Raw genomic sequence first — 72,089 nt, 5'->3', positions numbered from 1 at the left:
GTGAACTGCACCTTCCAGAAAATCTCTATGCAGATTTGCAGCAAAGCCTTCAGCAGGACAAGTTCCAGTTGGTAAGTTCAGAGGCAGCAGTCGCCAGATGAGACATACGCCTCATGAAAACCTACCTCAGAGAGATCACCTTCCTCTCTCTACCTATCCACTTAGGCAGATGAAACCCATTGACTATTATAACGTCCAGGCTACACTGAAAAAAATATTGATAGAGTACAAATGTCCTAGGAATTCAGTTGATTTTTTTTTGGAACATGTTATATAACCACAAGCAAATCCGTCACTGTCTTGGAGATCGCCATAGAAACAGGCTGACAACTCTCAGTGCAGGAGGAAGAAGCCCTGCTCTCAGCTTAGAAAAGATGCTGATGTGACTGGTCAAACACATGGATTTCCCTCCCTCATTTCCAGCACCAGGAACTCTTGGTGCTCACTTGCTCTCAGCCTTTTGGCTGCAGAGTTGGATGGAGGATTTCCTACTCTTCAGAGCTTTACATAATACTCCAGATCCTTTCCTACCAATGAGAACAGACATTAAGGCTCTATTCCAAAATAAAAATCACAAAACAAAAATAGCTAAGTGCAAGGACTGCTTTAAGTATTTCAACTGCAAAGGAGTGGGGTTCCTGTGCACTCGAAGTTGTTTGCTGCCATTACCCCTTCTTTGGCGCTACCTCTACAAGCCCCACAAATCGTAAGAAATCTCAAAACCTATGTGGCCTGATGCTAGAATTGCTCTGCTGGAGAGGGAACAAAGGGTTAAAAGAAAGGCCTGGTGTTATTCAAAAGGACATGTACTTACTAGGGACTTCTTAAGTTCCCTCCATTTCTTTATTTTTGGTGTTGGACTAGAAAGGTTTCCATGGGCTTTGGTCTTTCCTAAAGTATCTTCCTGGCCAAGTGTCTCCCTAGACATAACATGAAGTAGGAAATGGGTGTTTCCACATAATTCTTCACATTAATACACAATAAATTGATTGAATTAATAATTCATAAATACTAATTGTGCTTGAATAGAGAAGAATCCAAGCATTCCCCTGTTCTCTGACCTGAAAATATATTCTTCAGTTAAATGTATTTCTCTAAATTTTGATTTGATGACAAGAAATCTTTTAATCGCTCTCTCATAAATTTACGACTTCAACTTAAAACCATTCCAATCCTTCAAAACCAAGCTGACATTTAGTCAAACAAAATGATGAATTTCTTTGCACTACAGTAAGCACTCATGCTCATTCTATCTCAAACTTAAAGATTTCTAGCCAAAACGTGTCCCAAAGTGAATTCAGTCTACTTACGTATTTACAGAGTAATTATGTCTCAGTACAATTTAAACCCTAGTGCAATACATGAAAATATTATTGGGCCATGCTAAATCCTACAGCACAGTAAATTTCCAAATCCCAAGCTCAGTTTAATTATATTTCACACCGCTATCCTTGAAAAGTTTCTTTCTGTACATTTACTTCCGTAGTCCCAAATTTCAGTATGTTTTAGAACAGTTACTAACCCATGATGTTATCTACAGGAGAGGCCCACAGAATTCTTTAGCTTTTTTCCAACATCATCCTATTATACCCTATGATTATACTAACTGTGCCTTTTAATGGTATATTTTAAAAGCAGTGGCATATTTTACTTAAAATATTTTGCTACATTTGATTTCTTTTAGTGAATTAAAGTCATTCAGGGAGAATGTAGAAGCCCAGGGTTTAAAAACCTAATTGCTGCAGAAATGTTTAGTTAAGCTACGGCTTTAGCTGAAGAAACCTTTTGGGGAAATGACAACTTAAGTAGATGAATTTCAGTATTCATATAATAATTAATGACCACAAAATAAGAACTCATATATTTTCTCAATTCAGTTGTACTGTGTCCGGTTTCCACAGACCCAAATGTTCCTATTTCCCTTTGACACAAAGGTCAGTGCCTGAAGCACTAGACTCACCCCATTCAGTAAGCTCCTAGCTGCTCATTTTACCTTTACGCCTGGGAATGGGTTACTCTGTGAGCACCTGGAATTTAAAGAAGAGGGACTGGGTGGCTAGGTAGGAGAATGTGGAGCTGCATTGATTATATCTGTGGAGATTTAGGGTTAGCACATGCTGGTTTGATGGGGGCAAGTTAATCCCACCAAGCTTCATATAGCTGGATATCAGAACATATTTTGGAGTTTATTGACTGATTGAAAGCGCAACCATGTCTACTGTTCACCTAGATCAGACATTCCAGTTTCATCCCAGTATTAGGGCTTACCATTGATATGTAATACAGAGTCAACATGAAGCTTGCTAATGAATTCACTGTTTGTTATTCCTAATTGCTCTGGAAATATGAAGCAAGTAGAGAAAAATCATCTCCCCATATGAACCACTCCTACATAAGGAGCTGAATGACAGCTGGTACTGTTGGTTCTTCATTTCATACTGCAAGTATTACTTAGAAGTTAACAACATACTAAAAGCAGGTGCAGACCCCTGGATCTCTGAGCAAGCCTCTATAGGGCTCCATCCTGCATGTGGAAGACCAAAGAAGTACAAGGTCCAGAGCTGCCGGTCTACAAACACAGTGTGGTGGGAAGGTACCATTTCTCAAAGCTAGTTGATTTTTACCCATTTCAAATCTCAGCAAGCCCCAAGCTCAGCAGTTTAGAACCCTCAAGTTTAATAAGTGCATACACAATGCTGAAAAATATATTCCCTCAGAAGGCACAAAAGTTAATGCTCCAGTGATATTTATGGAGCAGCAATGGTAAAAGCCAACAGGCAGAGAAATCTTACTAGAGCAAAAGCCCAACCTCCATAACACTTTCAGGAAGATGATTTTGCTTATCTGTCTTCAGGTATTTTTAATGTGACACAGTATACAATGCCCACATGAACATGAACCTGTCCTTGCCATTGCTCTCTCAAATCTCAGAAAAATGTGGTAGTATATCTTGGAGTTATGATGAAAACACATGGGTTACCTTGGCTAGATCTGACAAAGCACACAGGTCATCTGGCCTTCAACTTACTCCTTGCTGACCTTTTTATAATGGGTGGCCCAGGCATAACTGCAGAACAGGCAATAAACTTGTCAGGAACTTTTGGATCCTTCCTCAAGCGTTCTGTACCTCTTCCCTTCTGTGTGACCAAGAAGCACGTCTGCTAATAAAATTCAAATTCCCCCTTATCACATAAGGAAGCGCACCTATGCACCGTCCGTGTCCCACAGCAAGACAGATGCAGTGGGATTGATCATCTGTGTTACCTAATGAAGGGCAACCCTTCTGTCAGAGGAACTGACTTGTCCTTCACTGCATGCTTTCCACCTGGCAAGGAGCAAGTACATTTGTGATAGGACACAACACTTGCAATTGTGTGACGCAGGAAAACTTGCAGCTTCTTTGAGAAACAGTCTCCTTTGTGGAGGGTAGAGATGAGGAAAAAATGGTGACAATAGGGAAAATGGAGCAACAGTAAAGACAGCTTGTGTTATATTTCCTATGCAGGGAGATGGAGAAAAGTATTTGATGGTATTTGTGTCAAGCAACTTACAATCTATTACATAAAATTTGATTCTCAATATGTCTTAATAAACATGACAATGAATTTTATTACTGGCCAGAAAAATGAAACTAGTCTTATCCTAAGAACAGCAGTAATATTCAGCTACCATGTTCAGCCTCACCCTGTCTGGCTGGGAACTTCACAAGTTGACTGTATGTACTTTCAAGAAATACTTCTTCAATTTATCTTACTTTACTTGCCATCAATTGCACTGAATTATGACTGATTCCTCTAATACAGGGTTTTTTTTTCATTTCATTCAGCTGAAGATGAGACTTGGGAGGAGTGCTCACAGGACATTCAAACACAACATTAGCCTTGCTGTCCTCAGGATCATTGCTGTATGTGTTTAACGTGAAGTCACATTCCAACCAAAGGCTTGTGACTGTCACCAACAAGAAAATCCTAACTTTCCCTGCACTGCTTTCTATTTCCCTAATGAATCAAAGACGTAATTTTTGCTTTTTCCTACTGCTGATGTATTCTAGAGAGATTTTGTACTTTGCTAATTTACCAGCAACAATAAGAATTTCTTTTTCTCAGCGGAACAGTGAAGTTTAAAGCTCAGTAGCATGAGAGGTTTGGATTAGTTTTGCCAGCGCACATTACCTTTAAATTTATGCAAGCTGAATCTCCTATGCCAAGTTTTTAAAATTAATCTAGAGTCTCTCACAATCCCCTATGGTTTTCACAAACTGAAAGTTTATGGGCCAAACTGTTGAAAAATGCCTCTGGATTGGTTTTCTGCTTTGGCACTTGCAAAAAGCATCTGCAGATACCAACCATTTTGTTTCACAATCAGCATGCCTGCCTTCCTTTGTGTGCAATAACCGGGAGAAGCCATGGAGCTTTAACTGAGCCAAGGAGCTTAAGCACTGGTACGCTATAACCCACCCTCAAACATGTCATCATTCTCTGAAACAGAAACATCTCCTCTGAAAGAATTCTTTTTGGAAAGCTTTGGGTTTCTCAGTATTGGTGGATACATCCATAGTGCTCAAAGAGAGGGTTATGAAGGAAGAGCAACAGCATGGCCCTTGACTATGCGACTGATGGATTTGTCACCGCTCCGATTCTGCACTGCTCCAACCACCTCTCCACAATGCCTGGGCAACATCAAGTGGTAGTTTATTTACAAATCACTGCCAAAAGATGTTATGTGTAGGAATACGTGAACTGAAACACAGGAAATAATAATAATTATTACCTCAGAACCACAAAGGGAGAGCCAGTTCTGTTCAGCACGGGTGCAGACAGTTTGCTGTAGAGGTTTCTTCCCCTACACAGCATAGATGCAAATCAGTTCATGCCACTTTGAATCCCAGTTGATCCCCAAGAGCCCTGGTCCAGTCGTCAGCCCCTCCTCTGTTCAAATTTACTACAGTTAGCATCTGCACAGGAACGTTAAGTTAAAAATACCATGCCTACTATTTGATAAAACCATCTTTTAAAAAATGTTTCCCTATGATGAAGAAATAATCCAAATAATTCCTTCAGAAATCCTTTTAAGACTGAAACTAGAGTTTGACAGTGACTCAAGAGAATGTATTTTGACATTTATGAAAATGTTGAGCATTTATCTCTCAATACATTTCAGGAATATAAGCACTCACCTAAACAAAAGTAATAGTCTATTATTTATATACATTTACACCTTTTTGTATGGGAAAGTTGCAGCTCTCTTGAAATTTGAGTCTTACAATTTCTAGATTAGAAGATTAAAAAATATTTCTGTGATTCAAAACATCATACAAGTCAAGCGTTGCCAGTCCTGGATGAAGAATCAGGGTGAATATTATTTTCTCCAATCATTCACCAAAGCATGCAATTTACACTGCTCACTCTCCATCATTAAGTCCAGTAATTGTATTAGCCTCCTTGACAGCACCTTGAGAAAATCCTCCTAGTACAGTCCTGCTTCTCAAACAATTAAGGACTACAAAATACAAGGAAGGATGAAGGGCAACAGTGAAAGGGTTTTCTTTTGCCAGGTTATTCATGCAAAGATGGCAATTTTCTGTCAAGAGAAGCCTTGCAATCACTTGTTTATAGTCAGACATAAAACCTGAATACAAGACAGTGATAGGTATGGTTTTGTCACATATGTTATGGATTTCTAACTCTTTTTTTTTTCCCTAGTTTCTTGCTATGCTGTTTACAGCTCACATCAGAAAACTGTGGTGGTGTTCAGTGCTGAATGGCATTTTACTTTAAGTGTGCCCATTTTTCTGTCCAATTTGGATTCCAAAATTGAGCTTAGAGAGAATGTTACTGGGTGAGTCAGGAAGTTGTGTTGCTTGACATTCACTGCAGGTCCCTGAGACCTCCCTGTTACAAGTCTCAGCCACTCATGACACATCTCTACAAGACCTTTATTCACCTGTGCATTTGCCGTCATCTCTATGGCTTCTGATGATCCAGATAAATTTCTTAAACAAATCTAACACTGAATTTGTAATATGCATAATGTAAGAGTAACACTCTGCAGGGTAGGATTTGCATAGCATTTTTATGCAAATAATTCTTTGTTTTAGCCTTCAGAACACATATTTTAGGTTATCATCTTTTCAATCTCTGCTGAGCTATGTAGAGATCCCCTACAAGCATCTCTGTTTACAAAGTCAGTTAACTAATACAGTTATTACAGCAGGACATCGGTGTAATCTTTTTTATCTGCTCCAAACACATACAAGAGTCTGCTGGTGTCAATCGGTGTGACAGTTGAATACCAAGGCAAGTTTACTGACAAAGACACTAAGGTTCACAAACCTCTCAGATGAACTTCCAGCAAATTTTCAATTTACTTCGGCTGATATAGTATTTCCCTTTAAGTGATGTGAAAACAACCACTTTCTATCCCTTCAAACTACTACCGCATGAATAAACAATTTCTGAAGTTCACCTGTAGTTAAGGATATCCCAGGTTAACACCAAAAAAAACCCACTAGAAAGGGCAGATTAGTCAATACTACTCCCTCCTACCCCAAGGCCTACTTTATTTCAATTCCATGCATTTTAGTAACAATAGAAATTTGGATAGAAAAGTCTCATTGAACACAGAAAATTCAATGTTCTCTACAGGACTAAGGACATCCAAGTCATGAACAAACCCTTGCTTTAAATGTCCTCTTAAGGGTGGTGACAAAGGATTTAAACACTGGTCTTCTGCTTCCCAGACAAGTGCTTTAACTCCCTGGCTGCACTGGAGAAGGACTTCTCAATTTGTATTGTCAAAGTTGCTCCAAGTTTAAGTTATGACAAACAGGTGTAGTAATGACTGCACTGTATGACAGTCAGCACACCCAATAAGGAGAGCGATCTCTTAATTACAGCCCCTGTTCCACTGACTAATCCTTTACAGATACTTTGAGTAACTGGAAAACAAACAAAGAAATAAAATAATGGTACAAAGGGAATTCACACTGAGTATTTATAGCTCAGTCTGATACCTCTCACAAAATTAGAGAAAACAGTACTAAGCATTGATTCATTCAGGGCTTTACTCCATATACAGAACACAAAACCAAAGCCAGACACTGTGAACTCGTTAAGGGTGATTTTCTTAGAGCTCTTTGCCACTTGCTGCAGTGTAGCTTATTTGTAGTGTGAGGGCAACACATGCCTGATATGCACTTCGTTAATGGGTGTAAGCTGGAAATGCCTCTCTGTGCTTCTTCCTCTCCTACCTCTCTGAACACAGGTACCTGTTAAGACTAGAGAGTAACCTTCAAGAATACGATGATGCAGCGCATAAAAATGCCCTGCTCCAAGGAAAAGGACTGTGCGAGCACCCTTCCATCCCAGCAATGGTACTTGACAGGCCAGGAACACCGCTTAAAATTTCAATCTAAACAATCTCATTAGCTTCTCTGACAGAAACTATCAGAGGTAACGTTTCTCTTGGCTTCACAATATAATTAAGGTGGGAGGAGACCTCCAAAACAGTCCAAGAAACATTCTCTTTAAAGAGGCACAGGCAAAGCCCCCATGGGAGTAATGCTGGCTCTAAAAGATCCCTCAATATGCAAAGAAGGGGAAATATTTGCATCATGCTGCAGGCCATGCCAGTGTCCACAGTTAAGGGAAATTCACTTTGAAGAAAATGAATTGTAGGCAGCCATGCAAAGCCACAATACAGAAACAACTGATAGAGGTCTGGGCTGCAAGAACCAATATTCTTTTAAACTAAGAAAGCTCAATGTGGTTTTAGTGGTATATAGAGAAAAAACTAGGCAAATTAGGTGATGATACTGAAAGCTCAATAAATAGCCTCATTTGTTTATTTATAAAACAAAATGATACCTAAAAGACAACTCCATTATTATTTGCTGAGGATGTGGAAAGCATTTCATTAGCGTTTTGTCCAACCTGAATAAAGCTTTACCTGCTTCTGTCCTCCTCTGTTATAAAGGGCTTTCATCTGCAGCGAGGGCAATGCGAGGAACGGCTCACTTACAGTTGGTGGTATTCGCTATCACTAAAACGTCTCCTGAGAGTCCTTTATAAAACTGGAAAGTGAGCCAAGGGAGTTCCTAATAAATGCAGAACAGCAAAGCCCTTTCATAAATGAATGAATAAGTGAATGACTTGTTATGGTAAATACAAAATATCTGAATACTGTCTGCTTACTCTGAAAGCAATTCCAACAGAAGCATTTTATTTTACTGCTAGAGATCATACTTATCTCAAAAAATCAAAAGGACGTTAGCATTGTCAGAAGCAGGAACCAATTTTCACAGATCCTCACGGATGTCAGAATATATTGCCTTATGATATAACTGTAAAACCAAGATTATGTGTCTTTTTTTTTCTTTCTGTGACTGACACTTTTCAAGTTGTGAGCAGGCATATCTTAATTAATCCCATAATGATTTCTGAGATAGTGACGCACAAGCCATTATCTTACTCATCTAATGTCTCTGATTTCAGTGCCTTAAAATGCCAAATGTCTGACCTAATGACTTTTAATCACACAGAGAACCACCACCAGGCATTCCTCCACAGTATCCGATTTATTGAATCTATGTAGAAAGAAACAGTATAGCTTCAGACTATTGTTGTTTGACTACCACTTCAAAAAAAAAAAAAAGGTAAATTAAGCAAAATAATTGTCTCTGAACAAAAAGCCATGTAAACCAAATAGTGTCCGTGTTTCCCGTTCTGCAGCCCTTTACTCAGCGCTCATCACCTTTGTGATGCGCAGCACGCACAGACCCACAGGGCTCACAATGGCGGAGCACAATCAGATATACCCACACAGTTAATATATGTCCCACAGAAGTAGCTTAAACCCTGACTTCTCTGAAAAGGAGAACATTTGTATCCTTTGCCTAATCACCACTGCTGGAATGTTTGAGATGAAATAAAGGTGTTTGAATTACTCTAAAACCTGCGGGCAGGACACCTGAATGGCTACTGAGGGCCCTTGGGAGGGTGAGAAGCCTTGCAGGCTAACAGCACCAAAGGATCATTTTATTGTCATTAGACTCTGAGAGCAGTTTGCTTTCCAGGGAAATAATACGAGTTTTCTTGCATTTAATATTTAAAATGTGATTTAAATGTTAATAATTAATGTCAGACTACTTTTAATTTCTATCAGGGAAAGCTGCAGTCTATTCCATTTCCAGTGGGAAGAAAACTGTAGGCAGCAGAGTCTTTTGTTATTAAAGCATTACAGTAGCAGTGTGAGTCTGTACAAATGTTAATTTGTCATCATTTTCTCCCAGAATAATATTTACAGTATTTCAGACCGTGTGATGCAATCAGCATTTTGTACCCATTTGGCAACTGTATCTGAACATCTGCTTCACGGTTTATGTGCACAACGGTCTGGTTCTTTCAGGGCTGATGTGGGATAAAGAACTGTGTCACAGATCTGTTGCATTTACTGCTCACAGCCACCCTAGCATCTTCTGCAACATGTGTTCTTTACGAAAGATATACCACTGCAATTCAGAGTATAAGAAAGCCATAGGGCAACCCAACAGCACCACGATTTTTAGTTAGCCATGGTCACCAATTTTTTTTAAAATACATTTTGGGATGTATCAAAGCAGTACATGTGGGTAAGGAAGATGAAGGAAGAGAAACCTTTAGAAAAAAGTCACAAACAAATGGGGTTTACTACATCGTGCACTGGCCTTTCTCTGCTCTGTCCCTTTTCTGAAATCCAGTGGAACTGGAAAAAGTATGAACATCCACTAGAACAACAGAAAAGTTGACAGAAGAAAAAAAAAAAACAAAGTAAAAAAAAAAAGTAAATCCTTCACAGATAAAGCTACCATAGAGAAATGATTAAAAACCCCCACAGCTTTCAGAAACACTTAGCAATTTTAATACAGCATAAAAGAAACTGGCAAAATACATTTCAAAGAGCATAAAAGAGAAAAAAAGAACAACTCATCTAGCACTATCATAAAAAGTGAAACAGAAATGCTCACTCTAGGAGCCAAATTTGTATTTTTACAAAAGAGAGATGAAAGGACGCAATCACGTGGATTCTAGAATAAGCTATTTCAGTGTATATGTATATATATATAAGGTATTTCAAAATGAGCATCTCTCCACAACGGGTGGCACATTGGAGATGCCTTAAAAGCCACTTGGTCTATCCCCTTGCCTTGAGACTTGATTGACCACAATCTAAACAGCTCCTGGGGAATGTTTGTCTAATCTTTGTAGTCTTGGTGAAGACTTTTTTCTCAGTGAGGAAGTAATGAAGATCTCACCAACTCCTTTGCACACCTACTCCAGTGTTACACTACTCCCTCTAATGTCAAACTTGTATCACATTTGCTGCATTTTGAGCCCTTGATTATCATCCTGACAATCTGTGGACACCAAAATCTGGCAATTTCATTTAGAACAAGCTTTTTTTTTTTCTCTACTTGGTGGCTTATAATGGCTTTTGTCAGCCCTCTCTGGCTAAAGAAAGCACTCTTCCAAACTTGTTGCTGTTCTCGTTACCTTCCCATTTCTCCAAATGCCTCACATGCCCTGGTGTGTAGTGCCCAAAACAGAGTGCCATATTCCAGCTGAGATCGTACAAACACTGTGAGCAGCAAGAAAAGATCACTTAGCTTATCAGAGTATATTGTCCTGCCTGAGCTTTCCATCATGATGTAAAACTCCAATGTTGCTGAGGTCATGATTCATTATGCCCTCCAAGTTCTTTCCTGTGTATTTGTAGCTTACTGTTTTTCCCCTTGCCTGACGTTGAGCAGATGATTACTTCAGCCCAAGCGCAATAGCTTACACTTCTCACTGAATCTTATTCTCACTTAAGGCCAGACAGTTTTTCAAACTTGTCAAGTTTCTCCTGAATTTTAATCTTGAAGCCCCTTTAAACCCGTCCGATCTGCGACTGCACGAACGCGCTACTTATTCCAGCACACACATCATCCAGGAAAATGATCCAAGACTAGAATTTGGAGGAATTCTGATTATAGGTGGCCTTACCTTTTCAGAAAGGAACCACAGACATCTGCTCCAACTATGGACATCTCATATTAATTTATCTGTGTTCTTCTATTGTCCTTATAGGAATGGCATTTCCAACACTGTCAAAAGTTCCACCTCTACTGGAATCTAAGCGCAGAACTACATTTGTCTTTCCTTTAGGAAGGCCTTCTGCATTATCATTGAATGAAATCAAATTGTGATTCAATTTGCTTTTGACAAAATGATGCTGCCTCTTATTGATCACCTATCAGAGGTTAATTGTCTCAGAAGTGCTCACAAATTATTTATTTATGCTGCCAGTATTTTTTCAGGAACTGAAGTTTGGCAGACCAGCCTGAATGCTGTCCTGCTTTCATTTCCTCCTTTTCTGATGGTCACTAGACCACCAATACATATGTTTACTGGATCTCACTCATTACGGTTTCAAATAAACTTAGTAATGGATCTGAGATTGCTTTATACACTTCAAGAAATCCAATCTGATTAAAGCCATCAGGCCCAATTAATTTGAGATCTTTCCATTGAGGTACTTGTTTTTCTCCTCAGTAGCTCAGTCAGCAATTGGACCTTTTTGCCATGGAGTCCAGAGGTACTTTCTCTTTGAAGCCAAGATCTATGTGCACGAGAGAAAAGACAACACTGCTTTTCTTTTTTCCCCTGCTCTGAACAGTTGTGCTGGTTTTGGCTGGGATAGGCTTAGCTCTCTTCACAGTAGTTTGTATAGGGCTATGGTTCAGATCTAATATGTTATGCCATAGCAGGTGTACCTCTGAAGGGACTGTGGCCTGACACAGGTAAATCCACACTGGAGAAGGTACGCCTTGAAGCATCTGTGCCTGAAGTGGTGGTCATGAGTAAGTCAGAGTGGCATCCGGACTTTACAGACCCCCAAAAAACCAATCTAGTGGAAGGCAAGAAAATTAGCAACATCCTAAAAAATAAAAAAAACCTTTTACCTGAATCAGAGGGCTACACATGCTCCAGCCAATACGTAATGGAAGATTTTTTTCAATTTGGAACCAAATTAATATCTGAATTTGTTTTCAAAACTGTTGAGTTTACGCAATCACATTACACTGAGACATTGGAAACGTGTGTAAGAAAGCCTGCCCATCAGATGCTTTGAGAAAAGCAAATAATCAAAGAACTGATTATTTACAGAAAACTTTTATTATGTTTGCGAAACCTTAATAAAGAAAATAACCTTTACCAATGGCCAGGAAACACTGGAATATTTTGGGGGAAAAGAAGCAAAAAATCTGGTAAATGAAAAAATGAAGGGTCCAGCCCTAGGTCCTTCAAACCTGTATCGCAGACATGTCAGCATGAGACATGAACCTGGTTCTGGCTAACTAAGAATCTTTTTGCTGGAAGTGACGTACAGGCTGATAGGTAGGTGGTTTATCTCCTGTCATTTGTATGCCTCTAAACAAATCACCTTCCTCACACGTTCGGGGAGGCAGAGGGAATGTCAAAATAAGGTGTGGGAAAGCAGTTTCATAGCATTATTACACAGAGCATGTAATTCTTCAAGACCACTTTGTATACAACCACATCACACACCATAAAACAAATCAGTAATTCCCATCTCTAAGAAGAAATGCATCTCTAATTCAACATTTACCTCAGGAAAGGATAACAATGCAACTATACAACTGTGAAGTCATCATGCCATAAGTCACTAGGAGGGCTTTCCCTTTTCAAAGGGAAACAATACTTTTTTTCTGTGAATTAACTTAAGAGAAATATACAGATTTACGGGATGAATCATCCTCATCTGCTTATTTAAAATAATTTCAAGTATGTCAGGGATCCCTGACTGTCTACACTAAGGTACCACTTGACATCACATGCTGTACAGAGTCATTTAATATTGACAGAAGGCTTGAAATGCTTATGCTTCAGTAAAAGGTGAGAAGGTTGGTTGAATTATCTGAAGTTAGATACATTGTTAGGGGCTTTGAAGTTCTCTGCGTGCTGAGGAACATACTTTCCTCTGGAGCCTCTTGCTCAGTTGAAATAACTGGAAGAAACTAAGACTAATTACCACAGGTACGCTTGGATCTCTGCTCCAGGACTAACATTGTGTCACTTCCACCACTGCTTGCTGGTTGTGCTTCACTTCTCCTGACAACAATGAGAGGTGTGCTGGACTCACTGTCTTTGGATGATAGACTGAAAAAGTCATAGGGAAATTTGCACTTTTGTAGCACTCTGGGTTGGAATAAAAAGCTTTCCCAAATAGCAGCAGCAGCAGCTTTCTATTCAATGCAATTTAACAGCAAAATCCACAGAGGGTTTTCATGCAGACTCCAGCATGTGAAAATTCAGTATATAAATGACTCTAAAATACTCCTTGCTTCCTGCATGGCAGACTAATACAGACATATAGGTTGGAAAGAAAAAATCATAGCCAGGTTTGTCTGTGGTGTCCTGAAACCTATCATGGCACTTGAGGAAACAGTCCGGCTCAGCACAGCACCCAGCCCACCTAAGCTGAGACATGTACACAGGAAGATACAGGATGGAAATACCAGGGCAAACCATCCAATCTCTGTTTTGGAAAGAAAGCCACCATCACATCAAACATGGGTACTGAGGGTAATCTTCCCTCTACAGTAACTTACAGAGCATGACACCAAGAGGAATAACAAAGAAACATTTTGGCATTATATAGCTCCAATTCAGTGCAATTTGGAGCAGGATGATGGACTTTATTCTTGTGGAAATTATAAAGCATTAAACCTGTATATCAGAGTCAGGCCAGCTTCAGCACTGAAACACTGCCTTGGGCAGCTTGCTTATGTGAGGAGAAGAAAGAGCTCATCTACCACTGGCTTTTATAGCTAGAGAAATGAAACAATAATATGGGCAGGAGAAAAAGAATGAATTTTCACACTCTTCAGATATACTGTAGGTCAAAACAGGTGTGCAGAACTGATCTGTGCCCTCACATGAGTCGTCTCTAAAGACTCAGGTAAGAATTAGCTGCAAATGAAGGGGAAAACACATTAATGAATATGCCACCCTGGATATTTTAGATTTATACTGGACCTTCACTATGACAAAGCGAAACAACAGACATGTCAAAAGACCTTAGAAAAGTCAACTCTGCAGAGGACCCAAAGACTGAACACAAAGATTGCCCCCAAGTCCTCACAATAGGAAAGAAGTGCTGAATAAACCCAAAATACCTAGTGTTTTGGGGATGAATTCTTGGGTACAATTCCAAGTAGGTGACTCAGCCTACTCTTTGCAAAGGAAAAGGTATATAAGAGACACAAACCAGAACAATTCTCTTGACTCATCAAGTTCAGCACCTTGGCACAGGCACCTTGCACTGTCTCAGAGCTCCAAGAGCAAAGACCAGGGGAGAGTTATTACTAGGAGATTTTTCTGTGTACGAATGTTTAGTGTTTGCATAGCAAATATCTCCTTCCTCCCTCTGACATAACCTCGTAACAATGATCTACAGCTTAAGTTTTTGTCATTTTAGTATCATTTTCACATTTCTTCTGTGACACACAGTCACTTCTAGTGTAGTCATAGTAATATCAATAGAACAAGACAGCCCTAATGGCATCCACAAAATCAACACATGGACATTTAAAAGAATTTAACATCTACAACGATGCATGGATCTATTCAGTGATTTATGATAACCACATATTGTAAGTGACAATGTTTTACACAATTCGGTTGTCTCGTTACTTCAGAACATAACAAACATACTTGTTCCTGTATTTTCTTGCTAGGGTATCCATCACAAGCACTGATTTCACCAGGCATTTCTCAGGTTACCTGACGTGAAAGACAATATTTCTCTATGCTGCCATGACGATAACACCCAAGAACCTCAGAAAAAATTAATGAAGAGTCTCTGAAGTATGGTCTTTATCTTACAGATATAGATCTCAGTTACAGAGAGCTTAAAGGGGGATTTAGTTTCACTGAACACTACCCTCTAACAGCTAGGCATCTACTCCAAGCCATTAATTGAAGCTCCCCCAAAAGCTAATGAAGGGAATGCACTTCCAAAGGTCACATAAGTACATTCTAAAACACCTAACAGAGGTAGGATGAACTATTTGATCAAAGTCAATCACTCTTTCTTATGATTACTCAGGAGGCCTAAACGCAAGTTTATCATTCATGCCTTATTTTTGCAAATTAAGATTGCAATCCCCCACCTCTTTAAGGATGTCTGAGCAGACATTTCCACATCTGAAGCACACAGTTGTTCTTCCTTCCTCCAGGAAAGTCTTCAGTCATATGCAGGACACCTCAGAGGGAGGGAGCCTCTACTGATCACATTCTGGCCAATGAAACTTTCTGTTAAAACACGATGAAAATTTGTAGACAAGGAAGAAAATTATAAGGTGCAGCATCACTTGCAATTTTAAAGAATTCCACTTTTTCCATTGGATAAATGGACAAGCTGGGCAGTTAGGAAGTGTCAGATGTCAGTCTGTCTGCTACACAGATATTTCGTGGCATGTCAGCAGCTGGCAGGATGCCAGGATGCTTAATGTTGACATTATCTATGTGTGACAGCTTCAACAATGAGATGTTAGCTGGGGAGGGAGACACTATGTACATCTGTTCATCCATCCTGCTGAACAACAGGAAGCCTCGGAAATCATGATGGAACTGATGAATAACCTAAGAGCACAACACTAACTTGTTCTGAATTTCCAAACTTCAGTCAGGTCCATCAGATCTGACACCAGGTCCAGTACAAATGAAGGCAAAGCACAGAAAAGCTTATGCACAGGTATTCATCAACAGCTGGAGCTTTTCTGACAACTTCCACTTCAGAAGTGCAGCATCACCCTCGACTGGAGTAAATGAGTAAAATATACTATTAAAAAGTTCACTAGCTATTTTCTTCCTATTAAATCAGGAAGCATTAATTTTTTCCCCTATCACTTTTTCACAGTGAGGGTGACAGAGCACTGGAATAGGCTGCCCAGGGAGGTGGTGGAGTCTCCTTCACTGGAAGATATTCAAGACCCGTCTGGACGCCTGAGTGATATGTCCTAGGGAGCCTGCTTTGGCAGGGGGGTTGGACCCAATGATCTCTTGAGGCCCCTTCCAACCCCTACAATTCTATGATTCTATGATTTTCTGCCTCCCTCAGTTACTTTTGTTCATGATACTTCTTTCAGTTTTCTAACACTCAAAGTTTGAAAAGAAATTTTATCTCACTCCTACTCTTTTTCTAGAAACTTTCCTACCCTTATTAATATGACATAGTCAAACAATGACATGCTTCAAACTTGTGAATTTGAAGTGAATTTGAAGCATTCTTTAGAATGCTCTAGAGAAAATTTAGCTCCTTGTACACCTAAAGCTTATAACCTAGAGGTAGAAAGGCAGGCACATTTGCTAACTAACTGTGACGTACTGTGTCCCTCAACGAATGCCTGTACTAGTGGACTTATGTCTCAACATTGCTGAAATATTGCATTAAGATGCTTGTAAAGGGTTAAGGAAGACTTGCTAACAAGATGGTTTGAAGTGCTGTTGTGGTTTTACCTCGGCTAAGAGCTGAGATCCACGCAGCTGCCTGCTCTTTAAAGGAAAAGAGGAGGGGGAGAAGGGCAGGGGGGAGGAGGAGGGAAGGGAAAAAGAAGGGGCAAATAACAACCCAAAACCAAGAAACCAAAAGCCCGTGGATTGGGATAAGGGTAGTTTACTAAAATAGCAGAAAGATAAAATATAACAATGCTAACAGGACTTTAGAGCAAAAAATATATGAAACTGTTGATACACAATGCAGTTTCTCACCGAACCCACAACTCAGGCCGTGCCACCCAGAGCCGTCCCGGAACCTGACCGTCCCCCGAAAACCGCACGTCCTGGAGCCACCCACTTCTCCTCCCATCAGCCCCCCTTTATACTGAGCTTGACATAACTGGCATGGAATACTCTCCTTGGCCAGTTTGGGTCACCTGTCCTGGCTTCGTCCCCTCCTTTCTCATTAATAGAGAAATATGAAGAGCTGAAAAAGTCCTTGACTGCTTGACCATAACTAAAAACATCAGGGTGTTATCAGCACTGCTTTCATTTTAACTCTCAAACACAGCATTCCATTCGCTGCTACAAAAGAAGTTAACTCCATCCTGACTGAAACCAGTACAAGTGCCATAGCGGTGACCTCCCATAAACAATGCCTCGCTTGAACGACTGCCTCACTGATAAAGAAGAAACATCAATTGGGACAGAAGTTTGAGTCTAACACCATGTTTTAAGTAAATTACACACTCAAGGACTATGTGCTCTGTGCAAATAAAATGACTTCTTTGACAAGTTCCAGTACCCCCCTCCTCCGTATCTGTTCGATTAATTCCTTGCTTGTCTCTAATTGGTCATGAATTCAGGCAAAGCATTTCATTGTAATTAGTTCAAGCTCCACCTTGTCCTTGCAGGTATACAAAACCTGCTGAAACCAAACTTGTAGTTCAGATCAGAGTCAAGGGGTAACTGAGTCTGCGCAAAACAGAAGGTTACTTGCGGTGACGAAGAGGAGCCATCCGACTTCATCCCCACGACCCTCAACGACCACCACCAAACAGCAGTGTGCGGGCACAGTTGGGAGGAGTTTATGGAAATTACTTCTTGAAATTCATTTTAATACGAAGCAGGGCAAGTTATGAATATGTACAGGTGTATGAGGTAACCTAATGAATAAGTATCATTGAACTGTATATAACCAAGAAGAACTGCCACATTAGTGTGCATGTCCACAGTGGAGCAACCCCACTGTTCATTTGTCCACTTTATACCTGCATCTGAAACTTGTGGGAGATTGGCAGCATCGGTTAGCATTCTGAAGGAGAAAATGTTTTTTCCAGTATTGTATCTCACAATCTGTCACACCATTATATTGCCTCTTACCACAGCTGCAGTCTAAAGTGTAAGGACAAATTTGGCACCCCTTTCTAGAAAAATGTTCAGAGGTTCCAACCCAGCTTGGCAGGTCATGTGGAAACTGTCTTTTTTCCCAAGGAAGCCCTATCTCCTGCTCTTCAAAGCACCTTTCATGAAAGTTTTGGCTTCACCACTCCAACATAATTCAGGTGCTGAAGGAGAAGGGAGGAAGAGGGACCAAAGATATGCTCATACTCCACTAGTACTGTGAATTTTGGTGATAGCCTGGCATAAGGAGGGTTTAACTGCATGCATTAACTATCCAGAGAGAAGTGAAGCTGTCATGGACTGAGTGCTACCTGAAATTCATGCTGCTGTTCTGGATTGCTTTATCTCATATGGGAATGAAGAGTGGAGAAGAAAGGTCTCAAAAGCAGATGAGGAGGGTTATGCAATCTCCAATGAGAAATCAAAAGGAAGATTGCATTCATACTTCTGTTGTATGGAGTCATGTAAAGTGTGACCTGAGTCATTTAATCTTGTTTTTCTAACAGTCAACAATACTTTGGTAATTAGTTGAGGCTGTATTAAATATATGTGCTGGAAAATTAAGTCTTTCATTTAAAGTCTTGCATAAAAGGGTATTTTTAATGTTCTCTCCTTGCTTACAGATTGAGTTTTTATCAGCTAAAGCAAATAATATGTAGCTGAGTAAAATTAGCATGCTGCTTGTGAAGAAAATCTAGCCTGAAATATATTCCACAAAGAAACAACTTTCATTCCACATACTCTGGAACGCTAAATTAAGGAAAAAAAAATCAGGATTTAGAACACACTTGACAAACTCAAGTGCCTGAGCTGTGGTGAAAGCTGCATCCTGGAGACAGGTTCCCTCCACAGAAGTGGCTCAGTCCCAATGCCCAGCATTAGAAGGAAATTTTGAGTGCATCAGCTGATTTCAGTTGTTTTAACAGGTCAATAGGAAAGAGCCCAATTTTTGAAGTTTCCACATCAAAGCTATAGCACTTTAAAAACCACTGACACGTTAAATTATAACCTGAAGAGATTAGGAAAATAATGTGTTCAGTGGCCTTCACTTTGGACCAGAATTAAGCTATTAATCTAGCTCTGGGTTGGTTGGCTGGGATATTAGGCATTTTTGCATTCTGTATTTATGATAGATTTCCCAGTGAGGGCTGCAACATAGCTCGATTAAACCACACTCAGAAGCTAAACAATTTATTCTTCATAGCTGGCTGTCATGCTACTGCAATTGTAACTATATAGTGATCCATTTAGCAAATTGAGGATGTGATAGAAAGAATACAAACTTTGATAATGTAAATTCTAAGGGTGACATTGGCATACTGATTGTTTCACAACCATAGAGACATATGAACAGCATTTACCAAAACCAGAGCCTTACACATGATGGGGTCGGTTTCTCTTTTATTGTCTACATCCATAGGAAACAGCTAAATCAGACTCTTTACAATACTTAATGCACCTCAATATGGAGAGAAGATAAAGTAGTAAGGAGTGAGACCTTATGTAGAAAGTTCGTGCACCTAAGTGAAGGAGGATGGTATACTGACAGCTGTTACATCCAGTACTCTAAATGCAGCCACCAGCTCCAGAGACCTCTGCAGTTTTGATGACCAGAAATAGGAAGAAAACTTAAAGAAAGGATCACTTCATACTTACCTACCTCTTATACTCTTTATTTAATGCTCATCAGAGGAGATAAAGCCTCAGTTAAAACAAAGAAACCCAGCACTATATAGCTTGGGAGAAAGAAAAACTTCATTCCCTATAGGTTATGCTCCCTTCTATGTATATTACATTCACTTCAAAATTACAAGGGTAAAAAAATACAATGTAAGAGTGGATGATGTCAATTAAATTCCATCATATTACAAGAACAAGTCTAATTCATTTTCAGATCAATGCTATCACATACACACAGAGAAAAGGTACTCCTGATTCATACCAGGACATATACAAATTTTCCAGGGGTATTTTGTCCGACAGATACATTACAATTAAGTTAATCAAAAGACCTCACAAGGCCCCTAACTAATAAGAAGCCTTAGTACTTTACAGCAGGCACAACTTTTCAAAGCATTTTCAAGTTTCTTCCACAAACTGAGTTTCCCACACTTTTTGGATAACGGCATAGTGCATGGGGAAGTAGATTTCTTTTGTGTCCAATCTGAAGTGTAAATTTTCCCTACAGATAACATCCGTGAAAACTCTATAGGCTGGGGGGGATTTTTTCTTCCCTTAAACAATCCAGATAAACTGTATTCTTTCACAGCTGGTAGCTGAGTCCCAGCAGATCTCTATCTACATGTAGTGAGACTATTTTTAAGCCAACAATGAATCACCAGCAGGAGAACAAGACAAAAATGCTGAAGCACACATTCTAGGTAGCTGAACTATAGAACAATCTCTATTTGGTAATTTGGTTATTTCTGGAAGAAATGAACCACATGAGCAGCAGGTGTGTATGCTAATAGAATGACTTTGTGTTTTAATTAAGCAGTATTTCCCTACAGAGTAATTACATATGTTGTTTGCTCAACTTTTTTAAAGACCATTAAAAAATCCTATAATCTTTTTCTTTCCCAGGCAACAAATAGAAGATCTCAGGAACCTTAAAAACAAAGCAAACCAAAAAAGCAATGAGCACACTTAGTAGATCCTATACATACACGTTAAACACTTGCTAGGAACAATATCATCAAGGAGCTTCTGTAACAGATGGTGTTACCTGAACTCCCATCAAAACTTGGTTTGTCTCAGGTAATGCTACTGATTCTACTGAATGCAACATAAGAAATTTCATATTGACTGCTGTGGCTGTACAAAAACTAATCTGACCCATTAGATATTGTAAAGTACCATTTGAAAAAGGCACTACAGAACCTAAAGAAGAGCAGAGATTTAATGAGACATCAACTTTCCAAGCTTAAACAATAAATACAGGCACTTCCACAAAGGAGTTACAATCTCCAGCCCCTCTGACCATGCATCACTCCAAAGGTGGTCTAATAACAGACAAGATCTGCTGCTGCACCATGGGCCTCGCTTCTGGCCTGGGGCCCCCACAGCTACAACTACGATTGCTATTATTCAGCGATCCACCAATTATTCTGTGCTATTTAGTACTATTTTCTGCTGTGAAAAAGCATTACTGTGCTGGGAATATTAAGTTAACATTATAGAACCGAAAATAATAATGGAGAAAAAAATACACTTGAAGTATATTCACAGATTTATCCCTGGGCTTTGCCTATTCACTGCAGTTGAAGTGAGAGAACTGCAGGGGAAACAAGTCAATTCCCAGGCAGTAGAAAACCTTAGACCTGAAGGCAATTTACCCAAATGTAACACTGACATTGAGCAATACAGACATGGAAACAATGAGCCAAATTCGGAAACTCTGCATGCAGATACAACTGCGCTAAGACCTCCTCTCCAAGCTGCGCGCAGACAGTGCTTCCACGCTTCCTCCAAAGAACACAATACGCTCTCTGCATGAGAGACCCATATAAATTCCACCTTTGAAAACAGAAACTTGTTTCATGCTTAAAGAGAATAATGCACACCAAGTGATGTTTAACACAAGGAACTTCAGGCAGCTTTTATCAACCCTCCTTCGTGCAGGTTCTGTTGCTTCTATCTTAAATGTAACTCCACTGGACATATTTCCCAGAAAATAAAGATGGGTGATCATCCTATATTACAGGAGAAATGTGTCAAGTACATGTCACATAGCTATTAAATTGACAAATGGAACCTGCAGGAAAATCCGAGGATGTTTTTGAGGGCTAAAAGCCTCATTTCCACTTGCTTCTCTTGTGCAGGCATAACTTTTTTCATAATATTTCAATAAGGATTTTAGTTTTTTCAAGACTCTCTCCATTGTTCATAGGCAATCTGTGATTTTTCTGTCAGTGTAGCACTTCTACTGAATCCTAGAAAAGCCATTTCAGCAACTTCCACAGAAATGAGGAATATGTATAAATCAAGGTTTCTAAAGAGCAGTAAGCAAGTGCAGCTTACAGTCCAGATGCTATTCTGTCTGTAATCTTAAAAATAATAATAAAAAGATAAATATTCTAAGCAACTGGCTTGTTTTGAAACAGCCAGAGATCGGGAAAACAGACTATGAAATGGTTTAATTTTTTCTGTCTCACATAACGGAAAGATCTGATTTTGGAAATCACACTTACAAAAGCCATCTAGTTTGCATCTAACTTAAGCAATGGCTTTCCCAGTTCTTCAAACTAGCAAAACAGCTGATAAGAAAACCCATCTCAAGAGGAAGCAGTTATTACATTGGCAGGAATTGGCACAATGGGTACTTTAACTAGAATTAATCAGTCATGATGGAGTCTTTCCATATCTACTCGTGTCAATGCATTTGAAGTCTGTATTTTCTTTACAGCTTTGCAACACGTGTTACTATGCTCGTGGTTTACTTGCTCTGTGCATTTGAATCTTAACCCTCAACACTCAAAACGCAAGTGATTTTTATACCAAGCCTTTTGAAATCACAATGAATTTTGCAGGAGTCTTTCAGTCCAGAGCCTCTGTAAATAAACAGCAGGGAAGAAAAATAGCTACTTTGGAAGAGAATACTTTCCAGGCAGGCACTAACAACCACAATATGCTATTCAAAACATTAGGTAAACAGAAGATGCTACTCCAAGAGAATAACCACAACCATGTACCTGTGGTCCAATTGTGTAAGACATGGAATATGAGCATTTGGGAAGACTATTACTTTTAGGTTTATCATGTGCTTTATCAGTAAACTTCAAGCAACATTGCTTGAACATTGCCTCTCCTCTTCTTTTTCTACTTTACAGTAATATATTTTTACAGCTAAATTCTCCTGTCAATGCTCCACAAAATTTCAGATTTCAACTCATAATTGTTCATTTAGAATTTTACAAATGAAGTGATCCTCTTATTCCATGATTCCAGACTACTGACTAAAAGATGCAGAATAGTAAACCAAGAGGAAGCCAGGGACAATTTACCACCTCTGACCAGGCAGAATACCTCAGAAAACACACTCAACAATAAAGAATTTTGCCTGCCATCAATTATTGCTCTGCACAAGCTCTGCAGTCTAGTTATGTAGAAGATTTAACACAGGACTCTAACAAGAACTATTTTTGCCTTTATAATCTCAAACTGAGGACAGTTCCACAGCTAAATTACTCATTCTTGGCACTGCCTAATTTTGCTCTGAGAGCTCTAAATGGAAAAAAAACCCAAAACAACACAGACCTTTGATTCTAGCTGAAATTACTTTATTCTCAACAGAAGTAACATTTCTGTTAAAAAGTAGAATATGCAAACTAGTATTATGCATTTGCTTGGTTTTTTCATATTGAGCCTCCCAGAGCAACATAATCAATTCTTAAAAAGATTTAGCTAGATGACATTTGAGGAAATCATAGGACTATTACTTTTTATCTTCTTAAACTGAGACAAAATTATGTAAGAAAAATTGAGATTTTAAAAGCAGGATTTTTGACAAATTTTGTTTGAGGACTTACAGAAATAGACCTTTTTCCCCCTGGAAAAAAAAAAACCAAAACAATCCACATTATCAGTTTCAAACAACCAAGCCATTGAAGAACATGCAAACTGAAGACAATTTAAAACTTTATTCTGGAAGGACTCACAGCATACTACAGTCTTAATATACACAAGTGTACATTATGAGACATGGGAATAAATAGAAGTTGACTACCAACCCAAACTTTAATGACAAAGAAAGAAAACAGTGAAGTATGCCACTGAGCGTGCACTCAAAGCGCTAGCTGCTGAGAAAACACTTCTGTGTGAAAATTACCTAGCATCCCACCTTTGTCAGATTAACAGGGTTGTTTTTTTTCCATATGGAAAAGAAAATTGTAAATCTCAAAGGACTCACTGTGCCATTGCTCTGGAAAAACACCTAATACAATCTTCCCCCCACTCCCCGCTCCTGGTATTTACTTGGAATCTATTTCTGACAAGTTTAATAGCTAATCCCCCTCCTCTTATTTCTTACCAAGTCACTCATGCATTACAAACAGATATAGTATTACAGACACTGGTGAAAATATTCAGAATTTTAATGCTGCACTGGTCAGTAGAAAATTCACTGTACACAGACTGGGGTTTTATGATCCCCAAAATCCAAATTTAGAAAGCCACTAAGAAATAGATGAGCTTGCTGATGGTAGATTTTTACGTCATGACACATGCAATTCCTTCCTCTTGCCATTTGGGTGACATACAGCACACAGTATATTTGGTTTTGCCAAAAAAAATAATTTCTTGAAGTACACAGGGTTTGCCATACCAGTCGTACGGATGTTTTGCAGTCATATTTTGAGAATATTATCTTATCTGTACTAAAAGAACAGTCAGAATTTATTGGAGAAGCAGGTTTGAGAAACCTTTCTAGCAGAAATATATTTATTCCAGCTGAAGACCTTTTGTATTACTCAGATTTTTGGAATTGGAGCAATGCAATTTCATTTATTGAGTGTTTTCTTTGGGTTTTGCAGTAGGATAACATCAAGAACAAAATGAAACTGATTTACTGCATAACGCACATGGAAACAAAGTGCATTCAGAGATCTGATTTTATTATTTCAGTCCAGGTAAATTCAGAGACATAAGACATGCCAGTAAGGACTGATTGCTTTCATACATGGAAATACTTGATGATAAAAATCTACCACAGGGACTATTTTGGCTGACTTTTACGTGCACGTCCACTTTTTACAATTGGCAAGAAAACCCATAGTGAGGAAAAACTCATTTGAGCATATTTTGTCCCTCACATGAGTTGATAACCCATTTTCTGAACAAACCTTTGAAATACAGTCTAGCAGAAAAACAACTGATGTTTACCTTTGGGTCAGTATCTTTGCAGTAGATCATTAAAAACCATTAACAATGTTCTACTGGACAACCTAACGTGGACAGAGAAGATACCCTTCTGACAAAGCTCTGACGAAGAGTGACACAGGAAAGCTAGGCTCCTTCACAAGTCTTTTGGAATCACATCAAAGAGGAAGCAAATAAAAAACATACGATACAAGGAACAAAAGTCCTTTCCATGCCTCTTTCTTGCTAGCACCCAGTACACTTCAGTGTAAGCTACTGAACACCCGTTGCCACTCCAACTTACAGCAGCTTCCCCATAGATACTTGTGGTGTCTCTGCAATTAGGACAAAAAAGGTAAAAAACACTTTGCTCATCACTCTGTTCTGCATTTAGCATGTCCTCACAATAAGGATGACAAAGGGGTTCTGTATGGCCCATTCCATCCTGAGGGATCAGCAAATAGGGCACAAAACTCTCAACTCCATAGAATAAAAGGCATTCAGTTCTATAGGTGACAGGCTAACATGCCCAGCAATCCAGACCATGACTTACACAAGCTCAATGTTGTCCCATGGTGTCTCCTGCTGAACATCAAGGAATGCAGACCTCTGGTTTAAAAGAAGGATCTAACTTCTAAATAGTTAATGTTAAGCAGAATAACTTCACCTACAGTATTATGGAGGAGGTTCAGTTTGATCCAAAAGCTGTACTAGAAGCTCAAACACACACTGATGAGAAGAGAGAGTAAATCCAGGAGAAGGAATAGAGAAGCAAATCAGATGACTGAAAGCACAGTGTCTGAGTGAAGATGCTTAAGTTCTACTGTAACTTGTTGCCATGCAAAAGAAACCTCTATTCTAGCATTTGGGACTAACAAAGGGGATGCAGATCTGACTGTGGAGCTTTGTGGTGTTGTTTCTTTGCTCTCTCTACCTCAGTATCTTGGGTTTGGAGCTATAATACTGCATCCTTGTTCTTTACCATCCCCAGAAGGTCTACGGAGCAGCCCTAAAGACACAGGGCACTGCTCTCAGGGTTCAAGTAGATTCCATCTCACAGTGAGCTGGAAGGACAGAGCAGAAACTGGCAGTACACAGGGTGGGGAGTGGTGGACTGCATTAGAAAGACACTTATACGAGAGGCCACTGCTACCTATTGGTGAGCTACAGGAAAAGGTGCTTTTCCACAATGCTGAGACATTAGACACTGTAGAAAGCAGACCTCCCATAACATTACCAGAAACCGGGATTAATCTCTTTAATCACCCAGTTTAAGTCAGTCATTTGGACTCTTGCTATAATTGATGGAAAAAGATAAATACCACCAGAGGTGATACCACCAATTTTAGATAATAACCTTAGAATGATACAAATGATCCTCTGGAGTTGCCTATTCTTTACTATTGATTATTGAGCAAATCCAGAGCATGCCAAGGCCAGCCAGTAGATGATAATTAAGTTAGGTGAGACTGAACAAGCAATTACAGAAAACAAACTGGAGACTTTTCTTGTTTAGGAATTGGTCCCCTAGCTTTTCAGAGATGTAGGAGGCACCAACAAAGACACCCTGCGCAGAGATTCCTTCCTGCTAAAATAACTTCTGTATTTTCTTTTTCCCTGCAGAAAAGCAGAAGCAAGGTCACAACAAAGGCATGCCTACATGCTGCTTCAAAAGATACAGAAATGGGAGACTGATGAGAGAAGAAACATGGAATATGCATGTCACCACGTGGCTCCAGGATGTCCCTGAAAAACTTTTGCAGGGCCTTCAACTTTTGCTGTGCCTTTTTTCAGAATCTGAATTTACAGTCTGCTTTTTTTTTTTCACTTATTCAGAGAACTTAGAAAAAGAAAGTAGTAATGCTGGGTTCAAGGTCAGCAAACAAGCAATTCATTACATGTTTCAGTCATGGACACATTCCTGCATAGCATTTCTAAAGCTTCAAGTGGTATTGAAGGTATGGTGGAATCCTTCCTTCCTGAGGGGGGAGTATTGTGGGGGAGATGGGTAGACTTCTCTACGTAAAGTCACAACAAATACAAGAAAACAGCAAGAACATAAAATAGGTGTGGCCATGGATTTACCATAAGGAAATAAATAAATGTAATTTCATTTCTGAAACTCAACCTCGTTCCACCTGTGTTCGTATTCACACATGCACACTCCCATGTTCTCTGCACAGGCCCTACAGCAGTTATGATATAAAGAATTCAGTCACAGAATTGCTGCTAAAGTTCAGAAAAGTGATCTGAAGGCATCACCTTGACTCGGTCCCTGCCTGAAGGCCTGCTCCATCCTCCCTGCCTCCTCTGGCCACCCCACTCCTGCAGGTCACTATCCCCATTATCGCTAATGCCAAGCTCTCCTGCCTCAATTTCTCTCCTGGTTCAATTTCAGTCCAACACTTCCTATTCCTTCTACAGCAAACGTGCAGAATATTTGGTCACTTGTCCTCTGTGGCACTGTTTTGCTTACTGTCTCCCCTCAAACAGCACTCCTTTTGGAGGGGAAGAGGAGATGTCTACCCACAGAATTTCTCTCATCATTAGTAAAAGAGCAACATCCTTACACACAGATCTTAGGTAGATAATGTTGTAATTTGTATTTAAGAGCTGCTATCCATACAGAGAAAATTATTCTGGCATTGATTATACCTGTTTCGTCTATATAATTGATAAGCGCTAACTACACACAGTCTGTAAACTAAGGCCTGCATAACATCTTTGGGTCATTTCATTTTCTGATCCAAATTTTAACTGATTATATTCTTGATCTCTCTAGCTCTCACTGCAGTAGTTATTTGCAATGAAGTTGATGCCACTTGAGAGATAGCCAGGTTTTGATTCAGAGTGAAGTAATTGCTAGTTAGAAACAACTGTCAAACAAGTGATTTACGTGTCAGACTTACCAAGCTCAGTCAACAGCACTGGTGGTATCCTATAGTCTCCAGTCAAGGTTTCTCTTAGAATTATAGTGATGTCTGTACGTACATGTGCTGGGCTTGATTGATTAACCCGTGGGTTTCAGCTATGACGGCAAGCCTGTACAGTGAGTTTTCCTACAATTCTAACCCTTACCTGTGTCTCCAAATTAATCTTCCACGTACATGTATCTAATATACAAGCAATGTAAAAAGGTGTTAGTTTTGTTAGATCCTGTTACAAACATAGGGTCTTAGGCATTATGGTCAGGAAACAAAACCGAGACTTGTAAAAGAAACAAAAGAAAGAAAAGCAAGGATAAAAGCAAACCAAATCGAACTAATCGATCGTGTATTAAAGATCGATTCAATATGGCAGCGCTCCAGCAACACACAGTAGTTTGAGCAGAACTTTAAATATGTGAGTTGTCAAACAGAAGTCAAGAGGTCAAGTGCTTTGCTGGACAGATAACTAAATAAAACAGTTGCGTTATTTCATTTAAAACCAGATTTGTTCTGTAAGGCCTTCCTGTAAACTGTTCTGCACCATGTGAGCCCTTAGAAGTCAGCACTGATTTTCCTATCAATGAAAATGAAATGGGAAAATATGCAGTGAAATGAGAGGGACCAACTCTCACTTCAGTTATTTACAAACTATTTCACTGTTTTTTCTGGAATGTCTTTGTTCTTAATGTGTCCTTACTGCAGGCCATCCGACTGGTATGAATATCATGAAAAATACTTTCAGTCTAAATCACTGCTAAACTGGCAGAAGTCATGCCTGAGAACAGAAAGTATCATCATTTCATCATCAACCTTCTTCCCATACTTTTAATGATATCCTTCTTCAATTTCCTACCCTGCTTCCAGAAAGCATATAGTTCTCATTCCTCTATGCCAAGCACAGCAGACAATGGGCTGACGGTGTTCACCCTCTGAAAACTCCATTAAAAAAGCATTAAGATTGTGACACAGAACAATAAAAGCAATGGAGACCTCAGCTCCTGGAGAAATGTACCATATGTCCCCTCCCACTTACCCAACAGAACACATTATGCAGTTGGGGTGCTTAATTGTGCTAAGGTGGTGAAAAATGTAGACATGCATGGATAGACCGGGAAGCCCAGAGGTTAAAATCAGGATTATTAATATATTTGTTACTATTGTGTGTCAGATAGATGAATAAAGCAGGCTAACCTGTGTTCTATTAAACTGACAAACACAAAACTTGCCTTTAAAAAGTATAGCGAGACAACGATTAATGCTATTATTTCACAGAGGAATAGGCTTTTTTGTTCTTCTTTTCCCTCCCGTCTCTACTTCCCTGCCTGCTTTTCAATTATTTCCCTGAGAACAGTATATATACAACAAATTAGGCAACTACTATTGCAGGCTTCCACGAAGTTGCGAGGAACTTCAGTGGACGCTGACACTTCAGATGCTGACTTACCTGTCTGAAAAACTGCTTTACTCTGGAAAATGCAAACACCACAGCCATTAGTAACCTGCATCTTCCATCAAAATTCTGCCTTCCTGTGGCCTGCTTGCTGAGACAAGCAGCTTGTGACTGGGCTTACAGCTAGCTTTTGAGAACAGCTACTCATAAATTTGGGCTCTAATGGTCACGGCCTAAATTTCTCCACCTTTTAGCAGAATAGCAAAGTTGGAAATCCTGCAATGAAGGTAGTCCTTTCTCTGGCCTTTTAGATGGTCTTAATCTGCTTTTTAATCTTAAGAAATCACTAAAAACATCAGAAAAAGATTGTCAAGGCTACTCATTTGCTTCTATTCCTGCTCTGTCCAAGGATTACACAATTCTACATGACACGAAGGGGCCAAAGCTGATTTCCTGAAGTAGGAATAGATGGGGCTCCAAAGCATCACTGAAACTTATTGCTACTGAGCTCAGTGGGCTTGCAGCAGCTCATTAGAAAACCTCAGCTCTGTAAAGTGAAATAAAGATCCTTTAGTCTCAGTATAGAGCTCAGGACAAAAAGCCACACACCCAAACAGTGCAAGAAAACCAAGCAGTCTCACCATACCAAGGTCTTACTTAAATAATCTTGACCTATCGATGCTTTATATGTGGATGAAACTAAGACCGAGGCTGACATTTTCTAACTGCCAACATTGTGTCCTAATAAATGCTTTTAAAATATGCCCTAACAATACAAAATAATAAACTAGGAACATTTTAAAAATGTACAGTATGTGGATTGATTTGTACTTGTCACGTTAAGTGATGTAAATTACAGACCCATGGTTTTGTAAGAGAAAAATTACAGCAACTCTCAAAGTACATTTCATGTACATATTTCAAAGTGTTCTGAGGAAGTCGGTAAGTGGGCACGTCAGCTCTGCAAAGGGAAACGCGGTGCAGAGCCAGCAGAGATGGCTGTGCTGGTGTCACAGCTAGGTACAGGGCTGCTGCATCCTGCAGGTTCTGCCCTGCCGTACCAGCAAACAGGCACTGCCTTCAGACCTGAGCCAGGTGCCCATCCCTGCCCCAGACCAGGATGTCTACAGGGGTTCCCACCCCATCCAGGGAAAGGGACAAAACTGTTCTTCACAGGACAAAGAAGGGTTAAACTACAGCAAGGGAAATTTAGTTCAGACATTAGGGAAATCTTTCTAGCTGTCAAGATAGTTCAGCACCAAAATCGATTGCCAAGGGAGAGTGGAATCTCAATCACAGGAGGGTTTTAAGAACAGGATAGCTAATTAACTGTCAGACATGGGTTAGGTATAATTACTGCTGCTGGGGCAGGGAGCTGATCTACCTGACCTCCTGGGGCTCCATCCAGGTCTACCTGCCTTGATCATAGGGTCTCAAGAGTATCTGAATAATCTGTCCCTCATAACTTAGTTATAGGCAGAATATAAAAAAACCAAACAAGCCTAAAAGTTAATTATAGATGCTTAAGACATCTAATGTTATGTTACTGCTATCTTAATAATTACAGAATTACATCCATAATATTACCTCAGTAATAACGACATCACATCAATTCCATCCATCTTACTCTTCTACAACAATGGATACTGGAGTCTCACATTGCAACATACAGCACAGACTTATTTTTATATTCTACACAATTACAGTATTCAAACCTTTTATTCACAATATGATTGCAATATGTCGTGATCGTACTCTTGTAGGAACTCCAGCAGTGTGTTGCACATGCACGCTATCTGTGTTTGCTTATATAACTGCATAAAAGTGCAGAGGGAAAAAGGATGGTGGAAGAGAGTTCTTTGGAACCCTCCATTCTGTTAATCTGTTATAAAAAATATCTAGCAATAAAGTGGCATCTCATAGAGAGGTTAAGTTCTGACCCAAGCACTCCTGAAGAGCCTCAGCTTTGTTTCCAAGTGGCAGATTGAAAGAAATCTTCTTGCAAGATATTTCTTCCACTATTGTAATATTTTATATAAACGAAAAATTCAAATTCATGCAATTGAGACTAATTTGACATGATCCCTTTCTCTATTCCATCTGTAATTAGCATTGCTGTCATGCTGTCATGCTGCTACATTCTACTGTTCTTTTTTTCTTAGAGAACTGTTCAAATCTGTATTTATTTAATTCCTCATAGCTAAATGGTTAAGAGAAAAAATAAGTTAGCCCCTTTACTTTAGGAAATTCCATTTTCTTTGTTACCTGGAACTACAAAGCAAATACAATTTAATAATTTTTTTTTAAAAATATTACATTATGTAAACCTCATCAGTCTTTCTATGAGAAGCTGGAAAATATTTCTAAGAATTTTGCATAGAATTAGACAGGATTTATGGGAAGGTCAATCATTTTGCACACAACATAGTTTCTTTGAGCATACTCCTATAATGATGTCATTCTATGTATCTTCGTTGAAGGAGTTCATCACTAGCAGCACTACAGTCAGTGGTAAACCTTGCTGCTGTGCTCAAATACAGGGACATTTAGGAGAGGCATTGCACGTGGTTGTGATGGACACATGACAACATTTACACAACAATACTTTGTGGGCTGCTAGAGCCTCACTACCAGGGATGAGTACGCAGAGCTTCCTCCCTTATGACAGCTAGTTTTGTCGACTGTCCCAGTGGAGAAGCTGTGCTTGCGAGGTTGAAGTTTCACCTCATAGTAAGTCCCATGCCAGGTCAGGGTGGCAATCTCATCGTACACCACCACACCCAACGGCATGTAATAAAGCTGAGCAGAATGTCATGTACCCACTTACACACCTCTAACTAGTCTCCCTGTGTAGTGGGGAGAGGCAGGCCTCTCCAGGAGGTCACAGAGACCTAGGGCAAGTCTTCACTAGGCTTCTAATTGCATTTTTCCAATCATTCTCTGGAAGGACCTCTTCCCATATGTTATACAAGCCCCACAGATAATTCAGACCCATAACTTCAGGAAAACAAAGTTACACAGTAGGAATACCTTCCCGTCTTCAGAATCCCTAAGTGCACGAACAAGTTCTCTAGATTTCACATGACTCATATGATATGTCTTCTAATATCATTACTTCCTGCAGTTACTTTTTCATTTCTCACGTTATATGCCATATTCGGTATTTTCAGTTCATATTTCTGTTTATAGTTTCGATTTAGTCCTTTAGTATTGTACTAAGGCCCTGATTCCAAAATAGTAAGGTTTTTTCACTAGTTTTTAATTGGAAAATACTGGTTACAGGATATATCAGTCTTCTGATTCAAGTAAAGCTTTTTTGCTTTGCTTTTTAAAATAAAATGAAGCATAGAGTTATACATCAACACATATACAATGTAAAATATTTGAACTAGGTATTGAATCTTGCAGAGAAAAAATATTAGTAATATTAATTTACAGTCAATCCTGGGAATTCAATAAAGTAACAAGGGAAAATTGGAATCAAGTTTAGTTAAATCCCTGTAATCTTTACTAGTTGTGTTGCTAAACAGTGGCTGGCTCTTTCTTGCAGTCTCTTTTCCATTTGAGACTCTGGGTACCAAACCAGAATATTTTACAAGCCCTGACTGCTGTTTGGTTTTTATCATACCACCCTGTTCTATATTTTTAATTTGTTAAAAGTGGTAATTTTTGTTCTTGCATTACAGCAGCAATTATTCTGAAGGCTACTGATCCCTCTGCAAATACCAAACATGAAACAGGCTGCAGTGCACCATTTGTCAGAATAACCTCCATAGCCTTTTGTTTATCCGAGAAAGATTTTTGGTAAAAAATTCAAAGAACAACAGATTCAAAGACGCCTTGAATGTGGACTCCTTGTGCTGTAAATGAGACTTTTTTTTTTTTTTTAATTTGGAAGGAAATATTTGTTTTAGGAATTAAATAAGCTACCTTCAAAAGTTTTTCTTTCCTAGGTTAAAAAAAAATACATAGTTAGCCTTTCTAACTTAAAGGTTATTGCTGGAACAGCAGCATCAATTAAATATGTAGCTAGCAGCCTCCATGTCCCCATTTAGAATAGTAACTACCCATTATTAATATGTAGCCAAGTTACAGCTCCTGCAGTATTATAAACAAATAAGATATAAAATCATGTCTTTGGAGTTGCAATTTTCCAATAACACAACTGAAATGTTTCTTATGGTACACTACCACTACAAATGGACATGATGAAAGGAATATGAGTGTTCACTACTTCTTAATGAAGGAAAACCCAACCATTCAGTTGTTAAACCTAAACCATCACTTACTAGTTTATTATTCTGGGCTTCTACAGGAAACACAGCTGTACGGTACTAACACAAGATATTTTATCTAAGGCTGTACTGTATTACCTCTGTGGGTCCTTCCCATAATAAACATTTGTCAGCATAAAGTGAGAGACCATAAAATTTCCTTCTGTTACTCTCTTCTTTAAGCTGCAGGTATATTTAGTTAAATGCTACAAATGTCAAGTCACTAGGGAAACGGAATTCCAAACAGGAGAAATACCATCTATTCTGGTTCTTCAGTGACCATGAGGATGGATACAATGACCTGAATGAAATAAGAGTCACTGCCTTCATTGAGACATTGCATGTAACTGCACAGTCTGGCCGGAGTTTTATTTTCTTAGCTCTCTTAGATGTGGCTAGGTTAAACACGACAGAGAAACAAAAGGCCATTACCGCAGCTTTTCTTACCAAGGAACTGCTGGAAGTGCTCACAGGAAATTCTGTCCTTAGAATACAACACACGCAGACTCAATCAAAATCACCAACTTCTGGAAACTGGCAAACGTAGTCTTTTAGTTTCACTAGTTACACACAAGATATTTGGGCAATGTTGACGAAAGCTTTCTAGGCTAATAGAATTGAACGTCTGAGTGCTATGGATTATGACTATATAATGTCTAGATTATGGCTGTAACAATTCAGATAATCTGTCAATTTATGTTGTTTTCTACTAGAATCACCATTATGTTTAATAAAAGTAGATTTCTTTTAAATAAAGTATACTTAAGAAAAACAAACAGAAATTATTCCTGACTCACTTTTAATGAGTCCTTTCCCACATCCAACATTTGACACAAATTCAACTCACAGCGTTAAATTAAAAAAAAAAAGAAAGTACTGTAAAATCAGAAAAAGTTTCACTATCTCAAAAACTCACCCCAGCATCTTTAAAAACCTTGACCTGACATTGTTTCTGGCAGTATTTTTACAAAATAGCAAGAGAAATGTATCACTATAACAAATTGCCACATTACTGAACTGAAACTTGAGAAAGTGGAGCATGATGAGTATCTCCTACCCATTATCCTTGTCTGACTTCAGTCTATCCTTTTCTATATTCCAGAGGTGTCTTAATAAAAAGGGTTGGGTTTAGTTTTGGGTTTTTTTTTTTTCTTTAATTGATCTTTAATGAATGTAGCCAGTCTATGCTCTCCATCTTCAACCTAGAGTACTACATTTCTTGCAGGAATTGAACTGTCCTGCTGAGCACTCACCTGTAAACTGAGCCTTGAGCAAGTCCACAACGATGAATTTTAGCAAGTTCATCACCACGCTACCCAACATACGCTCTTTTAGCTCAAACTCCCACAATGGTATTTTTGGTCACAGTCTGCATTCCAGGTTACTGAGCGTATCTTTAGCTCCTCCTGGATTTCTAACCTTTGAAGCCTTGTCGTGTAGTTAGGAACTCTAAGTGCTGGTATGATTGCATGTGTTCTCTCAAGTCCATTTAGCTCTACAAATATTTACTTCCCCATTCTTGCTGTGCCACCAAGGCTACTACACAGCCCATTAGCATTCCCTTTAAGAGAAAACATGAAGATAGGTGTCTAGTTTATTAATCCAGATTAAGTACTAAAACACACACTGAGCAGCAATACTTCACCAGTGGCTAAAATAACTCTCCCTGAGGGAAGAATGCTGCAAGATGGGGCTGCAATACATTCATTTCCTCTACCCTAGCTTATCTGCCTGCAGTCAAAGGCTGAGGACTTTAATGAAAATTAAATTGGCATTTTATGAAGCTGTCAGTGAAGAAAATACCAATAAAAATAATAAACATATCAATACAGTAGACTTCAGTATGATGAAACAGTCTTTGACCTAACTGGTTCTTGATAGCTGACAGACCAGCAGTTCCTGTACTTGCCGGATGTTTATTTAAAATACAGAACACAAATTAGATTAATTGTATGAAACCAGTGGAGTTGGACAAGAGCTTGCTGAAATATGTTATAAAGTTAGCAATTATGGTAACTTTCTGTTAGCTTCTGTTACAGAATCAAAACAGAGTTTTGAATCCATAAACCTGGTTTACTGAGTCCCTGCCTTCCCCATTCATTCCAGCTCTTAATCAGCAGTTCAGTGCACTCCAACTGTGCTGAGATAATTTATTACAGGCTTGTGCTATAAATCAGATAGATAATAACTAAATTCATGGGAGCAGATGCCAGGCTCTGCACAGTCTAAACTAAATATATTACAGTAGCTATCTGAGAGTTGGTCAACACAAACCGTTGTTATCTCCCACTATATAATGCCATAACATCAGACACAACATATAGAAAGAAACTATACATATCAGACTAACCGGGAACATCTCCAGGTCCCAAACTGTGAACCATACTCATAAGATGTGTAAAGATGACAGGAAATGGATGGGTAGTAGAATTTTACATTGTTCTGAGCTGAGCATATAGCTGAGATAAAAAATACTCTGCAAATTATAAAGTAAAATTATCAATTTCAGAACATATTAACTGTATAATGGCTTCTCCATACAAGGAACAACGTTGAAAATGTTATAAATCAATATTTACTTGATTTAGATAGATCACATCAGGGTGATATATTAGTACAGCTCAAGATAAACTGAAGGGTTGTGACTGCAAATGGTTGTAAGATCCACTTAAAACCATTTAACAGACATTCAATCCATAAAGGTTTGTAGAATGTGCCTCCTACAATGGGTAAAAAAATGCTCTTCCAATCCCATCTCGGAGGCCAGAAAACATCAAATTGTCAGGTCCCAAGACCCTGACATAACAAGAGATTTTCAGATGAAATTTCCAGATGATCCTAGGAAACAGACCATTCCCCAGAGTACAGAGGAAGGGAAAACCTCAAGTGGTCCTTGCCAAAGATGATGTGAGAGAAACACAGCAGCCAGTGAAAAAAACAGTTACTTTGTGGAGACAGACCTATAGGGAATTTTGTACCAGCAAGGCTACTACACATTAAAATATTGTTTCAGATGCAGCTAAGATCAGAAAAGCCTCAAAGTTACTGCTGACTGCTGTCTTCAGATGTGGAAACTTACTAATTGCGCTCCATTTCCTCTGAAATAGCAATATACATCCTGCCAGTTAGAGAGAAGCTATCAAAAAGATTTTTCAATGAGATTGGGTTTTTTAACATCACATTTTACATATGATCAAGTACTGGAAAATCACCCTCATTTCTAAACATTTGGTGGGACGTCTTCCCTACCTTTAGAGAATTCTTTTTTTTTTTCCTTTTCTTCCTCTAGTGTTGCATCTGCCTCCTACTTTTGCTTTGCTTGCATCGTTCACTCTTACTGTAATTGAAGAAATAATTTTATTACTGTCACTAATTGATTGCCATGCATATTTACATTCAGACTTAATTCCATAGCCGTATTTTGACAAGTTTGAGGCTCCAGTTTTAGACAGAGAACATTTAAAATCTTGGCTCATTTAGTCTAGCCCATAATCTGTCAAATCTTTTGATTCCCAACACGCAGGGTATGGTAGTAAAGGAAAACGGGGCTACTGATGTTTATTTCACAATTCTTCAGTGTTCTCTCTGTGAATTAATGCTCTTCATGTGACATAATTCTCTCTAACCACCTTAGATTTCAGTGTGCACAAGCAAGATGAAAATTTATATTCAAGCACTTTCATTCAACATGGATGTATTTTTATCGTCCAAATCTAGGGTTATTTCAAAGCATTAGATATCAAACCATTTACTCACTTCATAAACATCAGCAGTCACTGATAAAAATGATGAAAATGCCTTCCTGCTATCTGTCCTGCTTTTGGAAAGCTGTGGGTTGTTTTTTTTGTTTTGCCTTTCCAAACAGCACGAGTTCTTGAAGCTGGATGTGCTCTGCAAGCGCTATGCAACTGTGGAGAGTTGACCTTGGCCGGACAGACAAATGTCAACAGAAGAGGGGGACAAAATTAGCGTATGGGCCAAGATGAAGGGGTGGAGATCGTTTACCGATCACTATCACGGGCATAACTGACTTGACGTTGTGAAAATTTATTTCCAACTGACTGAGTTGGATGGTGAGAAGAAACCGACTTTCTTTGCCCCCTGGCTCCCACCTTTCCCAGGCTCAATTTCTCTCCTTCATCCCCAACTCCTCCACCTCGGAGCTGAGCAGGGATGGGGAATGGGAGCTAGACTCAGCCCTTCGCATCCCCGCCCAGCCTCACCGAGCTCTCCTCGCGGGCTGCAGGGGAGGCCGCTCTGGCACCTGGAGATGCTCTTCTCCTCCTCCGTGCTCGCAGGGCTGCTCTTCACACTTTTTCTCCTCACTCCTCCCCTCTCTCGCGTTCTCCCCTTCCCCAAACCCGCTCCCCTGAGGGGCTGGGCAAGGCTCGCAGGGAGCGGGGGGGGGGGGGGGGGGGAGGCGGGGAGAGGGGGTGTGGGGGTGGCGGTGGGTGGGCAGAGCCGGCCACTCCTCACAGAGACCGTTCCCTCAGCCCCTCAGCTCCGGGCAGGGGCATCCAGTACTACTGCTGGATTTTAAAATGTGTTTTTACAAGTTTTGTATATATTACACAGATCTAGGAAACACCTAAAAGATGCGCTAAAATAGGAGGATTTGATCTAAGGAAGCACTTGTGTAAATTCTGTCCAGGACAAGACCGACATTGCTTAGTTCTTCCTCAGGCTGAAACGACAAAAGCGCACTGCTATTTAAGCTCAGCTCGCGTACTAAAGGGCCATCCACAAGTCATTTCGGAAAGGCTATAGGGAAGCTGCGGTCCTATTAAATGCCTTTGTCATGGTAAATGCCATCACCAGGAGCACCAGAGGAAGGCTGGACTGTTTAAAAAAAAAAGCAGTAACCACACCCTACAGATACATTGCAAGGGCTTTTTGTCTTTAACTAGAATTCTTCCATCAACAAAACCAGACCAACTTGCTGCTTTTTGTACAGCTTGATGTATTTCCTCATTATTTATTTCACAGGTACCTCTGAGCATAAGACCTGATGATTTGAGACTTTTCAATCACAGGTGATTTTCATGTTCCTTGCTGGATCAGCATTATAACTTGCTCCAGGCTATCACTATGTAGTTGAAGGATACCTTCCAAAGCCACCGAGTGACCACCCAAAGGTAGTACTGGCGGCAGACACCCCGCCAAACACCAGCACGTGGACCTTCCCACGCCGAGATGATGCCAGTAAAGCTACTCTGTCTTCATAACCCACAGAAACCCCAAGGGCAAACGAAAGGCCCAGTGTAATAGGGAAAACCAGTGCTCGAGGCTCAGCTGGTCACCACATCTCTTCTAGGTTAACTTTAATTCTCTTCTGCCCACTTGCAGCCTCAGCAGCTTCACTCCATGCAAGAGAGAGCACCAGGCAAACGGCCTTGAGAGGGCTAGGGGAAAACACTGTCATAAATTTGGAAGGTATTTTCTCCTCCTGCTCCCACAAATATTTACATACCTTAAAAACCCTAGAGATTGTAACCTGTGATTAATTATCAGTGATTATGACAATTATCGATTTCTTTTCTTTACATCAGAAGATCAAATCTAATCCCCAGATTTACCACTACTGCTAACAGCAACTGTGTGCGGGGCTCAGTTCAATCCACAAAAGCACTTTCTTAACTCCAAATGCATTAGATCTGAAGCAAACCACGGGTGTACAGTCCTTCTCTGTAAGATTAGCCACTGTCCCTGCTCAGAAGCAGTTTTTTAAGTGCTGTCACAGGGTAACTCATTCTATTCCAATGTGACCACACACAAGACCCTCTGATTTATAAGTAACTGGATACAAGACCAAGTTTAGCATTCGACTTTTAACCAGCAAAACTTAAAAGCCCTCCTTCTATCTCCAGGAGCAGGTACTTTGGTGGTAATCTAGGCACACGTTCTTAGATGTGCACTGGTCAGGATCTGACCCTGAATTGGCAAGCTTCTGACATAAACCACACGTTACCCTGAAAACAAAATTCCTAAAATACCACCAGAACTTTGTTAACTCTAGTACAATGCTTCATTAGGCTACAAATTAGGCTAATTACATTTCTGCAAAAAACAAAGAAAGTTCAGAGTAAAACCAAAGAGAAACAAAGTAAGATTGCTGGTGAAATCTCCCCTCTGTTTACTATATCCTTACAGCATGGGGCCTTTTTTTCCAGGCCAGGTCCTATTCAGCAACCTCTAAGGTCTTTCTGTTCTATGAGAGACACTCCCCCAAGCACCTTTGGGTCTATCAAAATAAATTCTCTGTCTTCTCTGAGATCTGGTTGCAGGTCTACCTCCTGCTTTTCTCTGAAGTCATCCTTTCTTCGACAGTGTCATCAGGTCCTTTCTTGCTGAGTCAGCAGGTTTCCCTTTACATGCACAGTACTGGGCTGTCTGGTAAGCCTCCCTCAAGAAAGGATGTTCACGAACTACTGAGGAAGCAGTGCTCTGCTCTGCTCTGCTCTGCTCTGCTCTGCTCCCATCCCATCCCATCCCATCCCATCCCATCCCATCCCATCCCATCCCATCCCATCTTCCTCACCTGCAGTAGCCAGGACAGTACCCTGCCATCGAGCACCTGAGATCTTTTTCTGCTATCAAAACCTTTTAAACTTTCATTAGCAGATGCTACCTCTGCACACAGCAGGTATCATCATCCACTGTACTCTTCTTACTACGGAAGATCTGCAGCTCTTCAGAGAAATTACATGACAACAGGGGAGCCATCAGCTGGTGCTACAGGGCTGAGCAGTGCTTGGCAATGCTGATGTAGTTCAGCTGAAGTTGCAGACAGCTTAATCTTAACTACGTCAAATACTATTTGTAAGTTAGAATACCTCCAAAACAAACCAAAACCAAACAAAAAAACCCCAAACAAAACAAAACACACACACACAAAACAAGAAAGAAAAAGTACAATCATGATGTCGAATTGTATATGTGTGGATCAAGTAAATGATGTTGCACATTAGCAACATCCCATGCAAAATGTTGAAGTGCACCTCCCACTCCAAAGTCCTCACTAACGAGCACCAGGGTCATCTCTTTTGGGCAGTGGTATGCTTGATACTGAGCTATTCTGCTTATATTAAAGGCGCTGAGAAAAACAGATACTGTTTCACTAGGCTACAATGAAAGGTTTACTACCTTCTTGAATGACAACAGGTTTCAGTTCCAAGGCACATCCACTGTCCCAGGGCTGATGCTCTGAGAGGACAGAGTAGGCAGGCAGCAAAGGACCACTGACACAGCAAGCAGAACCTTTAAATGCTACCATTACAACCACGCTGTCCTGGTGAAACACACTGCTTTCCTCTAGAAAAGATGAAGCTGCAATAAGAAGACTTGGCACTTGTCTTGATCTGGGAGAGGTCAGAAGGGTGGCAAGAATGAAGGAGAGAAGGCAGGAAGTGCCCAGCTAGTCACCAAAGCGTCTAACTGCATCTTGTTCATACAGGTGACAGCAGCACATTGTTCCACTTATTTTCTGAGACAACTAGATCAACTTCACTTGAAGAAAAAAATATCACATAACAATAATATAAGAACAACAAAATCCTCTAAGAGGTTTTAAGGGAGGTTCTGGAGTCCCCTTCCACAGAAGGAATGAGTTAGACAGCTGTAAGCACATACCTCTATTTGATCTTGACTTGCTGCAGATGAGCAGGTCTTTACTTGAGGTGCCCCTTTCTATGATTCTAGTTTTTTATTGACATGTAAATTAACTTAACATATTAATCTAAGTTAATCAAATACCAGGTTCTAAAACAGGAACTTTATCTTCATTCAAATGACTTTCAGCTATCCTAAAATCAATGAAAACAATAGGCAATGCTATTTAACAATGGAGTTTAAGGAAGAAAGCTTCTGCTTGCTTAACCGTTTTTTTTTCCCTGAACTGTGTTACCAAGGTTATAGCATATGCAGTAATTAAATAATTAACTGTTCTAAGACAATTTTCTGGCTAAATGACTATGCATTATATATAACAGTGTTCTATGTTTTGCTTAGAGGTGAAAAAAATAAATCTAGAGGAAAAAAACATGTTAAAAAGTACAAGATGAGATAATTAGCTCCATCTGTATGGATCTTGTAGCCTCATAAAGGGAAAGGGTTTTACTGAATGGAACAGCAATGCTATGTTATTCTAGGATTTTATTTTTTGGAGTGATTCAACTGGGCAACATCCCCAGCTTTTATGGACCAGTATTGCTCCAGAGACATCAGTAAAAACATATTTGCTCTGTCCTGAAATGAAATAAATGCTAACCTACAAAAATAGTTATTTGAAGCAAATACCAACTTTTCTACTAACTTCACAGAATGTCTTCAAAAGTTCACTCAAATCTGAAGGGATTATATTGCACATTCCTGGTTCATTAAGAAAATTTCACATACAGAGATACAGTTTATGTTCAGCTTAATATTTTGTTAACTTAGTTTACATAAATTGTTGTTTGTAGCCAGTTCTGGGCACATCTCATGTTTTCTAAACTGATTCTTCCTTGTTAATTTTAGAAATACAAAAAGGCACTTGGATTTACAACCCAGTAGAAAAAAATAATCCATTTGGTTTTATCAGCTTTAAGTAGAATTCAATTCCTCCAACAGGCCTTACACAGAAAGAGTCACAGAAAATTTTATTTCATAGCTTATGACATGGTACATGTCAAATTAGCTATAGCCAAGATAGCCCTGCCTTTTCTTTTATCCATTTAACTCTAGACAATCATTCCAAAGTTATATTCCTACCTTACGTAAACAGAAAGAGAAATGAAGAAGCAGAGTTCTTTGATCTTCATCAAAAAACACAAAAAACCCCACAAAAAAACACAATGTGCCACAATCTCTCAAAATACCACTCAGTAACATTACAAATAACAACTTCCTCAAATGTGCTTTTCACTAGTTATTCGATCTACTTTGAACGTTCAGCTTACAACCATTTCTTAACCTCTGTGGCTACTCTGCTACTATTTTCCATTCTGTACCACCACAGTCATATTGTAATTACAAATTATCTTGCCACATCATTAACATCAAAAACTCCACTTCAGCAAAATTACCTTGTCTTTAGTTTTACCTTTTAATCAGCAAATAAGGTCACCTCAACCTTCTGGGCTAACCAAAACTCTTCTGAGAATCCACCAACCCTTAAAACATTTCACCTGTTTCTAGCAATGTGAAGTCTACATTTTCCCTCTACAAGTCTAAAACTCCTTCACAGGGTTACAGAGTCAATTACTGTGCTCAGTGCAACATACGTAACATGCTGCAGGTTTATAGTTCGTGTTGTTGACGGTGCCATTATTCCTACATTAAGAGCAAGACCCGTGTTACTTGCTAGAGTAGATGATACCATTCTATTTGTGCCATTAAAATCCTCTGCTGGATTATAGGCCTATTTTGTCTTTCTGGCCATGGGGGTGAAGGGTAGGATAATTTTGGTGCTTCAAGCACCATGAAGCACTTCGCATCATCAAGCCACAGGTCTTGGCTAGGAATAAAAATGGGTATTTTTGAATATGCTCACCATCTTTGTTTTACTGCCAAATATAAGGATTACATGCTTCTCTTTTTGTTGTGGAATGCTAATATTTTTCTGCCTCCACAAGCAAATGGAGGTGATGCCATTGAAAAGGCACATTTGCTATTAGTGAGTGTAGTAAGAAAACAAACTGTCTTTCAGTCTATACTTTTTTAAGTGGTTATTTGTAAAGCCAAAGTTACTTGTGAGTTTTTTAAGATAGGAACTCTTAATTGTTGAAGTCCTTTAAAAAAAAAATCCCTCCCTACAAGTCATAATAAAGTACTTCTTAAAATGTCAGCACAATAATATTTCTTAAATGCAGAAGGAATAGGAATTGCTACATGGAATTACAGAGTTATCTGGGTTACATACTTCTAAAGTCTTCGTTTCACTGGAGTAAATGTTTGCTGTGCTACCACTGACCTTCACAGGAGCTCTGGAAGGAGCACCAGGCCCTGGGAAAATTGGACAGCAAAGGGAGCAGGAACCACAGTCTCCCTGCAGAAGGCATTTAGGGCACTCAAAGGACACAGGGAGTTCTCGCGTGTGAAATCCAGCTCCCAAAAATTTAGGTATCTGGAAGTCAGCAGGAGTCCTCCCTGTCTCGTTAGACTTATCGCAATGTCATGTTGTGTAATTGGTACTACAGACTGAACTACTTCACCCAGCAGCATAATCACTCCTTTTGCTCTCCCTTTTGTGGTTAGAAGGACACTCTGGCATCCCAGTGCTCTAAGGTACAGAGGTGGTCCCAAAGCTCACTCTGACAGCCAGCTTTAATATTGTCAACACCAGCTTGAAACCTTTTGTACTTTCACCAGCATTAGTTTTCAGTATAAAAGGCTCTTTTCTCACCCTGCAATCATATCACTTCTTAAGCTAATGAGGTCTAACTGCACGTTATCACATCTCTGGTCATGTTTGACAGAGCTCCTAGGATTCATTTACATTTTTTTAGTTTTGTATCTTATTAGTGACTCATAGGCAACATGCAGTGGGATTCATTCATTTGAATTCTGATCCTCCTACTCCGTCACTTCTAATTTCCACCTGAAATTATTTTTATTCCCTAAATTAATGACCTTGAATTGCATACTACTGAACTACTTCCTATTTCAGTTATTACACCTATTTCCATTTACTAATTTTCTTCTCTGCAAAGGTTAGCAGCACAATCTTACTGCCCATCAGAGTCATTTGTAAAACTGTGACACAAGTTTGGTTAACCAGAAGTTCAATCTCTGCTGAATCCTGTCTCAGATTCTGTTGATCTATGAGCTTTTAAGTCTCCACCCCAACAGGGGCTCAGATTATGATCTAACTCACAAATATAACTGAAAAGTCCTAACAGGTCAGAAATGGTTTTTATTCTACATAGAAATGGCAGAACAGGAGAAACTTTGAACCTGAAGGGAGCTTCTGGACAAATGGTATCAGCAATCAAAAATACATGTTCAAAGTGCCGCCTCTGCCTTAATTATACCATTACTACTTTGATACTGCACTTGGTTTGTATGTTTCCAGGCTGGGGAGAAGCACCGTGAGGCTCACGCTCTTATACAGGATGATTTTACACCTAAGGGTATGGAAGTTTTCTGAGTTTTGCTTAGCATTCTGTACTTGAAGAAGAATTAAAAGGTCATCTTTTCAACTTCTCTGGGAAAAGACTGATCACATTAGGACTCAGGGCATCCTGGCACAAAATATGAGCAACTTAATGTTGACAAGTTCATTTATCTTTTGATAAATTCTATCAACAAAAATGTTAACAATAAAGGTGATTGTTTATTGAAAGAAAGTCTTCACATTTTGTTTTTCAGCCAGGATGAATTTGGTTCGTACCCAGAGACAGTAAAGAGCTTAAATGCCAACTGAGATGTCCAATTTTAGCTGTGAAAAATACAGATTTGGATCGTTTATGAATTTAAAAATGGCTTTTCTTCCTTGGCTGTTGTGTTTGGAAGGAAAATGATGTAGCTTGCCAAGTTCATTACAAAACCCAAGTTATATGAATTTTATGATTGACGTCACCGATAGATCCGCTCACAATGCCAACCAATTTCAGGATTTGAGGTTACTTGGTTAACTCCTGTTCACTCTTCCTAGGGACTTCCTCCCTAGTATAAAGTATCGCCTTTACAGGGTCATGTAAGAAGAATGACATTTCATAAAACTCAAGATGAAGCCAATTTTTGAACAGCTAGCTGCTCCAGCAACATTCATGACCACAACCTCTAGCTGTTTGCCACCGATTAAGAAAACCACACAAAGAATAAAATAATATGAATTCACACTGTACATTCCTAGGTTACAGTAATTACTCTAGATCTGTTGACTACCTGTAATAAATCTGTAAACCTTAAAAAACCCCATTCTTTAGCAATCCTTAAAAAATCATTAAAATGCCCCTATAAATAATCTGTCATTTTTCTTTTTGCTATTGCTTCTTCCTCATTTCTGACGCATATACGAGTTTATTTGCAAAATGAATGCCTGTCACAAACACCACAAATACTAAAGAGTTTGGAACTATTCACAGAGAGCCTGTGTTGCTGAAGAACAAGAAATATCCATTCCTTTGGCATGTTTGACTTTCTGAAGAAACTGGAATATCTAGCTGTCTGCGTAGCAGAAAGGAAGATGGATGGCTCTTCTTGAATTAGATACCTGTTCAAAAGAGAATATAATCAATTTGGGAAGGAGTTGAGTCTAACACTGGGAATGCTTTATTGTAAAGAGTAGATTGCATTTAAACTTGAGTGTTTTAAATGTATTATTACAGCTTAACCTTCAAAATGAGTAACAGTTTATTTGTGCAGTTACTCACTGAAATGGGTTGAGATACAGACTTTAAGAAATATTCTACCCTGTCCTTTACATCCTACTCTTTGTATTTATTATTAGCTCAGTTTATTACTGGTCTTATTTGTTCCTCTGTAGGTTCAGAGACAGCAGATTTATTACCTTGCATTGGCATCTGAAGGGCATGTAAACAAACACAAGCTCAGATGATCCTCTTCAGGTAAGAAGCTACAAATGGACTCTCTTAAGCAAGCACTTGGTTTAGCTTCTGACCTTGCTCTGGTCATATATAACCTTCTGGAAGGAAGTGTGGAACTCCAGCAAGTGTCTTTAAAGGTGATACCCTGGGAGAAGGGACTCTATGCTATAACAAGGTAATTAATTTAACTCTCCAGGTGGTGACTTCTGAGGGCTCAGAACCACTTCCACTCTTGGTAAATTAAATTAATTAAGATCTGTCACTAAGTCTTTTCAGCAAGGAAACCTTGTATCCTGGACATCAAAAAGAGAAGTTTCAACAAGAAGTTACAACTAGCCCATTACACGCTGAAGCTATTTCTAAGTTTTTCCTGCTTTTCAACTGATGTCTACCACTGGCCAGAACCTGACAGACATCAATTTCAGATACTGTTGTTACCATGTATTCTGGAAGAATTTACACTCTCACTGAAACATCCAATCTGAAAACTCCAATGTAATCCATATGCAGTGCTCACCCAAAAACATGTGTTTAATGTAATTTGGATTTTTTTATAGTAGAAAAGTTATCTAAATGTTTAATTAACAAAAAAAATTCTATCTAAATTCTGATGTCAGTTTAATAAGACCACGAATAATTCAGCTATCATACAGGCTCTGGATTTTATTTGCTTACAGTCTGTGTTTGGTTTACTAACAATTTTAATTATCGGAAATACATTTGGATAGTTGTTCTTACATGAACACCGATGCCTGCTTCCTTTCTGAAGCTGGCATGTATGCATCTACCTGCTCCAGACACTTGTGCCTTGGTTCTCAGTTTCAGAATCAGGTATCTTAGAAGCACCAACTTTTTTACAGAGAAACAAATGTGAAGTTCCTGAAAATTACTTTTTCACATTTTTCTGTTATGTTTGAAGACCTTTATGCTTAGTACAAGGCATAACTAAATTAATTCTTTTAAATAAAGTTATATTTAATACTCATGAAACTAGTTTTGGTGCTGTAAAACCATGTAAATGATAGGAATATATGTCACGCAGGAGAAAAATGAACAGATATGTTAAGCCAGACAAGCTTTCAAGTACTGTTTTTGTTCACTAAATGTACTGAAATTATTCACTGAATAATGCAGTGGTGAGATAAGAATTTTGGTAACAGTTACATTTCATGGAATTTCTGGGGCTGCTACAAGTTAAAGTACTATTTTTTATTTAAAACGTAATCAATTTGTACTGAAATGCCATGCAATAATAATGCTTTAATTTAGCAGTAGACATTATTCAACGGAATTCAAGTGAAGGAGACGAAGTTTAACAAAAATCTAATTTTGGGATATGCTTCTTGTACTAACATATGAAGAAGATGCATACCCCTCCACGCTGGCACCTCTGTCCTGTCATCCATGAGACTGTCCCTAAGGGATGTGCTCCCTTTGTCTTCTCCTGCAGCTCCTCTAAGGAAGGTCTCCAGCACCCTGTTGCCGAAGTATTGTTGTGAAATTGAAGGTATAATCAGAAGCAAGTGAAATAACCTAGATGAGGAACATAAAAGTAGTAATAACGAACTATTGGAATTAACAATCAGAGTAACATATACTAACGTCATATACTTTCGTATGTTGTCAACAGGGCTAAACTTTGACTTCTAATTTGAGATTGCTTGCTGTACTGAACAGGCTTGTTTTCATTTCTGCTTTTAATAATTCCATTAGTTTTACACATTATTTACCCTAGCCATGGTTCAAGTTAACTATCATGTAGGTCATTTATTTTCATGGTGATTTTCAGATCGCTTCCTGAAAACGTGGTGAGTAAGTACAGACTAAGACAACGTTCAAAGGTTTGGCCATGCTATTTATTTTTTAATATTATGTGATTCTAACACTGCTCACCTTTCTAATGGTGAATTCACAGATGATCAGGCAGTTAGGGTCTGGGGGGCACTGGTGCTGTTTAGTCTGGAGAAAAGAAAGCTAAGGGGGAGGTTGTAGCTAGGTACAGGTTGGTCTCCTCTCCTAAGTAGCAAACAATAGGACAATAGGAAACAGTCTCAACTTGCACCAGGGGAGGTTCAGCTTAGACGTTAGGAAAAATTTATTTACTGAAAGGGTTGTCAAGCTTCGAAACAGGCTGCGCAGGGAAGTGGGGGGAGTTAAATCCCTGGAGGGATTTAAAAGACACGTAGATATGGTGCGCAGGGACATTGTTCTACTGGTGGGCTTGGCAGTGCCAGGTTAACGGTTGGACTCGATGATCCTAAGGGTCTTTTCCAAACCAAAATGATTCTGTGATTCTATTCTATGACTTAAATAATCCTCTAAGATAGAATTAGAGGTACAATGAAAATAAATGTCCGGATACCTAGCACCTGTCAATTTAAGTTCACTATTCATATTCTTTACAGTCTGGATATAAAAAAAAGAACATATTAGCAAAATCATCCATATATTTATGTTTTAGCACAGCAAAAAAACCAGATTTCTCGCCACACTGAGATTTGCCAATTCAACCATTACAATACATTTGCAAAATTAATGCTTTCTTTAGCATAGCCTTTCACTTCAATGCAGAGTTCCACTGGCTTCAGATGTAACACCATTAGCGTATTACACTGATTCTTCACATCCACAAATTCCCTTTGAAGGCTGTATGTTGACCAGAGAAATACCAAGACTGAAACTAACAGAGGTATTTGACTAAAAATCCATCTACTTCAAATTATTTCTTGTTGCTGGCTAGTTAACCTGCAAGAAAGAAACCACAGTGCAGCTATACTGCTCAGGATATCACACAGAAACTATTTCAATTATGGATAACTGGATACAGAAGCGGCACACTCTTGCTCTCATTTGGCTTGCAACACACCAGCAGCACCAGCCAGTGTTGTAAGTTCGGTACTATTCTTTGTTTTTCATACTTGGAAATAGCTTACATACTACTACTTATTACAGTGAGCTGGTTATCCATGACTATATACATGGTACAGAACTTGAAATGTGCTGCAGCCTGTTGATAGATCCAGAACTAAAACAGCTTTTTAGGGAACAGTGCCGTGAAAGAAAGATGTCTAACTGCACTGGGTGTTACTTCTTCAGGCACTTCATTACTTTCTAAAAAAACAAAGCTGTACAGCAGGAGAAATAATGAGAGTACAGGGAGGGGCAACATTCACTGAACAATTAAGTGGGTTGGTTTTTTCTCCACCCTGCTTCACTGTAGACCTTTAAAAGGTTCTTGCAGATGTTCTAGTTATCTATTCCTTTGAGCATATTGTCCTAAATTTTATTTAAATGTGTGGACACCAAGTAAAATTTATTCAGGCAGAAATGCAGAAGAATGCATCTGGGACTGTTTTCCCAGTATTTCCCTGCATGAACAGGAAGGCAAGAGGAGAATGGGGAATAGTAGGAATGGCAGCAACAACACTCCATGATCTCTACCAGCTAAAAGCATAAAAGCTCCCTACCTCTAGGCTACTGCACAGAACTACCACAGGCTTAGGCAGGATCACTTATCTGAACAGTCTGAAGGTCACAGCATTTTGAAGGCCAACTTTTTGAAAGCCGTTTTTTGAGTTTCTTTTGTGATGTTGTTCAAATTGCCAAGCATTAGAGATACCCAAGAACAATAAAGGCCAATGATGAAAGGATAAGCTCATAGCCTCTGCAAGGGAAAAATGGTCTACAGCATACCTAATTTTTAAACTTTCAAAACAGTAGGGCCTGATAAGCTTTTTCCTACATATGTCCAAGGCTGGCTACGGTTAGACTAACCCAGTCTTTCTAAAGAACTCCTGGGAGATGAATGGAGTGCCAGGAGACTGAAACCAGCACACACAGAACTAAAAGCTCTTTAAAAAAGGAAAGCTGCATGAACACCTATACATAGGAGTTCACCAACGGTTCCCTATAGAAATGGAGAGATGACTCTGGCAGAGTTCTGCAGGATCCACCCTATGGCCAGCACTATACAACGCTTGGTGACTTGGGTGGCAGCTTTTAGCAAACAGGCCTCCAGACAGCAGGATCACTTAGATCTATGTTCCTACCTTCACCATCACAAGGTGAGGAGCAATAACTAGTCAGGGAGCAGAGTCTAGGCAATTACTGTGGGTCACAAAATGGGCAAGACTCAGCAGGGCCACACTGCAAAAGAAAAACCCCACATACAACAAGAGCACGGACTGCTAAAACACTTAATTCTTTCCTGTTCCAGTTCAGCTTGCACACTGCATCCAGGCTGCTGTCCCATCCTTTGGGAAAGATGAAGATTAACCAAAGCATAGAAAATACAACAGACAAAGAAGGTGGAAATAGATGGAACTGCCTATCCTACGTACTAGGAAGGTGAACACTGTTTTCAAACATATGAAAAGCCACTATAAAGAAGAGAGAAATAATTTGACCTCCTCACCTGTAGTTGATGCAACAAAAATCATCGATTGAAGTTACAAATAGTAACATTTAAGTTAGACTTCAGCATATGGCCCATGGGGACACCGTTAATGACAGACTAGAGAAATAAGTGTCAAGACTATTTTAAGAAGCTGTCTCCCCTATCCATTTCCATCCTACAGTTCCAAGTGAAGGAGCTATGAGAAACAGCTACCTCAGTGCTGTTAATGGCAACCTGTTAGGTATGTAAGTGTAAAATAACATTGGCTGATTGCAATACGTGTCTCTGACATATAATGTGTATTTTTTAAAAGGTATTTTGGAAACAATAATGAAAAATATCATTAGAAAAAATTAAATATTTAAGTGTAAAAAACTAGTAGGTGACGTTGCAGAATGGCTTGAGAAGCAAGGCCATGGGTATTGATAGATCGACACTTTGATTTTTAAAACATTTTCTAATGCTAGGTCATGCTTCCATTTTTCTAAACATACCAGTGGCTTAAGAGGATCTTTTACTTCAGTCCTAAAAATTACAGACTTTATTGAGATTTACTATGAAGCACAATCCTTTATTAGGAGTGAAAATAAATCCTCCTCTGCCATTGAACAGACTACAATGTGCTACACAGCATTCACTATCAATACAGCCGCAGTAGGATACTTCCCTCTTTCAACAATTGAATATGTTAGTCAGATGCAGAATCTCTACATTTCTGTGTCCAATTCCCCCCCTTTTTTTTTGTAGAAAACACCCTGCAGACAGCAATCCCATTACGTCCCTAAGAACGCAAGGGAGACAGAGCTATCCGCCACTGGTGCATCACACCATTTGAAGGTAGTGCTGAAACTGCGATTGCGCACACCATGTGCTGAAATCTGGCCTCCAAAGGGTCAAGGTGAGAACAATACACTGAAGAGAATTCTCCAAAAGTTTCAGAGCGAAAAAAGACTTTCTCACACCTTATAAAAAACAGCAGGGATACTCCAGGAGATAATTATGGAATACAGGCAATCCATTCTTTCAAGATGACAGTCTGAAGCTGGGTAACTGTAGAGCCCATTCACACCAGTGCTCTCAGAGACAGAAAGCCAAGCCCTTTATGTATTTAACATGAATATTTCAAGTGAGCTTCACAGTGTGGGCTGACTGGAGTGGAGATGGAGGTGATAACATTCATCATTACAAAAGTGTTACAGTGTGGTAGTGGGGAAAGAAAAGGGGGAAGATGAAACAAGACATCCCTGAAAATCCTGCTGGGGCTGTATAACTGTGTGACATTACTGTATTAGAGAAATGCTTAAAATGAGTTATGGAACTAATTAAGGAAATATAAAAGCCATGGATAAAAAGTTCCTTGTTAAGTATAATTGATAGTACAAATCTAATTTAAAAGGTTAACAAGCTCTTGAAAATTGTTGAATCAAGTACAGACTGATGTTTTTAATATAATTATATACAGCTAGCAGATGGTATAGTCCTTTTTATTATATTGCCAGTTATTAGAATTTCATTTTTAAAGCAAATACTGAATTAGACTAAAGATATGTATGGTTATTTTAAAAGATTTTTCAGTTTTCTAGTATCTGTACATACTGATCACATGAATAATATTTACCATCTATAAAAACATGAAAGTCTTAAATATGAAAATTGAAGTACTTCACTATCCTTTTCTACAACTTTATTTTAAATCTATTAAATTAAAAGCTTGATTGCCTTAATGAATGATAGCACGTTAAATATGTGAATATCTTTTCTGACCAACTGAGGATAAGTAGTAGCTTAAGAAAACAAAGTACAAGGAAGAAATTGCTCTCAATTTAAAGATTCTAGTGCCAAAAAGCCACTGAAAATGTAAGCCAGATGATACCCCCACGTTCCTACCTGTGCACACAGCTAAAGTTCTCATACCACATCTCAATGATAGCAGAAATCAGAATTTTCAAAGACCTTGGTAAATGTAATCCTGCTCTCTTGTTGTCTGTCTAGAAGGTCTGTATAAAGACCTACTCTCCACTCGCTACTGGGACCTCAGCACCACCTTTCCCCTCCCTGACCTTGCTCTGCATTTCATCCAGCAGAAGGCTGCTGCCTTCACTACCAAAAGACCTGCTCTGCTGGCTCTTCACTGGCAGCTACGCCCTTCCAGCTCCCCATCTCTCACCCTTATCCTGCATTAGGTCATTGGTGGCACCAGATGGCCCAAAGTCCCTACATTGCTCACTTGTCAGGGCTTCAAGCAAAGGTTTTGACTTCCCCACATGCTCCATGGTACGGAAGAGTTCCCAAATAAGCTCCTGCAAAGCCTACAATCTACAGTATTCTGATGTATCAAACCAAAATTTTAGAGTTGAGACTTCATAGATTGATTCTTATAATAACAGGATATTTTTCTCATTACAGATCATGAGATTTACTAAGAAGGGAGTACTTTAATTCATTCTTAAATGTATCAGACAAAATTGATTGTCCAAACTGAATTTGGAATTTGCAGCAAGCAATATTCAAAGTCCTTACAAAGCTAAGAAGTCATTTGTATCAGTGTTCGTCTCACCTAAACGTAGCCTTCTAAAAGATAAACATCTAATGTTTAAAATTCCTGTGCAGTCACAGGGGCTAACTCCCAAACGTCTGTCATGCCCCTTTGGAGGTGCCTGTTGGCTTTCCATTAGCCACAGAATGAACCCAAACAGCTACTTAAGAGAATGTGTTTCAGACAGTCAAGTTAGACTGAGCAAGGTGGAACCCCCACAGGAAAGGAGATGGGAACTGAAGAGTGACCTCACTAACTTAAGAGTGTATGTCCATCACATTGCTAAGCCTCTTCCCCACAGTCATTGATAGCAGTCGCCTTGGGAAGAGAGCCAGGGATAGGAGGAAGCAATACCTCACCAAATACCCTTCCAGCTGTGCTTTCATTTCAAATTCTGCAGTGTAATGTCCATTCCTAACAGTAAGCAAGAGTTCTGCTGGCAGAGCATGTGAAGAGTCCTGAGAAGCCCATAGACAACAAGGACATAAAAATAAATATCCTGAGCTTGATGGCTCTTGAAACACAGTGATCTCTATATCACTGCCTCAGTTGGTATAGGAACTAAAGTGTGGGAAATTCTTCTGTGAACTTAGAGTAAATAACTGACATGGACGAGTTCAGGCATCCTGCAGTTTCAACTTAATAAATTCACTGGTCTCTTACCTAGACTAAAATAAATAAAACATTATGCTTTCTCACTTGCAACTTTCCTCAAAATAGTGACAAACCAACTATCAGGTCACTTGAAGGAAACTTAAAGTCATCTAAAACTTCATGGCTGTTAACCAACTGATTACAACCTAAAAGCTGTAACAGCAACAGATTAAATTGTGCTATTCCCCATACTCGTCCTCATTGTCAAAAGCCTGGATTTATGCAGGACCTTCTGTCCTTGTTACAATCTTTGTCACAGGAATGAGGCATCACAGTTTTATAGCCTCATGTGTTCCTTGAAAGATAACAGTAAGCAGTATTCCTTTGACCTTTTTACTGTTCTGTAATTTTACTGAATGGTCGCTCTTATTCTTCCTTTAATAGTCTCAGCACTGATGAAAAAGTGATGAAACGGCCAACGAAAGAAAGCACAGAACTGCTAAGAGGTTAAAGGAGTCTACTACTGTCTCTCATACAGCAGGCAGGGAATAAAGATTCCCATTTCATTTTGGCTCAGTCTTGTCATAGCTTTCTTGCAAAGGAACATAACACTACACATTGTGCTCCCACTACAAGACACTACAGAACATCTCGAACATCACCGCTTTCCAACTTAAGTAGTAGGCGAATTTGAGTTGATTCTGTGCCCTTTAAGAACTGCTTAGCAAGGCACGTGCGCTTCTGTCTCTTTCTGAGCAGATACGTGTAGGTAAGGATCATGATAAATCCAAAATAAACGACTCTTTTGCAAACACTCCTCCTCCTGTGGAGAAGATAAAAGAGCCAACATGCGACAGACGTGTGTCATGCCGCTTAAAACAGTACTGGAAGGGACTCGATTCTGCAGTAACAGGGGTGGTATAAGAAACTATGGTGCAGAGCATTCATGGTGTTTTAATAACTTGAGATGGAACAACACAGTAAGTTCTCGGTGTGGAAAATGAGATGCAGCACAGCTATCTGTACATGTAAAACTCTTACTCTCCAACTGATCTAGCATGTGGTGGTTCTGTTATCTCAGACTGGATGCAACATGATCACAGGGCAACAATCAGTGTGAAATAGGTACAGTGCAGCAAGAATACCGACTAAGGAAGAACAGAGGATACTGCTGCACTAACCATGGGATCACATCCTGGACCATTAATGCCTTCCCTGCAGTTTCATTTCTGTCTTATACAGTATACCTGCATACACAGCATTTTTTTAATGAGAAAAGTACGTTAGCTATGGTAATCAGAGGAAAGGAAATTACATCATTAAAGCTTTTCTGGTATTCAAATTAGTTCTTTAAATCAATCTTTATTTAATGTTTTCCCACAGAAGTGAAGATTGTGGGTCAGACTTTAAGTGGTTTATGTCAGCTACAGCTCCAGAGATCAGAATCTAAGTCTGGAGTTCGAATATCTGAAGACCTGAAGCGGGAAGAGGAGTGGACAAGACGTGAGCCAGAAGGTCACTTTGTAACAATACAGAGTCCCGCTCTGACTGGCTCCTCCTTTCTTTGGAAGCTGTGTTGTCCTCTCATCATCCTCATCTCCCTCCTCACATCCTTCTGGGTGCACAGCATTCTTACTGGAATCTGTGGGATCAGGACCACATCCTCTCATTATACACATTACGATTTCATACATACAGTGGTTGGGACACATTTCTGTTCTGATTCACATTCTTATCTTGAAAATTCTGGATGTGCCAAGATTCAAAGTTTCTAGCATTTGATGCAGAGCCCAAGGTGATAAATAAAAGGGAACCCAAAAAGGCATTTTGCATAGGGGCTTGTATCTTCCAATCTCATTTCTGTTCCTAGTTGGGAAGCTGCAATGTGCTCAATAGTGATAATCTACTCCTCAGTAATAGGTTTGGGTGCCTTTGCTAAGTAAAGAGTAGGACCTTCTCCCTCAAGGAGTCAATCCAATCAAGTACTTCAGCATATGTATGACAGTTAAGGATAGAATACTAAATATTCAGCTGAATCATCATCTAAAGCAGCATAACCTAGTAACAAGCAAACTAAGTCAGAGGGTATGGGAACACTTCTCCTGTAAATTCCTGCTTCAGAACTTTGTTGAAATACAATCTTCCCAGCTATAAAAAACCCAACATAAATGGCTGAAAAATAGCTACAAGTTGTTGCCAGAGATGTTTATATATTTTTAATCAAGTGCTCTCTGTTTTCTCATTTCTTTGACACTCTCACAAACACTGGATTTTATAGGGCAATAAAAATAAATGTAGATAAAATTCCTTCAAATGAATACAGAGACTAATGCTAAGTAGCTTTTTAAATATTGTCCTGACAAATCATCTTTTTATGAAAGTTCAAGAGAGGTGATATGTATTACTGTTTGAGATGAAGTCTGACGATGCTCACAGAAGAAAGGATCATAGGAGTTTGGATGTAGCTTGAGGCAAAAGATGCATTTAAAATACACCAGATATAAAAGAACAAGAAAGACAGCAGGTCATTCAAGCATTAGAAATACCTTTTGGCCAAGAAAAACTGGAGAGCAAATATGATCTCATGGACAGAAAAAGTATTTGGATTCTTTTCAGTGAAACTATTTTGGTCCTTAAAGAGGAACAAAATAAATATCAGAGATCAACAGAGAGCTCACAGTTGTTTCTGCAAGGAACCTTCCAAGATGTCCAGACAGGAAAGAGGACTCTGGACTCTGTCAGGCAGACTCTGAACGGCAGCCAGTCTCTCAACCCATGAAATCAAACCTGGCAGAGAGGAATAGAAGAGCATTAATCTATAAACGATGTGGGTGATTTAATTTTTAAAAAATTCTTTTTAAAATCAGAAGAAACTCAGATAATGCAAGAATATACAGAATATGAACACCAAAGGACAAGGGAAAAAGAAGGAGACAGCATTAACACAGATCAAAGTAAAATGGGGATGGACAATGAGATCACTCCAGGGTCTAGACTCAATTTAATTAATACATTGGAAAGGCTGGAGAAAACAGTAATTTTCATAAACTAATGCAGTGCACTTCAGGAACAGAACAGCAGAACCAGAAATAATGTATAGGATGGGAAAGCGGGTAACAAAAAGATAATGTGTATCATAATGGGGATGCATGAACAAAAAGGAGCAAAGAGTAGAAATAGAAGTTGTGGCGGGGTGTAGCATTTGAAGTATTTTACTGGGGAAACCGAAGAATAAAACACAAAACCAGATAGAACAGCACTGGCTGGTAAGAGACACTCTCCTAGAAGACCACTATAAATCTCATGGGACACAGGCAGAGATCACTAATGTTACTCCAGAGACACAGTCCAAAAGTCTAAAGCAACAAGAGATCAGTGCCTTGCTGCCGCGTTGCTCCTCCGTACCTGTTGTTTTATCAAGTGGATAATACAGCTTATTGCAGACATATTGCTCAGGGGAAGGTATAGCTATTGTTCTTGCAAGGTCTTACTGCAAGCCAGCAATGGACTTTCCCATTGCCACAGAAGGCAGCAGCTTCCCCAGTTTACACTGGAGAAATCCATCCATAATAACAGCAGAGGCCAGTTATTCCCTGGGTTACTGGTAGGGCCTCATTACTTTCTCAGATAATTCACAGGCTTTGACATGAGAAAATATATACTATGCTATATATACACAACAAAATACTACACATGATATATACACACAGTGAAATAGGTGTTGAAGTATTATTAATCAATACTATCTTAGCTAAATTTCTAGCAATTAATGTTATTACTCACCATGAAAAATAGGTGATGAGATCATGAGTTGGCTCCTTTTTTTTTGCTAGTTAAAGGATAAATAAAATTGGACTGTAAACAAAGGTTTTGAATTTAAAAATGGTAAAGAAAAAAGACAACAATGAGGAGCTGAAATGAACTGAAGAGCCTCAGGACTTTAACTCACTCAGAAATTCAAAATAATCTAAATTATTTTTTTCCTAAAGAAAAGGAAAGAACTTATTCAGAAGGCCTCCAACCCTAACTGGGTGATAATCATCCCTGAAGGCATACTGGACACTCACTAGAAGGAAAGCAAGCAGCACAAGAAAGCTACATCTTAGAGATAAAAAGTGTAAGAATAATTAGAGAACAGCCCTAAATCCAATGTTTTCTACCTATTAACATGTGTCTTCACTCCTCTAACAGAGAACATAAAGAAGAACAAAATGTATTAAGATCCTATGAGAATGGATTGAAGATTTTTTTTTTACTTTTTTTTTTTAGAATTAATACTTTTCTTTGGCTTGCAATAAGGAAAGAAATGAAGAGTCTAAGGCAAAAACCACACTGTCTAATGGGGATGAAGTACTGAAATAGAGATTGCCACTGTCAAAAAAGCAGCACAGATCAAAGGATGTAATGTGCTTATGTTGTGAGGAGCAGATATTCTTCATTCCAGTATATATGAAAGCATACAGAGATGAAGTGCAAGTGGAATAGGACAGGTCTCTATCAAATGGAGGGGAGGCACTGCCTCACCAAAAAGGAGCTGAAATCATACTTACACTTCAGAGAGAGGGCAAAAGGTGAGCCAAGCAACAGCAGATCCATTAGTTTTATCTCAATGATACTCAAGGCTCTTGAACACATTCTGCTGGAAAGAATAATCAAAAACATGGAGGTAAACAGAGCAGTGCAGTTCAGCACAACAGGCTGTACCACAAAGAATGGCTTGCTGTGATTTCACAGTTCTGTATCAGTTTGACTTGCTGTTAAGGCAAAGGAATCATGATAGACCTGATCAGTGAAGACTTCTATGAAGCAGTTGAAATTACACCATTGTGAAAGAATGGCTACACCTGATAATACAGAGATTAGGGACTTCTGCAAAACACATAAGGAATGGCTAAAAGGAAGGAAGGAGAAACAGAGATGATGATATGAAATGCAAAGTCAGGCATTTCTTGACTAATCACAGGAACTCTCCTGGGAGCTTAGCGCACCTGGAAATTACAGAGAAACAGGGCACAAGGGTGAGACCTTCTCTAGAACACGGTTGCAAAGCTGCTTCCCAGATCTCAGTCAGGACCAGACCCCGAGCAGGCAGGAGGGTAATTAGAGTCTCTCCCCCTGGAAGAGATGAAAAAAAGACTGAAAGACTTTCTTGTTTAGCCCAGAAAAATGCCAGCTGCAAAGAAATCCAGCTGTGTTAAATAGACACCGTGGGAGGGTGAAAGAAGTTCAAGCATTGCACTGGCAGAGGGGTTTAAACCAGTAGATGAGGCTTGTATGGACAGGTGAATCCCTCCAGCCCCGTGCTTTCTGTTCATAAGCACTTCAAAGCAGTAATTTCATCATAAATACCTCTCTTGATGCTGAATATACTGAAACTTGTCTTGCACTGAAGACATTGTGTGTAAATTTCTTAACCAGAGCACTTACTACACTGTAAGAATAGGTTTGTACGTACTGGGGGTGGGGGCAAGGAGAGAGGGGGGGAAGAGTGGTCTTTTATCTATGTATCTTATGGAGAATAAGAACCCTCTCAGCTGATAAAGTCAGTAAGAGTCATAGGTGCACAGGACAGTTCAGTTCATGACAGGCTCAGCTACATGAGGTTAAATGTTGGTACACATGGCTTTATCCACACTGGTCTTGAAAAGCTCTAAGGATGGAGGTCTGCACCACCTCCCTTACCAAACAGTTCCACTGATTAAAGGATTTGACTAGCATAGTACCACTATCAGCCAGTGGCATCTATGCTTGAGATACCAAAGAACAAACAAAGCTAGCCTTCAAAAACCAGAGGGAAGCCATCGATACTAACCTGCATGTACCCCATGACACAGAACAGGCAGCAAGGGCTCTCTCATCTCACCCAGGAAGAGCATGGAACAAGCATCGCTGGAGTGCTTGCCACAGTTTTCTTTCTTCCTTGTGGTAATCCATGGTAGGGCATAAGCAAAGGAACAAATACCATGAGCCTCAAGAGAGAGTGAGAAAATGATTTGTTACATCGGGCAGAGCTCCTCACTTTATGGAATCCTTAACACCTGTTTGGGACTTGATCAAACACTAACTCTTTTATTTAATTCCTGCACACACACTCTGGCCTATATGCCTTCCAGAAACTTCAAGGTCAGTCCTCATTTCGAGATGCTCAAAAATCCAAAGGCAACAGAGAATGATCTGTCAGTTAAGGGAAGGAGAACAGAAGCAGAAGTTAATTCAATTCATTGTAGGCAGCATGACAGAAATGGGTCTTTAAGATGGACACCAATGTGCACAATCCTTGGAGAAAAGTATGAGGAGTTTATATCATGCTTGAGAGCCAGCCGAGACGTTCAGCGAATGAAGTGGCATTACCTTTCCCTTGTGGGGTTTCTGAAGAACAAACTTCCTCTGACCCAGGATACGAATACTTTTTAAAAAATAAGAGATTTAAGCAACAGAGGACAGCAGAGATTTTTTTTAGTTCTTGGCCTGGAAAATGTACACTGGAAAGTAAACCATCTAGTATTTGCTCTAGATAGACTATGAAGCTCAACACAGTAGGAAATTTGTGTGGGCACATGTCAGTGTCTACAGGCTTGTTTAAATGTTCAAAGCAAGTTAACGGGACTATACCTCAAAGAAGAAATATACTATATAAGAATGAACCAACAGTTCAAGTAACTATTTTTTATTTCCATTAACTACTTCTAATCACTGTTAACCAGTTGCAAAACATACCTGTAATCTATATAAGAATTACTATTTTTAAAAAATCCTGAATACTTGTGGAATTTCCCAGTTACCTATAGTTTTGGTAGATTGACGTCCTGAGGAAAAACAAATTTCACTGAAGATTTTTTTTTTCTTTTACAGGAACAAGCTTCCTAAATTATATCACTGCGTTGCAAGTGCCTCCTGAAACCCCACAGAATCAGTCCATTTCCATTAAAACAGCAGATGCAGACCTGACTCCTTCAATCTGCAGCTGAAGGTAATAATTTCTGTTTGTGGCACGTATCTTAAGTAAACGTACCATCACAGCAAGACATACTTCAAGAAAATGAAATTAAGTTTAGCACATGATACTACAAATTAAAATTACTGTTACTACCTTTGCATTAGTATAGTAATCCCACAGAAACGGGTCAACATATTTTAGCTTGAATGGAGTCCCTTCGATACTCTTTGATCCTAAAATGCATCAAATATTTCTCTCCAGTTAATTGTATTCTCTGACTTTCCTGTTCATCCAACTGGTGCAGTTAAAGGAGTCACTGCTTTTGTTTATTCTTATTTTAGCTTTTTGTTTATTTACCTCATCTGAAATTCCGTTTTGTAAATCAATTTCTTCTGTCAAGTGCTGATTAAGAGCAAACACTCAAATAAGTATAAACACAAACAACAGAAGATTGCTATCCTGATGCCCAGAAGCTGCGCTTCTACTATTAGCTAATTATTATACTTTAATTTCATTTTTACATGGCTTGTTTTAACAGATGTGGATTTTGTCTTGGGTTAGTGTGTCTTATCAGAACCTGCTTTACTAGGAAGAGCATGTGGAGATGTGATGATCCTCTAGAGGAGGGTTATCTCGAAAGACCAGACTATAAAGATTGCCCAGAGAAGCCGGGACTGCCCCTGGATCCCTGGCAGGGTTCAAGGCCGGGTTGGATGGTGTTTTAGGAACCCTGGGCTGGTGGTGGGGGTGTCTCTGCCCATGGCAGGGGTGGCACTGGGGGGACTTTGAGGTCCCTTCCCACCCAGACCAGACTGGGATTCTGATTGTGTGATTCCATACCTGCCAAGGATGATAACTAACTGCTAAGGCCTTGGTGCTTTTGACAGCCACAGACAACCCTTGTGCTGTGCAGTGCTGGAACTGCAATTCTGGAAACAGTACTTTGTATTTCCCAAAAAAATTGTTTATGAAAAATGTAATTGTTGCTGACCGAGAGTATTCACCATAACCCTAAAAAACGTGTATCACTGGAGGGCACTAGCAATTTCTGCCCTTTTACTATTCAACAGCAATTCCTTCCGCTGCATTTGACATATTGTCTTACCAAATAACTAACTTATAATAAGCAGAACTAACAGAATTGTGCACAGTATTTGTTTCAAGCCAATAAGTCTTGCAGTTCTTGTTAAATTTTTTCAACTCTCTAACCAGTCAGAATCTATGATTTCTTCTGTCCATCCCATACCTCAAGAGGGTTTACATTTTTGAAACCCTTAAATCAAGGTCGAAGAGCTGGCTCTTTGTAAGCAGAATCACATTTAGGAAATTTACAACCAAGCATTTTCAAATATTAAGAACAGAGGCTTTTAAATAAAAAAGGCAAAAAAAACAGGAGAATTAGCTTTTATAATTAGTCTGTACTATTTATGTATCTTCTAACTTAATATTTTGTACAGGTGATCATGGACATTAAAAAGTAACTCAAATTTCTGTCTTCTCCAGGGATCCTGATCATCAACTGCTGAAATTACGTATTTGCCAGGCAGCTCTTTTGAAGCTATGGGATCAGAGTTTTTATCCTACTCTGTGCAGCATTAAGCTTTCGATGGTGTCTGCTGGGGTGTATGTATTAGATGTTGGCTGTGTGTTAATGTCAGTACAGAAACAACTTCAACTGGGAGTTATGTGACAATCACACAAGTAAAGTTAAGTAATTCCCTGTTTATAGGCACAAATCTCTCTGATTTAAATAAACCTTGCCCAGGACAGAATCTGCAGAACCAGGTTAGGCCTACAGACAGTGCATCTTAAATTAGTGTGAACATTTCTAGGTAGAAGGTCTATAGTGGTACAGAAAAGAAAAATTAAGAAAAGAAACTCTTGAAATAACATTTTGTTAGTTTGGGGATTTCTTTTTAAATAACTTCTGTCCCAGAGCAAGATCTGTGATTCTTCATAGCTGTCATATGCTATTGTGGCACAGGATGATTTATTTTAAACTAGTGTAAAGAAGACAGAAAAAAAAGACAAGCCTTAACTCTATTTCCAGTGTAATGAATCCATGGAATAGGCTGTGACGTACTGTGTCCCTCAACGAATGCCTGTACCAGTGGACTTGTGTCTCAACATTGCTGAAATATTGCATTAAGACATTTGTAAAGGGTTAAGGAAGACTTGCTAACAGGATGGTTTGAAGTGCCATAGTGGTGACCTCCCATAAACAATGCCTCGCTTGAACAACTCTTCCTCACTGATAAAGAAGAAACATCAGTTGGGACATAAGCTTGAGTCTAACACCTGTTTTAAGTAAATTACACACTCAAGGACTATGTGCTCTGTGCAAATAAAATTACTTCTTTGACAAGTGCCAGTACCCCCCTCCTCCTTATCTGTTCGATGAATTCCTTGCTTGTCTCTAATTGGTCATGAATTCAGGCAAAGCATTTCATTGTAACTAGTTCAAGCTCCCCCTTGTCCTTGCAGGTATACAAAACCTGCTGAAACCAAACTTGGAGTTTGGATCAGAGTCAAGGGGTAACTGAGTCTGTGCAAAACAGGAGGTTACTTGCGGTGACGAAGAGGAGCCATCTGACTTCATCCCCATGACCCTCAATGACCACCACCAAACAGCAGCACGCAGGCGCAATTGGGAGGAGTTTATGGAAATTACTTCTTGAGATTCATTTTAATACGAAGCAGGGCAAGTTATGAATATGTACAGGTGTATGAGGTAACCTAATGAATAAGTATCATTGAACTGTATATAACCAAGAAGAACTGCCACGTTAGTGTGCATGTCCACAGTGGAACAATGCCCTGTGCACCCAGCGCTGAACCATGACAACTAGCAACTACTGGAATCCCCCACCTGACATGAAGTTAATTCAGACTGATGGGATGCCTCAGCTCTGTCGTGGTAGATACTGCAATATCTCTCTCTCTCTCACTCTCACTCTCACTCTCACTCTTCTGTCTTTTTTCTACCCCCCTTCTCCTGCACGCTTGTTGCAGGCTAAATAAAGTAACTGAAACCTTGACTCCGTTTTGAGTCTTAATTCTGTTCCTGAGAATTGTGAAGACCTCCTCATGACAAAGCACCTAACTGGACATCACTGAGGAGTTAAGCCCAGCCACCTCCAGCCACCCAGAGCAATCTGAGGTCGGTTGGAACGCAAGGGGGTTTAACCTCTGCCAAAGCAGTCTATCTGGTTGCGGATCGTGACATAGGCTCAGTAAATTTTAGTCCTTAAATTAAAAGAAAATTAAGAAGCTGATCATATTTGATGCATTCAATAATATATTTTGAAAAATAATTTAAAAAAAAGAGATAACTCAGAAAGAAAAATGACCAGGGCATGTAGAAGTCCTATCTGGAATTTCTGGTACTCTGTGGAGAAGTCCTCCATGAGTGGGCAGAGACATATGAAACTGAGTATGAAGTAAAACTGTTTCAATACCTGAAGACTGAAAAGATGATCAAGCTTTCCAACAGCTTCTGTCCAAACAGTGACTAATAAATTAGACATGACTTGCCTTATCCATAATGATTACTCAAAGATGCATTTTGACCTGCATTTTGAAGACTTTCTCAAGTCAGAACTTCAGCTTCCAAGAATAAATTAAAAAAATCCATTCCACTTAGCAGTAAATAAAACACACAGCCTATCCAGGATTGTGGCGTACCTTTCTGCATTTACTGTACAATTACAGCTTCTAAAGGGCTTAATTATAAAATAATCTGTAACAGATCAGAACTTAGTTAGCAACTGCTCCTTAGAGTCTAGGCCCCAAGCCTGCTTGATTCTGTGAAAGGCAAAACCCTTGCATGGCCAAGAAGCACAAACCAGAGACTACCTGCTTTGGGAATAGTTCAGAAGGGAGAGAAGCCAACGGATGCCTTGAAGTCCCAATGAGGGTGAATAAGGCCGGGCATCCTGCAGCATTCCCAAAGACCTGCTGATGGCACCCCAGGAGCCCCCTGGCCTTTCTTCCTCTGTGTTCAAGACTCTGGAACGACATGTTGGGGAAATGTTTAGCAGTTTAACAAGAAGTGTTTCTAGTGCCTCTTGCTCCTCAAACACAATGTTTCACATGCTTCTGCTGGCACTGATCTATTTATATGGCTTTGGTTTCCAGTTGTGTATATATCTCTATATACTGGGACGTAAAGATACATTTATATCCAAAGTGTGGAAAGACCGAAACAACAGGCTTTCTTGTATAAGGAAGTGGTGTTTGCGCTCTCAGCAGTGCACTTGGGTTCAGATGGTGGGGCTGCTGATGAGGTGGGGCACTGCAGCAGAAGGCTGTAGTGATCCTGTGCAGGAGCTCAGTTTTGAAGTTGCTGGCAGTAGCAATAACTTGAAAAAATACTTGGATATTGAACTTATTTTTTTGTTTATGCTTTCATAAAATGAAAGCTAAGAATATTTTAAATGAAAAATTAGCTCAAAAGGTATTTGAATTCCCAGTATTAAAAGGTATCATCATAGTTTCTAAGCTTCTTATTCTTCTGGTATGAACAATTCAGCAAATATAACAAAATAACAAATATCATTAAATGCTGACAAGCCATAAATCTGCATTTTTTCCCCTCAAAAACAGTTTTTCACTGAAGAATGCTACCTGCGTTTATTTTCCAAATACAGAACTTATTGGCAATCAGCTGGTTATATGTAATCTTCACCTCTCTGGGCCTACTGTTCCCCATGTCTTCACTGAATTCAATGCTGTACTTCCCTACACATCCATACTGCCAAGCACAATTTGATTATAATGAAATCTTTTTCCACTATGTCTTGCATCAGCATTGCTGTCACTGAGCCTGTTTTTTTCCTCCAGTTTATTTTGAATACATTCATGTACTCACTGGATGAGCGACTGTGTGACTGAAGGTCTGGTTAGGTACATTACAAGCTTGGCTCAGTTCCGCTAAGAAAATTGTTGCTAAGGCACAAGGAAGTACATGAGCTAAAATAATGTAAGATAACAAAGGTAATCATGCTGACAGCAGAGCAATAATTGCATCAGTAATAGCTGGCAGATGAAGAATTCAAGGAGAAAACATATTGACACACCATTGTACACAAAGAAAAGAAAAAGGATAGTAGACAGCATCTCAACAACATCAAGGATGAGCCCACTGTGAGAAGCGATGGAGACCAGCACTTCTGCTGCTGTCTGGCAGCTGCATTGTCAGTGTTGTGAGCATATTAACACCTAGCACATCAGTCCCAGCTATCCACTGCAGGTGGGAGCCAAGGAAGGATGCCTTTCTGTTCTTGTGTGTTCTCCAGTGAGTCTCTTACTGAGCCATAAAGAGGGTTGAAAAAGCAACCCACTGTGCGATGGTTGCATTCTGAATGCCCTCAGAGCTAAAAGAACCTGGCTTCTTCAGTGGTCTCAAAGCATCAAAGACTCCAAGGATTGATGGATTTTTTTAACATACTTAACGCACACAGGTTTCCTTCACTGTGCTTGGTTTTCCTTTGCTATGGAGAAATTCAACTTCTGCCCGTCAAAAACATAAGGAAAGGGTTTTTTTATAGAAAAAAACCAACCCTTTGTGGGTTTGTAAGGGGAGAATTTGGCAATTTCAAAGAGCTACAGAAATTGAGATGGAAAATATTACCACATAGCAGAATATTTCCCATTTCTCACTTTGAAACAAATGAGTTCTAGTGATACTATGTCAAATAGAAACTTTTCTTCTCCTGTTTCTTGCTTTTTCCTGCTTGTTGAGTGAAAACATGCACAAGTGAAAAGTGAAGGTAAAAGAACAAAAAAATTAGGACAGTGAGAAACATGAGCAGAGAAAATTCTTGAGACAGAGCTATGAAGTACTTTCACAGAGCATTACTTTTATTCAATACAGAGGAATTTGATTTCACTACATCACAGGCCATCTATTCAATGAAGTCATTCTGATCTGTCTCTGTTTTTCCTGACTCTATTTCTTATTTCACTGTTGCCTTCCTCCCTACCAACCAGTCCAGAACAAATTGCTTACATTAAATGAGAAAATTAATGGCTAGTGTTACTTCTACCAGATGTAAGATCAGTAAATGCTCTGAAACCAAGCAAAAACAAATTATAAATTTCTAACATCCTTATTTGATTCCACAGTACGCCCAACATCACAGGGGTTTGTAGAGAGCCCTCACCCAATTGCTGGCCAGAGAAGAGATTACATGAGATGACAAGGCAGGGCAAAGAGGTCCAGCAGAAGATACGATCTTGATTTGGACTGATCACCCTGTGGAGCTGACTCATTCCGTTAGGAGTCCAGTGAGAGCTGACACCTAGCTAAGCTCAACTTATGGACAACTGGAAAGCGGGAAGGTGCTGGGTTTTTCTAATCTTCTTGAAGGAGGAAAACATTTATATTGGTAAGTTCAGAGCCATTTCAAGCCAACCACGTAACCTGTTTGTATATTATTCAGAAAAACAGTAAATTCAGGTAAAAAAAAGGCCACAACCAAGATGTTAAAAAGCCACAAGAAAGAATGAATTGCAGTCAGGGGTTGTATCTTCAGATTCAACAGTTTGTCTTATTAATCATTTTTATTCAAGTGGCAATATCAAGATTAATACCTATTTTCCCTTAATGCTCTCCTCCTGAGAATACTGGCACTCTGCAGACTGCCAGCCAAAATAATACATTAGTAAGTTGAGAAGGCTTAGAGTGTCTGGAAAGACAACAGCAACAAATTCTGAGGAACACTGCTGCCTGAAAAAAAAACAACCCAAAAAAAAAAGCAGAGAGTCTCAATGGCAACTATAAAAAGCAAATAAACCTTGATTCATCCAAATACGAAATGCATATCTGAGAAAGCAACATAACAGGCTTGGTTCCTTTTCTTATACTTCCCAAAAATGCTTTTATTTACTCACAATTCCACACTTTTCCTTCTTTGAGACAATATTATGGAGGGGAGCAGGTGTTGAGATCTGTCTTCAAAACCAGTGTGCATGGCTTAGGAGCACTCTATATGCATACACACCGTATCTGCACGCAGACTGGTTCGTACAGCATTGCAGAGACACATTAAAGAAGGCAACAAGTTCTTACCCATCTGCCTATCAGTTGAAGACTTCATGCTCATGAAATTAAAAGCCTTTCTGATCAGGAAATTCATTCCACTGCCAATCACTTTTTTGGGTTTTTTGTTGTTTTTTTTCAGTAAGAACTTTTCAGATCTTCAACTGGTTTTGTGCTTGACCAAAGAGCAACATAAAACCACAGTCAGCATGCTCAAAAAATCACCTGAGTTGATTTTTCATGCACAAGCTCCTACCAAGGAGCAACACAAATCTGCCCGGAGGTGCCCTGGAGCTGTACAGAAGCACAGCCCACATGCCAACACACCACCTCTAGTCTCATTCAAGTTACATGAACCACCCTGACCTTTTCTCTGGTGGTCAGCTCCAACCTACCAGCTCTGTTCACTTCCCTCAATTTTTCTTCTTTTAATATTTCTCTTTGGCCTATGTAAGTGAAAAAACATGCTGACAAAGCAAAATATTTCCAAAGTATCTTAAAACCTTCCAGAAGATCTATGTAGGTCTATTAACGTCATTACATTTCCTCTGGCTTTCTTCATATATACTTTATATTTGGTCTCCTCTAGACTTTTTTGCTGCTCTGTGTTTATAGCACACAGCAGGAAGAGCCTGGAGTCTGTGTCTGGGGGTCTGAAGACATTTTAACTTCTTTTAATAAAGATACACCCTTCCCTGTGCATTCAATGGACTTGTTGCCTAATTCAGCAGGAGAATCAGATGACACCAAGCACCGAAACACCTATGAGACTCTGGCCCCTGCTTACTGCTGCCCACATGTAAGAAGGCATTGGAAACCACACAAAAATGTTCTCCTTAAGAGGTAAATTCTTCCCTAGCATTAAGTTATAAGTTGCCTTTTAAAAGCCTAAAAAAATAGAAACACTTGCATGTAACTTTAATATTTCTTAACCTCTTGTGACATTATAAATAATACATTAATCAGTCTCTGTTACCCGAGGACTATTTTGTAATCCAGAACCTTCCCGGATTCAGTCCTAGAGCACAGAACCCATCCCTGCCAGGAGCAAGGCTTGTGTATCACAAAGATCCCTGAATGAGAAAATCATTCTGCAGCCATCAGAGGGAAAAAGGCTGAAGAAACCACACAAATTTTTAATCAGTAATTTCTATGATCCCATATTGTTACTTTTCCTGTAAGCATGAGTGGCAAACAAAATGCTTCCAAAACCTCTGACTCCTCCTGACTATCATAAAACTAAAGGCTATGCAGACTTTGAAACCTCCCTTCAGAACTGTCATAAGGCAGAAAAGAAACCCTGCTACAAGCACAAACACTGTATTGATCTGTCTTCCAAATTTAGGGGTGGAGAGTCTGTCAGGAAAAGTCCCCACATGCAGAGGGCAACAGTATACCCACAAAATTACATCTGCTCCCATGAAAGCCACTCTGCAAATGCTGTGGTCCAACGTCTCCTTTCACAGACATCTTTCACTGAAAACTTCTGCATCCTACTTGTTCAGCCAGCAAATAAAAAAAAATGATGGTTACACTAAGAAAACAGTAAGCTCAACCCAGTCCCCGAAATGCAAGTAAGAATACCATGCACCACCTCATTATCTCACTAAAAATATTGGATTCAAACCTTATCTGCCTTAACTGTAACAAAACATGGAAGGGAGTAACGAGGTTCATTCTTCCCTGCTCCTCATACCTGAACTATAGTCCAGACCTTTGCAAACTCAAACTAAAAGGGTACAGAAGTGTCCTTAAACAGGTGGAGCTACAAAATGATCTTTTCTGACTCCTCTGTTCTTGAACTGATTGGCATACAAGAGAAATAGATTTGATTCTTGAACTTACTGTCAAAAACTGCTTTCCACCAGCTTCATGGGACAATTTGGAAGCTGCGCGCACAGTGATCCTTCCTCTCCCCTCAAAAGCCACGAAGGTCTGAGAAGCGCTGTGTGATTGTTTTAGAGAGGAAGGCACAACTCAGTGATGTGAGACATTTAGGTTAGTCCTCTGGAGTGTAGCAGGTGAAGAGCTAGACTGCAGACCACGGCGTTCCTCTTGTCTGAAAAGAGCTTTCCATATTCCTGCACTGCTTAGAACATCACGGGCGTGGGACTCTGCGCCTAACCAGGGTAAGCAGTAACTAGATACAAGCTTGGGTCGCAGGCACACATGGGAACTTGCTGAGCTGCTTTGTACCTCGTGTAAAAACACAGGTCAATAGACCATTCCTTCAGTTCCTCTATGACATGTTTAAAACCTAAATGAATAGTAACTTAATAGCAGAGCTAGAATCAAACATTCCAAATGCTTGCTCTTACCACTTCATCATTAGGAAAATGCTTTTAGCCATAATTGTTATTATTAGCAGAGAAAAAGCAAGGATGTAAACAAAACTGAGCTTGGTATGCAAGGGATGGCACATTCATGGCTGAGATGAGTATGCATCTGCACACTTGTTCTCCAAATTGGAGTCAGAAATTATTCCACACATGGGAAAGAATGAAGTTGAGATTGAATATAAGGATGTGACAATCTGCCAAGTGGTGTGTAAATGTGATGGCAGCATGAATAGCCTTAATGTAAGCAAAGGATTCTGAGAGATACCCTTTTACAAACATTATGGGTACAAAGCCCATGTTTTTCTCATAAAAGATGCAATGTTGTACTTCCTTGATCAAAATGACTTATTAGGAAGAATTCATATTATGTATATTTTTCCCCACAACTTGTGAACATGTGCCTTTAATAATTAATTAATCTTGCTATGAAATAGCTTTCATGACTACATTTGATGATGGGACTTGTCTTGCTGGTTCACTGAAATGACTGTGAAGTCTCTGGTATCTGGAGTTCTCTCTGTTCATGAACTGCTGCATGTCAACTTAGAAAATCAGCTCCTGTTCCTCACTGACTCGTTAACTGATCTGAACAAGGGCACTTCCTGGAAAAAGGGACCAGCTCCATGCCAACAGCATGATTTGAGAAGGGATGTTCTAGATCATTTTAGTCATCATTTGAATTTTCAAGTTGTATTTTAGAAGTTGTTTTCTATCTTGTACTTCATTCCCTCCGTTTGTCCTGAATAAGTGAGAAAGATCAAAGTCAGATTTACTGGCTCACCAACACGTTATGTTCAATTTTCTTCTGTCACATTCACATAAGTAACAGCAGATGTTGCTAGAACATTCACGAGCTTAGTTCTGAAGTGTGCAGCCAGACATTTGTCAGGCTAATTTGATTTCCTGAGGACTGCAAGGAGGGTTCTGCTGGATGGTTCCCCATCTGCGACACTGAGCCACTCTTGCCAAATTCAATTGAAGCCTCCAATGAAGATGCTCTCCTTTGGATTCCAGCTTAAGGCTACTTTTTGTTTGTTTTCTTCAAGAAAGTCTTTCTTCCCCTGCCACCCCCCAGCCCTGTCCCCCACACCTTCTTGACACCACTATAAAGACTAATAATGAAAAGATGAGTATTCCTCACAAGATGATCACGTTCTTTGCCATCTTAGCCTTTACCAAACACCTCCTAAAGCCAGTAGGAAAAGTGCAAGAAGAAATATTAGAATTTAAATAATTGCATACAAGGAAATTACCTCGCAAGAGACTTCTGAAAACAGCCAGCCACTTTCTATGCATTTGTATGTAAAAGATTAACACGTGTTTTGCAAAGTCTGAGCAAACCTTCAATTTTCAAATGGAATTTTTTATGATTAGTGTGCATTTGTAAGTAAACAAAATTCAAATAACATCTTATTGCCCAATATTACCCATGAATAAAATATGTCAAAGTTTTGCATAGGATTGGAAGCGTTTCCAGGTTTAGACAAATTATTCCACTAAGCAGGTTAACACGTGATGGCAAAACGTGACTGAAATGAAATTCGTGCACGCGGGAGGAATTAGGAAGTCATTTTCTGCAGCCAAAAGCCCAAGAGAAATACAATAGTAACGTGCAATGGCCATTTTCCTCACTTCTTTTCTACGGGGATTCTCTCTACACGCGATGGTTTGGGTAAGCGGCGCGTTTAGCTCCCGCGCGGGGAATCGGATGGATGCCCAAGGTGCCGGGTTACATAAGCGCCGCGCAGACCCAAACGCTGGAACCAAGCCCACCCTTCGCAAGGCGTTCAGGGTTTCCCCTTCTCGTACCGAGTTCTGGATTGCGAGTCTGAAGGTGTCTTTAACGTCACCTTCCCGGGGCGATTTAGAGCAGCGGGAGGCGGGAGCAGGCTCCGCCTGTGGGCCGTGCCCGGGGGGCAGGAGTCACCCGCGCCCGGCCGGCCTCAGGCGGCTGAGGGAAGGCTCGGCCGTCCGCGCGCTGCCGGCAGGGAAAAGGCGGTGTGGGAGCGCCCCCTGCTGCTGCTCCCCTGCCGCCGAGCGCCGCGGCCACGCGACTACCGCTGCCTCCTGCCTGACGGCTGCCTACCTGCCCCCTGCGTGCCTGCCCCCTGCCCAGAGCATGGGGGCTTGCAGGGGAGCCAGCAAACTCAAGCTGCTTTGGGGTTTGTAGCCGTGCGGAATGTCCAGCTGTAACACTGAAAAAAGTGAAACGACACTCTGGCAAGATTAGTACTTGGCGCCATTCACTTCCATCTTTTCCAGACATAGAGAATTTTAGAAGCGGGGTGAAGTTAGTACGGGACTTGCTCTGTGTAGAAAGAAAACCA

Source organism: Gallinula chloropus (genome assembly GCF_964237585.1).
Source record: "Gallinula chloropus genome assembly, chromosome: 5".
In the NCBI taxonomy this organism is placed as follows: domain Eukaryota; kingdom Metazoa; phylum Chordata; class Aves; order Gruiformes; family Rallidae; genus Gallinula; species Gallinula chloropus.
The sequence above is the reverse complement of the archived record's forward strand: the minus strand, read 5'-3'. Positions refer to the sequence as shown.